The sequence below is a fragment of the Phallusia mammillata genome, chromosome 3 (genome assembly GCF_965637545.1).
Source record: "Phallusia mammillata chromosome 3, kaPhaMamm4.hap1.1, whole genome shotgun sequence".
In the NCBI taxonomy this organism is placed as follows: Eukaryota; Metazoa; Chordata; class Ascidiacea; order Phlebobranchia; family Ascidiidae; genus Phallusia; species Phallusia mammillata.
This window is the reverse complement of record NC_137254.1, coordinates 10017122-10076909: the sequence shown is the minus strand read 5'-3', so window position 1 is coordinate 10076909 and position 59788 is coordinate 10017122. Positions and strand designations below refer to the sequence as shown.

Sequence of the window (59788 nt, the reverse complement as noted above, 5' to 3'; positions counted from 1 at the left end):
TCCAGACGCTTCTGAATATAATTTTGGTCGCCTGGCTTGGTCTTTGTAGAGGCAAGGTTATTACCTAGGCTGTATTTTGATCTGATCTGTAGAACAGTTTGGGTTTTGCGTGTTGTCCGTAGCTGACTTGTTTTTAGTCCAGCTCAGTTCAGTATTGAACCCACAGTGACTACATCATTTGAATATTGTATCATTGGTAAACATTTACAGTGATTTCAAGTTCTTTTAAGAACTTATCAGGCGATTTGTGGTAGGATTAGGTAACATTTGGTAGTTTATAGCTTAAACACATTTTAGCACTGAAAACCTTTTGACCGATAATAATCAAAACCTAAAAAGACTTATTTTGTACAAAACGCCGTACAGAATCAATCAGGTTTTGCAGCAAACGTTACAAAATACCCGGGAGGCACGTTTTAATGAACAATGGTTGCCTACTGTACATACTTAAAACAGGCATGTTTGCTTTTCAAGACTTAAGTCAACAAAACTTATGTGTAAAAAGACTGACTCTTTTCATAGCAGCACGTTTTATTACCGTCGGCCGGTTGCTTACAAGTGCGTTTGCAATACAATGTGTAGGTTGTCACGTTTATGTACAACTTTATATCACTGTGTAATCCAAGCTGCATAAATTACAAAATAAATGATACAATGTGACACGTTTTGGTTTTGTGCGATTAGCTTTGTTGACATAGTCAAATGATATTTCAATGCATCGGCTAAAAACATTTGTAATTGTTGCGCTGTATTTTATTCATGTTATTCTTTACATGTCGTGTGCATGCAGCATTCTAATTAATGTGTACTAAATGCTTTTTGAAATAAGCACACTTGGCAATGTTGACAAAATGACTCTATAAAGCGTGTTTGTAAAAATAAGTGGTTTTAAGAACAAAAAGTCAACATATACTATACCGTATTGTTCAAAGCAGTGCAATTTTGTAGTGATTTTATAGATTGTCATCCATTACATAGGTAGACAGATCGGGCTTTTATATATAGCCGCGTACAATAAAAAGATCAGATTATCTTCAATCTGTGTGGACAAACAAAAATCGAACAAAATCAGATAATCTCGTTTATCTTGCTGATTTAGGCTAGCAGGGTTGAGGTAGGCAAACAAAAATGTCTAAGGGTCGGTGGAAAAACAGCCTGGAATTAGGAATAAAAAGTCAGTCGTTTGCGAATGACAACGAAAAAGAGTCAAGCGTTTTCATCAACAAGGGAAATGAAACTTTAAGAAGATCTAGTGGCTCCCAAAGACTTTTTCAGGTCTGTTTTTGTTTTCAAATTAACTTTTTTGATAAAGTTTTTAGTTACCCAAGTGTAACCTGTTGCATTTTTATTTTTTCGTAATTTAATTATTGCGTGAAGTATAAGCCTTGACGTCAGTATTTTTGTACGCCTAAAGTCGTTTTATAATTGCTTATTATTGTCTTGTTTTTTCTGTTCTAGTATATAATCGTTACTACTTAATACTCGTTCATTTACGCTTCAAGGCACTCTTTTTAGTGATTACTATCTACTCGTTTTTCTTTACTCGGGCGACAATAAATGTACTCGCTACCCAGTAAAACTATATTAACGCAGCTAGTATATGCCGGAATTGTTTGCTACTCGTTTTGTTACTGCAGATAGATACTCCTTACGTGTCGAAAAGTGTCGTAATGTCCTTTGTACTGGACTGCACTACTCGTCCAAATACTCACTACTCATTTATCAATACGGTAGCTACTCGCTACGAAAAATTCAAAATAATCTGCCTACTCGATTAGTGACTTGTTTTTTGAATACTCGCTTACACTCGAATGCAAAGCAAATAATATTTATTAAGGGTGAAAAACGCAGATTGGTACTCGCTTTATATTTTTGTACTCACTTAAACTCTGTCTATTACAATAGCCTACATGGCCACGTAGTCCAGATTTGTCAGGTTTTATACACATAATACATGTTTTTGTTTAAAATAAAAAAATGCTTCAACTTGTTCAGACTGTAAAAGACGTAATGACGTCACGACGTTCCTCCGGGCAGCAAAACAGCCCCGTATCTGGGACACCGACTTTTTCCAAACGATCACAATCTCTTCAGTCACCGTCTTCGAAGCGAAAACTGTTCTTCAAAAATCGATTTAAAAGCACATGGGTTTCAGGTAATACTATATTTGTAATTATATATACCAGGGGTCACCAAACTACGGTTCCCAGGTCATTTCATTGGGCCCGCGACCACATTTTTTTGTTTTGCCAAATCGTATTGATAAGTTTATAACATTCAAAAATTAAACTACTCCTTTTTTACAACACCAGGATCGATTCAAATCCAGTTTGTTACGTCACACACAAGACCACAAGTGTTAATTGTGTGCAAACAATTGCCTTCTTATGTTACTAGTGACGTAATATACAAGCATTGTTCGTAAGATGAGAGGAACTAGGTAGTTTAACAGACGCATCACCAGATTTTAAATAGGATTTTAGAAAGAACATTTCTTGGCGCCCCTATAAAAATCGCCTCGCAGGCTAAGTTTGGAAAGACAATGCTAGGGCCCATGCGAATCATTGTTAAACTTAGCCGGCCCGCAGTAAAAACAGTTTAGTGACCCCCGATATATACAAATAAGTTTCTAAAAGTTTGTAATGTGCCATTGGTGACAAAGCGCACTAGCTTACTATGACAATATCTGCTGAATGAGCTACCTATAAGTTATGTTAATACAATACATACATCTTTTTCTAGTTGATATCAGCGATGAGGATCTCAACCCTGACGAAGTTTGCAAAATAACGGACTCACCATTTTACACTTTTAAGGTAAGAATTTTTGTTTTTCGTACCTTTAAATTAACTATTTGTTTTTAAAAAAATGCTTTACCAAAGCCACCGATATTCCCGTCAGACATATAAGGTGTTGACAGCCGATATGTGTTGAAATTATGAGCAGAAAATTACCAGAGAAAAACTCAAACAGCCACATAACAGTAATGTACCCATTGCGAAAATATAGGTTATTTTTTCATGTTTTTTTTGGTTGGTGAAAGCTTAACTTGTCTCCGCATATAGATACTATGTTGCAGAGATATATAGCGTTTGTGTGGTGGTTTTTTCAATTGAAATGATCACTTTTATTTTGGTTTAGCAATATTGTCAGGCATTGGTAAACCAAATATATTATTAAGTATTTTAAGCGCGTCAAAACTTCTATTTTCAATAAGGTCTATTTCAGGAAATTAAGTGGTTTAGTAACCACATGTTTTGGAAAAATGTGTTTCCTGGGGTGAAAATTGATAAATGTTACGCAACAATTGCCCCCAATGTGACGCAACAATGGCGCAACACCTGCACAGCTGTCCCTCAATATCACGTGGCGTGACGTAAGGGAAAAACAATTTTCAAGGCATTTCTTCTAGAATGAAATTTTGCCGAGTCATTATTGTTTACGAGTAAAATTTTAGATATTTTTTCAAAATTTAAACTATACCATGTCGCTTGGAGCGTGTCGCTTTATCGCCTGTTGCCAAACACTTTATAGCAGAGGTGGGCAACCTTTGTTACTGTAGGGCCAATTATAAATGTCAAAATTGATTCGCGGGCCGCACATGTATATAACACTAAGTGATTTTGCTTTGTTTCTTACCGAATATGCTTAACTACAAGTATAATTCGTATTTGATTTAATCCACATTTTGCCAGGTCGCCGAAAATTAGCATCAGGCGCATTAATCAGCTCATAAATGTGTAATAATTAGACTCGTTTGCCAGTACTTTTGAAATGCAAGCGTACAACCTTTAATGAAGGGCCGCAGTTTGCCCACCCCTGCATTAAAGCGTCAAGAGACACATGTGCTATATGTGGTTGAGGTACTAGCATAAGTTAGTCTTGGATAGGGCTGGAAACCAGGTTTATAAGTTGGTAAATTGCACTTTTTCTACAACCTCACCCCACCCTAATAGCCCTAACTATTAGCATTTTCACCCAATTTTGCTTTTAAACGTTATTTGATGTTCTTGCGCCATCCATCGTTTTGTAGCAAACTTTTTAATTCTGAGTGCTTACATGAGAAGAATTTCCTTGTCATTGTGGTCGAGGGCGATTTTAAGCGTTATATTTTGTGTCAACTTTGCGAGTCAGCTCAAATGCCCAGCGTTTTTATGCACTGTATGATAAGAACCTACATTCTAAAAGGTCCGTTGCTGTTAGGCAAACTAATGGCAAAAGTAAATGAATGTGCTCTGCTACGATGTGCGGTGCTGATGGGCGTGATGTAACTCAACAAATTTCTACAGTGGACAGAAGCCCTAAATTTTTCATTGTGTCTCAGATTGAAGTGTTCCGTCGGATTATGTAAGTTCAGTAAATGCACAACACAACAACAGAACAAATTGCAACAAAACTGTATGAGAATTGTTTTCCCGGGTTTCTGGTTTAGTTATACATGAGCGCTTGAAACTATCCGACAGGGTTTCTTTTGGTGACTTTTTTTCTGTCGAAGCCTTTCTTAACACCGGTGGTTAGATTCTAGGCCCCGTCGAATGCTTCTATTAAAGACAACCCCCTAAAGGTGTTTTACTCAAATTGCGACAAACTCACTCCTTAGTTCCCGCCACATTACGCCTTCTAATACGGTGTAGCATTTTTATTTTTAAAGCGCGTTTAGCCATGACCTACCAGTTGCGCCCTCTGCTGTTTGCGCTCCATAACGTTTCAAAGTTGGGCAGCTATTTCTGGCTTGGTGATTGTTTAGTATGATTGTTTTGCTATTTGTTCGTCCATCGAGCAAAATAAACTGAACTTAACTCGACTCATCCATGCATTAGGTCTTTAATCCCAATGTTTTGCACCTTTTTACACAACTTTGGATGAGTTCTGTCCCTAAACCGCCCCCCGACAAACGATTATGTTTTTATCATGACTATTGATCTAATAAGGTTAATGACAGCAAAAAGAGCAATTCTGTGTCATCAATGGCGACTGCGCAAACATGGCCATGTGGACGCCGATAGAATGACAAATATTAGCACAAGGTTTCAAAAGAATGCGATTTCGGGATGATTTCATTGACATATTTCTCATTAAAAATCGATACCGCTTCGTATGTTCCAGTGAAAAGATTGTTTACACGTGGCCGAGTGATTGAGTGAATTTGGATTGTGGTTTTGATTATGTCTAAAGAGAACGGAATGAACCTGGGTTAAAGATGAAAATGGTTTAGTTTTTTTAAACGTCTCTGTGGCACATTGTTGGCGCCTTGTGTTTCTTTTGTTGAACAAAATGACATTGGATAAAATATAGCAGTTACAATACATATTCAATGATTAAAATAACGGCCCAAATAAACCTAAAAAGCGACATGCTTGGGCCATTATTTTCATCATTCAACTTTTGAACAGATCCGTAGATATTAGCGTCTCCAAATAATGATTCTATTTGCATGCTTGTTTTAGGTTTTATATCGATGCATTTTTGATTTGAAAAAGAAAGACTTGTTTCAACTTAAAATAAAACTATATGGTTCCTGTTTACTTTTATTAAAAATATTTAGATGAAAAATATTATTATTTTGAAAAGTTGTATTTATGTTAAAACAGTGTACAAACAGCAAGAGACGCAAATAAAGCGTGATTTTTCTAGTTTTGTATTTATAACATAAAAACGAATTGTTTTTTGGGGCTAAGTTGGGTCTGGATTCGGATTCGGATTCGGATTTGGGTTCCGATTTGGGTAAGGATTCGAGTTCAGTTTAAAGAAACGGGCTTGATCCGGGCCACGTTTTATACTCGGCCACATTTGTATGATAATTGTACATTGGCTAATATAATTTTCGGGCATACTTTTAGTCTTTTTGTTTTCTAGCTTTAGGTTCAAGTCATGTTTTTAAAGACTTAAACTGTCTGACCTTCTGTCAAGCCGTGTTACATATTACGAATTGCATCTGATTTATGTTACAAAAACTACAATTATTTTAAGACAAATTGCAACACATTGCGTAACCCAAGAAAACGGTTGATATATATTTCCTGCGGCTTATCCTAAATAAGGACAAAATATAATTAATTATTCATTATAATCGGCCAGTAAACGCCAATTTGACACGGCTAACGCTTGTCCATTCGTCGAGGCAATAACTACACCTTTTGTTGCCGTTTTATCTTGACAAGACATTAAAAATTTATGTCTACTGCAGAAGGTCAGACTGTAATTTCAATCGCACATCTGGAAATTTTGTTTAGCTTTGCTGTCTAAATTTATCTGATAATGTCGAGTCAACGCAAATAAATATGTCAGTTATTGTGTGGTAAAAGCGTTCATGACGTTAAAAGCGTAATTGAAAAATGTCTGATAATTTATGCTTTTATAGATTTCTCTATTTAAAAATATATAACGGCTATTATAATGTAAATTCAAATCAATTAAAATTTTATTTGCATGTCACGTTAGCACATTGCCATTGCTAAACGGTTACGTAAAGCAGCAAGGATACAAAAATTTTTTTATTAAGTCAAATGTCGTGTTATTTGATTGATGGTTCTGTGTTCTGGGTATGTTCTGCCTTAGAAACACTATGAATGCATACAAAAATCTGCATTAAATGCTATCTTTTCCTCATAACCGCCATTTTTTACTTTCACTTTCCGACAAAAAACTTTAATCAATAAAATAAAGTTAAAACAACAGTAAAATTGTGCTTCGTTTATGTTTCAAAAACGCTCAATTTAAGGTTGGTCAAAAATGCCAAGTAGAAAATAAATACAAGATAAAATATGTTCAAACATGTCTATCAAAACTATACAGCAAATATCATAAATCTTGCCCTTCAAAGACTTTCGCCATATAATTTTAAAACTGATTGAATTAATGGCCACACTAGCCAGTACGGCCTTTGTCCCGCCACCAGCTGCACTTATGGGACCTTATAGACCGAAACACTGCCTACAGCTTTTTTATCATATGTTAGCTTGATGTTTTTACACTATATGCGATTAATGAAAACGCCATCCGTTCCGTCTTTTACAAAACATGGGTATAAATTTATAAAAAAGCCAAATTAAATACCTTAGTATACTAACCTTAATTTCAAATGCAAGTTTTTAAACCGATTTTTGTGTTGGATTTTTAAATGTGACAAGACACCGTGAATCAACAATTTTACAGCGTTCCAATCGCGGTAGTCGTATGACGAGCATGACTCGGCAAATCAAACCGGATACGCGGGACCTGTTCTCTTAACGTTTCACGTAATTTGGTCCTAATCTCTTCAAATGTGTATAGTTCAAGTCAATATTTTGGCAATGGATCTAAAGGTTCGCTGGTTACCCATTCATACCCTTCCGCTGGGATCAAAATTTAGGAAAACTATTGAAAAACCTAAAATATCTCTAGCCGATGCGAGTGATGTAACTCGTAACCCGATACGACTGGTCTTTACTACACCGCTTCGCCCATTGTTGTCGAGTAGTTGTTTTTCTTCACGGTGCGTCGCGGTATTTAGTGCTCTGCACACATTGGGAGTCAGCTACTGGTCCATCAGCAGCTCAGTGTTTGTTTTGCTTCGGCGTTTCAGCTCACAGCTGAGGTGGTTGTGCTTGAAGTTAAAGACTGGCTTGTGCAGTTAAAAAAAGAGTTACCGTTTGTTTGTAAAGCAAGTGGAGATTAATTCACTTTAAATAGGTTTAATTTGTGCACAAAAAGTTTGAAATGTTTTGAATGTCAGTTACACATTAGGTGAATAAGGGATTCAAACTCGTAACGCCAACTGGTGACGTCATAATATAGGTAGTTGTTGCGTCATTGTTTTAACGTCATAACATAGTTTCTGTTTATGACGTCATAATATAGATAGTTGTTACGTCTTTGTTGCCACCTCATACCATATATTATGTTTATGACGTCCAAATACAGATGGTTATTACGTCATTGTTGCTACATCAACTTATGACGTCATACAATAGATTGTGACGCTATATTTACCTATTAGATAATTCAATAGTCCCATGGTGACTCTTTGTAATGCTGTTAGAAACTAGGAAACAAAATCGAGAATTTGATCATTAAAAAAAGCTACAAAGACCTTGCATGCAGTGAATACATCCTATTGCAGACCATTGTGCAACCTTTTTGTACCATCTGTGATAAGTAATCTGCATGCAAGTTTTTAGGTAGTTTTGGTTTCGATCAAATCTTTTTCATGGTGCTTGTCTAGGAAAACACTGGATGAACTTGAGCAATCAACCATAACGACGTAAATACCCTCACAAAACTAGCATGGAAATTACCTTCTACCCAAAAAGTCTGCCCTAGACGCTTTTGTATTGACTTTGACCATGGGTTTTTACCCAGGGCTGGGTTTAAAACCCGTTGTCATGAAGCACCCAAGCAGGGGCGCAAGATAAGGTACAGGCTTTTATGCAAAAATGTTTCAGTAGGCCTTTATAAACGCAGAAAAGGTGTAAATTGTCCGTTAGACTGAATACTATAGGGTTAAAGTCATTGCTGCAATGAATGTATTGAATATATTTATTACTGATAGATTTAGTTTCATTTAAGTTGCTAAAGGTTCAATTTTTTGCTTAGTCTTTGTAGACAAATTGCACGACAGAATTTTGTGAAGGTTTAAACACTATTCAAAAAACACTAATATAAGCCACCGCACACACGATCTCAGAATAAAAAGATTGCATATCATTGTAAATTTAATTTAAGGGATTAGGTTACAATTAGTGATGCACCGAACCCGACTAAAAAGGTTCGGGCCGAAACCGAATATTCGGCCACGAGGCCGAATAATTTCGGCCGAATCAGGCCGAACCTAAAATCCCCTTTCTTATCGATGTTTTCAACTAAACCTTCCGTTGTTGATGCGAGTAAACTCAATTTTGACAAACTAAAATCACTTTCACAATGTATAAGCTTTAGTAAACATCTAATATTTTGCAGACAACGTGGCTCGTATTTTATAGATACAACAAATAGTTAGTTCCTGATGTTCCGTATGCGCGAAAAAGAAATTTAAGGCCTAAATTCAATGCAATAAACAAGTTCGGTTTCGGCCGAATTTCAAAAAAAAGTTCGGGCCGAAACCGAAACATTGGAAAACAGCGGATTCGGCCGAAATGTTTCGGCCAACCGAAACTTCGGTGCATCACTAGTTACAATTGTTGCTTTCCTGCTTGGAACGTTGTGTTTGTTCGTCGGGTCAAAGTTCATCCTACGGGTCAAACAATGTCTGAAGCTTCGGCGGCGCCTGTGGTAAGGCATGACTTTGTGCGCCTAAAATCGTATTTTGTGCAACTTTTAAAGCTACTAGCTTCTTGAATAGTATCGTTTGGGTACTCAGGTTTTGTTGGGTAAACGGTGTTCTCTTTTATATGGCAAATAATGAATATATTTTGTAAATACATCAAATCGGTTGAAAAGCGTCGTTTTGTTTAACATTTTTTTGCAAGATTTTCTGATTTTTGTAACTTAAGTGGGCATTTATTGGTAAAATGTAGTATATAGTGAACAAGCAATATAAAGCATTACAATGGTAAGTTAGGTACAGACAGTGCGCACTGTTTCGACCCATGCAGTCTTATCAGTGCAGCTGGTGACAGACATTGGCTGTTCAAGTCATAGTATTAGTGTTTTACGGATCCTTGTAAAGTCAAATACAACGAATTCCAATTTTGCATTGCATCAAATTAGGATGCTGAAAATGAAAATTTAAACGCTCCGGGTTACCACTTGTTTTGCAACGATTTTGGTGTAAATATTTGCTATTTGGTCCACATGCACTCGACCGTGGAGTTGTAGAGCGCTTCTCCGGAAAAGCTTGAAAATCAATTGTGCGTGGAATCCATGTATGTCTTCACTTTACTGCTCGCAGTAAAGAAATGTTTGGCTTAAAACCGTACGAATTTTTTTCTAGTGTAATTTGAATCGCAATTGTTTGGTCGTGTCGCCTGACAGCACGATATCTCCAAAACTAAAACTAAAAAAAGCATCAAGCCAATAGATTAAGGGTCGGCAACCTTTTTGCCCTGTGGACCGTTTTTGAAACTGAAATTTTGTCGCGAATCGGCCCCCAAAATGCAAATATTTAGCAATGAAAACGCCTAAATTAGTAAATAATCCCTGGGATACATGGGCAAAATGTTCTATAGCACTTAACCTGAAATAGCATACGGGCCGGTAACGAACTTTTCGCGAACCAGCACCGGTCCGGGGACCGGCGGTTACTGACCACTGTAATAGATGATAAGCTGCAGACAGTGGACATTGTTTCGACCTATAAGGTCTTGTCAGTGCAGCTTGTGAGGAGAGTTGGGCCGCATTGGCTAGGGTAGCCATCCAACAGCACTAATGAGGCCCTACAGGCCGAACCAGTGCACTGTTTGCAACTTAAAATACGTATGATTCTGAATTTTTGACCCGGTTTTCTGCGCTTTCTAAGCATTTAAACGCACCAGCTGTTTTTTTTTTATAAATGTATTAAGTTTTATAACGTACATGTTTGAATTAATATTCATCGACATGAACATTATGAAGTCACCGTATCAACGTCGCACTTTCACAAAATATTTTTGAAATGTTTTAAAAATAGCCATTGCCGAATGTTCTAGCACATCGGAAACATGTCGTAATATTTATGATTATCATGTTATGTCTCTTGTTACGGGTGCGACTTTAAACTCTTAATTACGCAATGAGGCCTTACTCATGTAAAACTTTTTTTCGAACGTGAAAATAGCTTAGTTTTATATCTGTTTGAATGTTGCTTTCCTGTGCTAAATCAGACCAAATATCTTTGGAAACCGTTTGTTTGTTTAGATACGTAAGTGCATTATGGTAACTAAAAACGAGTATTTTAGCTTTGTGCAACACTGCTTGTGGTAAACAGCATAAAAATGACTTACATGCCAAATATGCGTGCAATGTCTGCTAAAATACGTACTTTGTTTGATCAGTAATAAAAATCGCAAGTAACTTAACCGTACTTAAGATCTGTAAAGAAATTTTGTGCAACACTTTTGACGGTTAACGACAACAAAATGTCGTCTTATTCCACTTTATGTGCTTTCACAAACTTGTACAGAAACAGTTATAGAATTTTACTAAAAAATCCATTTAAGTTTGTTTTGTACAGGAGTTACAATTATTATAAAAATATTTTGTGCAACACTACACATGGTTAACTTGTAATTGTCAAAATCTTGTAATTGTCAAATCTTCGTATTATTCCTGCCAAAAACACCAAAAATTGTTTTGTATTTGATGTAAAAAAATTGTTTCTGTGCAGATCATTTTAAAATATTAGTGAAAAACCTTTTGCAACACTGCCATGTTAAACGGCATCAAAATGTCGTCCATGCCAAATGTGCGTGGCATGTCAGCGAAAGAGCGATTTGGCCGACCCCGTTCGGCATGCAAAATGCGTAGAGTGTGTAGAATGATAGGAACACCTTCTAACACTGCAATTACAGAAGGTGACCTGGATTTACTAAACGAGGTACGATTTGAATTTAAGCAAACAGTTTTGGGACGTTTTGGTTTTTAATTTTGTCGAAAGAAAACTTTTTTTATTGTGTGAGACCAATGCCTAAAACACAAAACACTGTTTTTTGATTAATATTTTTTGCTATTGTTCGGCTTACACATCGCAAAATGCGATTTTTGGGAGAAAGCGAGTTTACTTCTATCTGTAAGTCCGTATTGCTAGCTCACATTCTATTTTTATTAAATTTGTTATTTGCAGGGTTTAAATTTTGTGACCAAAAAACGTCAAATGGGTATATAGTTGTCCAAGTCGCAAATTAAGACACAAAAGTACATAACACTGTATAGCGTTACACAACAGTTTTCAAAATGTGGCGCCCATATTATAACACATAATTGACGCTTTATCGCACAATACCACTTTTGAAGCTATATCTAATAGTTACCAAACAACCACTAACGTTACCCCAGCTTAAAATGGGGTCGTTAAAACAAGAATTAAATCTCCTAATGTTTTTATTTGTGATGATAACCAGATAGGTCGTTAGTAACAGAATTTGTCTGTTTGTTTTGTCCTTGATAAGAACAAACGAATAGATCGATAAAAATACATTTTATTATGTTTCTTTAACGTTAGCAAGAAAAATAGATCTTCAGTACACGCAGTGCATTCTTTATGCTTAGCCTATTTTAAGTTGTCGTTTGAAATTTATTGTTAATTGTCATTGAGTTGCTGGCATTATTTACACAGCTTAGCTTTCTGTGTTAAAACCTACCGGACACAACAGAAATAGAACCACTGACCTATGGAGTCCAAGGCAGCTTAGCTAACCGCTCGGCCATTCATGATTGCTGCTAAAGCCTAATCTTGGTTAATTATTTACTGCTCTCGTTAAAACCTTGACTTGTTTATCTGGTAGCCAAGGTTCCATTCGAACCCAACAACGTTTGATAACGACAGTGTTGTAGAGCAGTAGTACCACCTATAGCCCAATAAGACGTATGTAATTTCAAGCGCTTACACAGTTATAGTCATTAAAATATTTCATTTTTAAAAGTGATTCTGAACAGATTTTGACAAACAAGCTTTAAATCGTTTCGAATATAAGTTCTTGCGATCTTAAAAGCAGGGTAATGTATATGATTTTCATGTAGTTTTGCTGCAAGTTAAGATTTCTATATATCAGTTCCGAACATCTACGGCATGCAGAAAGGTCCAACAGATAAAACCTACTAAGCGGACATGTGCAGCATACGAGGCAGGCAACAGTGGTTGTGATTCGACTTTCAATGGGCTTTTCACTGGGCCTGTGTGTAGAGCGCCGGCCCAAAATAAGGCTCTAGTCGTGGGTTCGAATCCCACCGCAGGCTAAATGTTCTGAACCAATATCTTAAGATATGGTAATGTTTGTAAGACCGATTTAATTCGAAATAATATCTTTAAAATATGGCGTACTATGATTTACAGGGCTGTTCTTTAGGGCTGATCCCGGTAATAAATTCTTTGTGAGGGGAAAATATTATAAAAATAAAGCCTATCAGTTGCTAAATATTCTTGTTAAAGCCCTAACATTGACTTTCTTCGAATAAAATTGTTACAAAACATAGTTGATTACTGGAAACCCGTGTGATGTAATAAGTTTTTTTTACACGCATGAGTGGCCAATGTAAGCATTTGCGATTCCAGGAAAATGTATGACAATTCATTTCCTGTCCGTAGTAAAATCAGTATGTACTTGTTAGCGACACTACGAACAATTGTCGCATGTTTTTTGAAGATTGTTTTTTAGTATTTTGTCCTGTAAGTGCGATGACAGTGCGCGAGGTTTCTGAAATTAGCTAAGATGTGCATAAATTCAATACTTGGGCCAGCAATGAAGCGTATATGCAGACCAGTGTTGCGGTTACGTTACACTCGACAGGCCTATGGAAGTCGCTGTACAGAATCAGATGGTCACCAAGCATTCCCACAAGGCAAAGCAAGAAAAATCTAACCTGCGGTGGGATTCGGACCCACGAAAGGAGCCTTTTCGGGAATCGCGCTCTACCAGCTGAGCTACACGGGCTCATTGGTGGAACCGCCGAAAGTCGTATCACAAACGCCGTTGCCTGCGTCGTGTACTGCACATAGCATATTTGCAGGAGGAGAAGTTCGACACAGAGTTGTAAATCGGGCCGGACTTTTCAAGCCGGGTTTGGACTTAGGTTTCTTTAAAAAAACGGGCATGACTTTACAGTCTGTGTCAGTATTTTTTCATAACAATTCAGTTGATAAGTTGCTTAGTGGCTTAGAAGCTGGTTGCTGGACCTGACCTAATGTCAAACATCCCTAAAACGGCTTGTTTCAGACCAATTGTCTTTGTTGTCTTGGTCTGTCTCGGTGCTTTAATGAATAGGCATGTGAATCAAACTGTCGGACCTAGACATACTTCTTAAAAAAGAAGTGATTAGAACCACCAACCGTATGCTTACCGGGCGATCGCGCTATCCACTGAACCACAATGCCGAGCAAGGTTTAAAAGTTGAAATACGTTTTGTTATGTATTGCGCTTTGGCAAGGCGGTCACGCAACAGCTGCAGTTCTGTCTACCATGACTTTCACGGCTTGAGGCAAAACAAGATAGCACAGCTACATAACAACGAAAAGTTGCAGAATTCCTGAAGCGTTTCGAAGCATAACTTGTGTACAAGGCTTTGTGCAGCGAAAGAAATTAAGTCGTTCACTGTTACAAGGTGATCAGGCAGTTGGCACGATTTGTGAAAAGTTGAAAAGCACTAGATTAAAGCTATTAACCTTTCGCTTACCGGGCGGTCGTGCAATCTCTCTTGCCGAGCAACCATTTGTTCCTAAATTACGGCTTTTAATGCGTTTTACTTTAGCAAATCGGTTATACAACCGCAGCGGTTATGTATGCCATGACTTTCACGTCTTCAACCTTACACGACCTTAAGCATACCCACAAAACACAGCTACGAACAACGGAAACGGGAAATGACTCAACAAAGCATTGACTGTGTACTAGGCTTTGCGTAAGAAATTTAGTCATCATGTGTTACAAGGTGATCAAACATCAGATAGTTGCACTATAAACTAGTTCACATTGCAATGAATGGGCAAAGACAACAACACTACTGTTGGATTGAGTGTCTAAATTCTGACAAGGACAGTTATGCTGTAGTTTCAGTGGGTGATATAGTTTTAATTTCGGTAAATTTCTGACATAATAGCAGTTGGATATCACCTTAACTTTGAGAAGGACAGATTATGCTTGTTATGTTAGAGTTTAAATTTAGGTTCATTTCTAATACTATTGTAGTTAGATGTAGGGCTTAAATTCTGACAAAGACTGATTAAAACCGTCAGTAACTTCAAAGGTTCCTGGGCCCTGAAATCTCCTTACAGGTGTCTTGCACTTCGGTTCGTTTGTTCATTACTTCTCGATCAAAGAATACGACAAAACGGGCACAAGTCGTATGGAATAATTAGAAAGAAGGATTTCTTTAACGTTAGAAAAAAAACCTTCAGTTTGCACAGTATTTTTTTGTGCTTAGCACATTTTAATTATTCGTTTGGAATTCAATGTCTCTATTTGTTGCTAATAACCATCTGTTGCTAAATAGTCAAGTCAAAGTCTAAAAATCGACTTTATTAAAACCAAATTACCCCAAAACATGGTTGCATATACTGCCGTTGTGAAGCGTGCCGCCTTTGTGACTTAAAAGGTTTTATTTACACGCATAAGTGACCATTGTAAGAATGTGCGTTTCCAGGAAATTTTATGACATTTAAGTTCCTGTCTGTAGGAAAATCAACATGTACTTATTGACACTCTATAAAAAATTGTCGTATGTTGTTAAAGATTGAATTTTGTATTTTGTCATAACAGTGCGTGAGGTCTCATAAACATTGATTATCTTATAATTAGTGCTACTGGTGACAAGGCCTCATATAGGTCACTTTAGTCTAGCTGTGGCAGTCTAGTTCGCAGGCAGTATCAAACTCAGAACCCAAGTTCTTAACCGGGGGCCATTCTATACGCACAACTTGGCCTAGGCCCCTTTAGCAATTCGGTTAAGCAACCGCAGAACTTTTGTCTGCATTGACTTTCACGTCTCCAACCATTCACGAGACAAACCCACAAAACACAGCAACGGAACAACATAAACGGGAAATGACTCAACATTCCTGAAATTGAAGCATTGGTTGTGTACTAGGCTTTGCGTGCGTAGCGAAAGAAATGTAGTCATCAGAAGTAACAAGGAGATGAAACATCAGACAGTAGGACTATAAACTAGTTTACATTACGGTGAATGGACAAAGACAACACTATTTCAGTCTCATGACGAGGACATATTGTCTTTATTCTGAAAAGGACAGGTTTAGTTTTAGTTTTAGTTGGGCAATATAGTTTTAACTTTTGTTTATTTCTAACACTATTGCAGGCTGATTTAATGTTTACCACTTATCAGGGAGATGCTGTCTGAACATTTAAGTTTGTGCAATTAATTTTTAATATCGTTTCAGTTGATTCTTGTATTACGGGCCTATGGTTAAGTTGTAATTCCATGGTCTTAACCAACTTCTCCAGTTTATCATAGGTTAATTAACGCAGAAGTATGCATTTAATAACGCGTTAAATATTTTTTCTCAATATTTTCATAAATATCTCAGAAACATTTTTTTATCCGGCCAAGTGAATGTATTAAACATCGTAAATTTTCTTTTGGTTAAAATAAGAAAACTGCTCTTCGCATCACAACATTACGACACTAATATTTATTTCAAGCCCAAATAAACACCCGAATTAGAACCTTTATTAAAAATTTAAAATCCAATTTGTGGATTAATAATTCAATGTGAGTTAAAACAATTGTGCATAATTAATTTTACAAAATTTTGCTGACCGAATTTCGACAGTAAACAAATATACTACTGTAGAATTTATTTGTTAAAACTCTTAAGTAGGCTCTGGCGTACATAATGTAGATGCCTATGTGATTATGTTGGTTTAATAATCGTTTTGAGTCTACATATAGTTATTTGTGTATACATAGTGGCCTAACCCTATTTTTTGGTAGTAACACGCAATAGTTTTAATTCGTTGCCCGAAAATGACAATAATATGCTTCCTCATAATTATGAATGAGATTTTTCCACAATAATTTTGTTTTGCAACTGTTTTTTCTGAGGATAAATCAAGTTTTGAATATGGCACTTTTCTAATTCTACACAATGCATTTGATTCGATACACAAATTTACCCTACAAAGACTATAAAAGCGTCGTTTTGGATATGAGAAAGATTTCTTTACGACATAAATTAAACCGGGCCTAGTTATGCACATAGTAACATTACTTCTATGTTTGTATTTCTGCATAATAAGTTTATGTATTACACAAATTAACCCGTTGAAGAAAAACAATTGCGCTCTCTTGGTTATGAGGTAAATTTATTATGGAATTGATTTGTTTTACGATCGCTTTTCATGGAACAAAATTATAAAAAGAAAAGAAAATGCGTTTTTTCTGATTGATTTTTTAACGAGAATTATTGTTTTGCCATGTTTTTGCATGTAACATAAACATTGAAAGACCCAGAAATGCAAAAATTTGTAAAAATGGCTTCGCCTTGTTGAATATAGAAATAGAAATGATTTTTGAAACATCGATACTTAATTTAAGGAACTAAGATTAATACCCGTTTGTTTTTAGTCCAAGATACCTTAAATATTCACAACACGACTCTATTGGTTGTTTTATTTTTTGTTTCTGATTCCGAAAAAGCCTCCTTATCGAACAATCGTACCAGTTAATAATTGATGAGTCCTATTATTTGCGAAACGCTTCTGGTTTTAAACAATTGCAACAGGCAGCTTTAGGCGTGGCAGCCAGTAGAAGGAACGTTTAAAGCTGGTTTGGAGCTAGATTTGAGCATCGAACCGTAAAAATACCAGTGGCGTTTTATGAATTTGTGCGTTTCCTAATAATGTTGTATTTTTTATCGTATTGGTGTATAGGATTTTCATTATGTTTTAGCGGGTTTTGTGCAAATGTGCCTTATGAGTTAGGTAGGCTAATGACAGTTTATGCAAAGTTCAGCCGCTGCAAGTATGTGGAATTCATTTGCATAAGGTTAATAGTCATTGAAAGAGTCTCATGACCTGCTTTATGTAGTCAAACAACAAAAAATAGTTAATTTTTTAGTTCCATTTTTTGGTTTGGGAGTTTATTATGTGCAGTCAGATGCAAAAGTGTATTAAAACATAATGGTTTTATCTAAGCTAAATGAAGAATTTGTAAAATAACGAACTGGTTTCTTTTAACTCTAAATACAGCAAGCACAAGTATTGCTTCCTTTTCTTGTAATGCTATAACGCCTATTAAATGTTCCAATAGAGAAACTATACGGGATTGTCAGATTGATCCCATTAGGCGGATTATCACCAAATGTAAATATGTGATGTCTGCTTAGCGATGGCCATTTAATTCACAAAATCAATAAAAATTTTACGTGTGGAAACATGAGTTTGTTTAAACTATTAGTGATTGATACGACTGGTCAATAAATTCCATATGTCTATTTTCTTTGTTGTGGCGCTGTGATTTTGATAAAGTGCGATAGAAATCGCACGCGGCAACATGCGGTTCACCTGCACCTATTGGGTGGACTTTGAATATCTGTTGATATTTTTTCTCTTTGTTTCAAACATTGGCGTTTGCTCGAAATTTAAAACAATTGAAACTGAATGCTTGCAAATGTGGTTTGTAGTAAGTTTGTTAAAAGACTTAAGGCATAAAGTCAGTTAAAACAACCAATTAATCCTTTGACTCATAGAGTTAATTTCTTGCACCCCGCAAAGTATTTTACAAACCCTATTGTGGCCCTTCATTCTCTTAGTCTTAGGTCACATTCTTCTACACCATTTGACCCCCCTTAGGTTCACGACGCGTTTTAGACTCATATGCTCCGCTTTTTTCAAACTACTCAATATGCATGTTCTATTATAACATATTTTTAAGATGTTTTTCGATTTTATGCAGCATAAATCAGCCTAGCAAAAGAGCACAAACAATTCAAAAACTAAAGCCTTATGAAGGCAAACGGTAATTTAGACATCAAAACCAAGCATGAGCAAGAATTTGAATTTTTCTCTGCAAAGCCTTGCATTTTGCAACGGCAGCCATCATTGCTGACAAAATTTCTTCTTGTTCTCTCTCGAACCGCTGACGACCCGGATAATTTTAATCTTGAAACTGTTCCATACTGGGATGACCTTGTCGCATTGGATAGGTCGATCGTTCGAGAGTACGAGACCAAAGTTTGCGAATTTTTTGATGTTAGTATGTTGGAATTCTTCAAAGTGTTTTTTGTTTTGTTTTTTATCCCATAAATGCGAAATAATATATGTACAGTTGTTTCTTTGGCTAATTTTAGTACGTCTATCTTTGATTGAATCTTGTTTAATTGGTTTTGAATTACCCATCGCGTTTTCCGCTATCACGTTTATTTGCTCAACAAACATGATACTTAGGCTAGATTTAAACATCAAATGTACGTATTCCAGGCTGTTGTGCTATCCTACCAACAAGGTATATATGTAATTTAATTTTGAATGTAAATCATAATATCCCAGGCCTATTAAATGCATCGTACTGAGCCAATCGCCAAGCTTTTGCCGTGGGTTCAAATCCCACCGCAGACCACATTTTTTAAGCCTGTGCCTGGCCATATGGGATTGCTTGGTAAAGGTTTAACGCCTTCAATGGGCCTGACGTACTATGGTTTATGCATGAGTGTGCCGTGGTTGATAGTCTGCTTTAACGCTTTAGGGCTGAATCCAGTTATGAATGTATGTTTATGTCAACTAATGTAAAAGCATGAAGTCATTTCATAGTCGCAGACAATGCACACCATTCCGACTGATAAGGTCTTATCACTGCAGCTGGCGACAAAAGACATTGGCCGCATAGGCTAGTGTCGGCAATTTTTACTCTCCAGTTTAAATATTTATATTTACCTATATAAATTTATATTATATTTTCTTTTCATAGCTTATGGGTATCTTAACGAGCAATATAAAGTATATAAGACTTAGTAACATTTGGTGTGAGCTCTATAGGTTTGTTATGTAAAGGCGTAATAAATTTGACCTCTAGTAAACCCTTGGTAGCATAAACGTTGACCTAAAATAACCTTTAAGTAACGTTTATGAAAAGTTTGCGGTACAGCTACATTTTTGCTGTATCTATTTTTTTTCTACGGTTTTATGTTTTTGGTTTACAATTTTATGAAGACAAAGAGTGGGAAAAAATCCTATTCTTTTCTTTGTACTTTAATTCAATATTAATCGTCCTAAGTTTACAGTAAGATTATATTTCAGTTTATCTAAAATACATTTCCTACGTTTTCATTTTATGTATGGTTGCCTTACACTTTTTTGAACATTCAAAAGTTTTAAATAAAACACCGAAAAATAAATATTGTTTGTAAAAGCATGGAGCCAATAAATGATAAGCTGCAAATATTGTTTTCTTTGTAAATTTAGGTGTCCGTCTTCATAAGTTTGTAGTATGGCTACATTTTCAGTTCATGTTTGCCTCGTTTTTTATAACTTGCTAGTAGTTCATACAGTTTCATAAATACTAAAATTTGTTCATTAATTTATTTCCTTGCTTTCTAAGTTTTTGAAAAGTTGTCAGTAAGGCTGCATGTTTCGGGCAAATAAATTTCTTTTACTTGTTTAATTTTTCTTTTACACCTTTGTTCAGAGCACAGTTTCATGGACGCTAAAAACAAAATTTTTGTGCTAACCTATCAATTGTTTTTCCCTACAGCTTGCCATCAAAGGAGATATAAAACAGCTCGCAGCATTATGCAACACTCAGCCCGAACGGCTAATGGCGCGAGATCGAAAAGGTGCTACAGTGCTTCACCATGCAGCAGGAGCAGGGCATGTTCAAATGATCGAATTTATCCTTGGTTTTCCAGGCGGCACAGATCGTAAGTTTCTGTTTTTTTTGAAAAAAAAACTTGTTTGCAAAGAACAGGGGTCAGAATTTTTTTTTTACAGCTGGCCGACTGACTTAAAAAAAATGGCACTCATGGGCCACATAGCTTGCAAGCCCTAACGCAGCGCTTTTCCAACACTGCGGTCGGAAAAACGCTTCTTCGGAATCAATAAGAGCCCAGTGGCTTACTACAACCTTATTTAGACTCAGCCAGTGTTACTGCGAGGTAGTAAATTTATTTTAAATATTAAAGAGACCACTACCAATACCCGTTTATTTCATCACAATTAACAACAAGAACGCCATTTGTTCGCCCACAAACGCATTGACACTTTAGGTTTGTCTGTAATGTAACAAACATAGTTTTAAACATTTTTAAGGGTCCTGTGAAAGTAGGTAAAATAATCCAACCTGTTGTTGCGGAAATACTCGCAGTAAAATAACTACTAACCTTTAACTCAAGATTTATTTTACTAAGATGTTAATTAGGACTAATACCTTCGCGGGTCGGACGAAATAACTTTGTGAGCCCGATCTGGCCACAGGCCGTAGTTTTGTGACCCCTGGTCTAGAGTTTAAAACAGTTAAAAAGTAGAAACAGAAAAATAATAATAACGATATTTCGTTCCATCTCGAAAGTTAAGCAATGTCAGCCTTGTTCAGTACTTGGGTGGGTGACCGCCTATACGTTAGAAGTGTTGTGGGCGTTTTTAAAAAACAACCATCAAATTAGAAGATAGCTTCAAAAGTAGTGTCCAAATCAGCATAAAACTCTACAAAATTGCTTAAAAAGTACCAAAAACGTAAAAAAACAGTATGTCGATTGCGATTAAAAGTATTGTGTTGTAAACTAAGCCCTACGATGGTAAATCAATTTGTATTCCTGCTTAAAACGGGGATATTATTACAAATGATTCGGCTAGCAAATGTCACTTTGGTGCACTAATTTGATACAAGTGGGGACATCTAGATATGACTATCATTGGAAAAGGAAAGCAACGTTTAAAGTTAGTTAGTTATCTCTATAAACAATTGCCGTATATTGGTATTAACCAAACTTAGTCAGTTGTAAGTTTCGCACTTTAACATTTGATTTTTTCAAGGTGATACCTCATTTAGGTGTCTCAAAAAGAAAAAAAAGCTAAATCGTAAAAAAAGAATCATAACTCTAGTTTCAGTAGAAATACATTTTTAATTCCCGTTTTGTATTAAAAAAAACACTTATTTTTCACAGTTATTAATGCAACTGACGATCTTTCATCCACTCCTTTGCATTGGGCAATTGAAGAGGACCGTGGAAACGCATTGAAAGTTCTTGTTGGAAAAGGTGCTGACCCTTCGTTAAAGAATAGCAATGGATACCCAGGGCTCCATCTAGCGGTACAAAAAAATTCTCTCCAATCTCTGCAAGCCATGGTGGATACGAAGGTAATGTAACTTTTTTTTATTGTAACTTTTTGTGTGTTGAAATGTTCACTTTCCAAAAACGTGATTTTTGTTTACAAGTTTACATATATTTTGGCTGGAAATTTAGGAACTCAATCGTTTAAACTTGATTTCAATTTTTGTTGCAAGGTCATAATTTGGCTCATTATGTTATTGCGATAGTGGATTTTTTTTTAATTTTTGCATCGCTATAAAAGCAACAATATTATGTCGTTTATTTCTCCATCGTAAGATGTTTTTTTAAATGTATTCGATTTTGACTACAAAATGTCACAGCATTTTTTTCGGCATTAACTACGCTTCCCCCAAAGTCGTATTTTACACGAAGTACTCCAAACTCATCCTCGTTTAGTCATAATCCATCAGTTATGCCATCCACTATTTTACCCTCCATTACGTTTCAACATTGATCAGCTTACTCCGGCTTGGTGATTGTTTAGTGCAATTGTGTCGCTATGTTTTGTTTCTCCAAGCAAAATAAATATAACTCAACTCTTTGAAAACTCCATCGGCATATAATTGCTGTTTAGGTGGACTTAAACGTACGTGGAACTTCTGGAGTTTCGGCTCTTCATGTTGGGGCATCAACAGATCATGTAGAAGCCTTTAAGATGTTGTTAGATGCTGGAGCAAAGCCTTGCACCTCCTGTGCACAGGGATACAAGCCGTTACATGTTGCCGCGCTATCTGGTTCCAGAAAGTAAGAAATTAATTGGTCGAATATAGGCTGGTGAAACCACATTAGGGCACTCAAGTTTTGTAAGCAGTTAAACAACATACCCACCCAACCACTGCCGACCAATCTGTTCAATGCTAAAACTGGGCGTAAACCACTACGGAACAACATCTAACAACTGTCTCCAGCTTCCTAGCATCGTCATGACATGTTGCTATTGTAATCTTTGGCGTGGTGTGGTTATATGCTCTTTTTCTTTCTTTTTTTATTTTTTTATTTTACACAACGTTTGATTTTCGATTACTCACTCACTCACTCACTCACTCACTCACTCACTCACTCACTCACTCACTCACTCACTCACTCACTCACTCACTCACTCACTCACTCACTCACTCACTCACTCAAAAACCCGCAAACTCACAAACTCAAATTTACAGAGTTATGGAACTACTCTTGAATCTCTGCCAGAAGTATGGTTACTCGAGTGGTACACTTTTATCGCACGGTGATAAAGAGATGTCGAGTCCTCTTCATTCAGCAGTCACAGGTGGCAATCTGATGGCCATTAAACTCTGTCTAGAGTAAGTCTTCTGATAAGAACGTATATTTTGTTAGAGTTTTACCTGGGGAAAATATTAAACAAATGTTGAACTATAAAATAAAACTATTACACCATATTGTTTTTATACAATTTTATTTCGTGTTTTGTCTTATTTTTTTTTAAAATTTATATCAGACAAAGTTTCTTAAGTGTCGATATGTGGTGCTAAGAGCATGGATAAGTATAGGAAAGAAAAATGGAAAAGCTGACAGTTGGGAGTATTGAGGTTTTCGCGAGTCCAAAAATTTTGTTGCTGAACCTTATTTTAGTAACGAAATCCTGTCTCACTGCTAATTTCAGTAACTGTGCTCTTTACGCCGTCTATCGGTATCGTGTAAATTTAGCCTGATGTGTGTTCTTAACCTGTTAACGTTTCATGGCGGCAGATCTGCCAACGTAAGAGCTTATTTGACAAAATGTTCGCTAAATGGATGCCCTAAAGACAGGGTTGTCATCGACGTGGACCCCGAAATAAGGACAACCGAAAAATAGATTTTTTTCGCCCATGAAATAAGCGTCTTTGAACAAATCCTTGTAGTTAAGCACGCCTTGACATATCACATGCCATATTTTTTCTGATCTAGCAACTCCTTGTTCGTGGAAAATACTTCGTGCATCTCACGACAGCTCAGGTCTAGGTTCACTTTTAGCATAGATTTGACTTGTGACCGTTGAAAATAAGTTAAAATAAGGATTACAAGGATATTTCTTAGAAATAAGATAACAAGGACATTTCTTAGAAATAAGCACTATAAATTTTTCTAAGACCCTTCAAAATAAGGACAAATCTTAGAAGTAAGGACTGTATGGCAACCCTGTCTATAGAGCAGCGGTTCCCAAACTTTTCTAAAAATTTTGCCTGGTGGACCCTTTGCAATTATTTTGATATTTCGCGGCCCTATAAAAATAAAAAAATGCTATAAGAAAAATGCAAAACCATTTTTTCTTATAGTACACTAGTGCAGTCACGATTCTTTTTAATGTAACAACTTTCTAACTTAGTGGTTTTCAAATTTTTTCATTGTTTTTTTCAAAAGGGTCACTTTGCCATTATATTGAGGACTCGCGGACCTTAAGCCTGAAGGTGTATTTTAGCAATACGAAAGTTGATTTACAGAATTTTAGCTTATTAGGTATGCAAAATTACACATAACAACAATCCAAAGACGGTTTGTGGCATCACAGACAAGACAGAAAACATTACGATAGTGCGCAAACAATTGCATTCTTGATAGTTGTCATGCAATAAAGACTATCTATTGCATGGTAATGGAGGCAGTGGATCTCTAATTGTACTTTGATTTAAACCTATTCAGTGACACATATTGACGCCAAATAAGATTATAGAGGCATGTCAACCTTTTCGCGGAACCCGCAAAATTGCTTCACGGACCCCAGTTTGGGAACCGCTGCTATAGAGCATGGTTATTTAAATTAACTGTGACACTAAGATAGGGTTGGGAACTAACTGTAGGATTATGCACTTAGTTTATAAGTCGGGATTATTGCTATTTTTAGAACATCACCCCCACGTAATACCCCGTTTTACACACTTTTGCTTTTGAATAATCTTAAGTGCTTATTGCTCCGTCCATCGGTATTTAACATACGTTTTGTGACTTGAGTTCTTACATTAGTAGAATTTCTCGTCATAAAACAATCTGTTACATTAAAGCTGACTTTACAGGTACGGCGCACGACTTGATGTAAAACAAGCCGACGATTCGACTCCAATGCACATGGTGTGCGCTCAAGGAACTTTGGATATCGTCAAAATAATGTTTGAAATTGCCCCCGAACAGGCAACGGCCAGTCTAAGCATGCTGGACAAAATGGATCATTCCCCGTTGCACAAGTAGGGAATTTTAGATTTGAGTTTATGTAACTGTATATTAGCTGAATATGTATGTAACTGAATATTAATATTAAAGCGTATTATTAAAGCTATGTGATTGCGGTAAAATTGTGGTAAAGCATTTGGCATTAAGTTTGAGTTTTTTCCCAAAGTAACAAATTATAAGGGGTATTATTGTTGTTGTATGCCTTTAATAAGGCCTGTCTTGCTTCCAATTTCTGACAAACATACTGGATTTTCGAAACCCTGGTTTATGTTAATAATGTTCGTTGTCGTTTCAAAATGCCAACATTTTTTGATTATGTCATATATTGACTTGTATCATACCGTAATATGCAAATTTTGTACAGTAAGTTTAGATATCCATTTCTACATTCTATTTTTACAGAGCTGCCATGTTTAATCATCCTCAAGTGATAAAGTTTCTGGTGGAACACGGAGCTGAACTGGATATTTCCGACTCGGAAGACAGAACTCCTCTTCTTGTTGCCGCATCCAGAGAGTGTTGGCAAAGCGTCCGGGTTCTGATCCAGCTAGGAGCCAACACCCTTGTCAAGGTAAGAACTGGCATATTTCATAATATTCCTGGCAAATTGAAGCCGAAATATCGAATCAAGACGCCTCCTAAGCCTTCTAAAATGGCAAGGCACAGGAGGGAAAAATCTAGAAAATATTCTAGCCTGCAGTGGGATTCGAACTCACGACTGGACTGACTGGGACTAGCTGCGGTACACAGGCTCAGTGGTGGGCCAGTCTAAAGTGAAATCACAAGCACTGTTGCCTGCCTCCTATGACCACAGAGCCTGTATAGCTCAGTTGGTAATGCGCGAGACTTAAACGGACCGACAAGCCTAGACCCATTTACTTTGCTGTATTTATTTAAGTTTATTCTACTGATTATGAAAAAACATGAAAATTAGGGGGTTACAACTATACAAAGATAAGAGCCATCGGCGTTTAAACAAACTACTTTTCTTTGTTTATTTGCATGGTACGAAATTTTTTGTTTGTTTCACAGGATCGAGACGAGCGAAATATTATGCACTTGGTCATTCTGAAGGGCGGAGACATCTCTAAGATTTCGGACGAAAAGATGCAAGAGGCTTGCCGCACAATATTTCAGGTACAACAACAAATTGGAATTTCTAAAATATTTTAGGTACAACACTAAGTTGGTATTTCTAAAATATTTTCGGTACAACACTAAATTGGTACTTCTGAAACATTTTAGGTACAACACTAAATTGGTATGTTTAAATGTTTACTTACAACACCAAATTGGTAAAATAAATTAATTTAGGTATTACATAACATTGGTATGATAATAATACTGCAAATACAGTACCAAATTATAATTATTAAAATACTTTAGATACAACACCATATTGGTAATAACAAGTTACTTCAGGTACTACACCCTATTGGTTTTACCTAAATCTTTATTTAAATAAAAAAATAATTGCATTAACACATTTTTAATCTGTAGAAAACAGAAATCCAGCAGTTGCTTCACGAGTCGGACTCTGCTGGGTGCTCGCCTTTGCATTACGCTTGTCAGGAAGGGAATCTCGCTAGTTTGAAGACTTTAATGTGCCTGGGGGTCAGTGCACGTCTAAAGTCATACAAGAAACAATCGCCGTTGCATTTTGCGTCGATGTATGGACGCTTTAATGCAGTGCGCAGATTATTGGATAGTGACCAAGTAAGTATTTGCTATATATACACCAGGCGTCTCAAACACGTGGCTGTTACAAGGTCATAGCAAACATTTAAATCAGGGCAGGAACTTGGCCGAACGGTCTGGCGCGCCTGACCCACATAAATACATAAAAAACCTGATCGGGATTCGTCCCCGGGAGAGTCCTGGGTTCGAACCCCGTGAAAAACAAAAAAAAACAAAAAAAACATTTAAATCAGAAAGAGTCAAGTCTGACCATTTGATACCAACTATGATGCGTTTATGCCTATTGATTTGTGTTCATGTGCTAATCTAAGTGATAGAAACGTTGTAATGAAAGTAAAGATAAATTAAACATTATTTCAGGTTGAACACTAAATTTATCTTCAAATTAAGTTTTCACAAATGCAACTCTTACAGAAGTATAAAATTTGTATTTAATTTGTGTTTAAGATCGAATTCATAAACATAATTTGAAACCACAATAAAACCATCTAGAAACAACCATAAAAAGAACACGATGATAAAATCTAGACAACTTGAATTTGCAACAGAAAAAAAACTATTTTTTGTAAAAATTATTTTAGGGACCAAATATAATCAATGAAAAGGACGAAGACGGAATGACTCCACTTCACTTCGCAGCCAAAAACGGCCATGTCAAAGTACTACAGCTTCTTATGAATAGGTGAGAAAACATGGCTTTACCCAGACCAACCATTCACAATTTTATTTACCTTATTTATTTATTTTTCATTTTTTTTTTTTAATTCAAATAGCAATAAAAACAAATGCAAAAAAGACTTTGCTAAATCAAAATTTCTTTCACTGAAATGTTTATTTTTTGAATGAGTTGATTAGTGGGAAAACGGGACTTTCCCTACGTCCATCGTTCACAATATTTTTAACAATTTTGTCGTTTTTTAAAACAGGAAATACCTTCCAGCTTGTTCATGAACTATTTAAGACAAGAAAACTAAATATTTGTAAACAACCTTAAAATGTGTCTAAATAGAATTGCCAAATTTTCAACAGCTAAACCCCATTATTTCCTCTAGGGGCACGATTTTGCACCGCAATATCAAGGGGGAATCGCCGCTGCATGTGGCGGCCACCAGCGGTTACACCAAGACTATTCGCACACTGATTGAAACTCACAACCATCTTATTGACCAGGTGGAAGAACACGGGGTACGTGTGAATTTGAGCGCAGAAATTAATAATCTTAAAAAAAAAACAGCTTAATACTGATAAATAAATAAAAACAATAACAATGATTTTTGAAACTTCTGCAAAAAATGTTCTCTTTTTTATGTTTTTCTTCTATTGTCCTATTTATTCATTTCATTTTTTCATTTCAGAAAATCTATGTCCGTCGTTTTCGTTGTGTATTTTCTTTTATGGTGTATTAGAGCAGGGGTCACCAAACTACGGCCCGCGGGCCGGATCCGGCCCGCGAGGTCATTTCATCCGGCCCGCGACCACATTTTTTAGGTTGCCAAATTGTATTGATAACTTTGTAACATTGGAAGTTAATCTACTCCTTACAAAAGTTTTTCTGTGGGGATATTCAGAATTAATACTACCGCGTTTCATAGGATTAACGCCCAGGGTTGACCCAAAGCCAGTTTGTTACGTCACAGACAAGACTACAAGTGTTAATTGTGCGCAAACAATTGCCTTCTTTTCTCACTTGTGGCGTAATATACAAGCATTGCCCGTAAGATGAGACTAATTATACAGTTTAACAGTCGCAAGACCAGTTTTTGAATAGGATTGTAGAAAGACCATAACTTGGCGCCCCTATAAAAATTGCCTCGTTGGGTTGGGCATAAGCTATGAGGCCCGCGCGAATGATTGTTATCACTCATCAGGCCCGCAGTGAAAAAAGTTTGGTGACCCCTGTATTAGAGGGTTTCGTATGACCCAAATTGGGATCGCAGAATATAATTTTGGGATCACGAAACATCATACGTTATTATGTTATTGTCACAATAAATAGTATACCTATTGTTTTGAAATCATTCACGTGTATAGGCTATACCCATCAAGGGGTCGCGTGAAAATTTATTTTCCGAAATGGGGTCGCATAGCAAGAAAATTTGAAAAGCCCTGTAGTAGACTATATGTTTGTCTTTAGCTGTTAATTCAAAATCTAGTGTGAAAGACCCAAACATATTCTGCTTGAACGAGAAGCAAATTTTGTGCAAATGAAAACAGATTTAAACAAAAACGAAGGTTCTTTGGAACAAAACCGTCTTTATTTGAAAACCTCACAATATTTTTTGTAATAGAATACGGCGCTCCACCTAGCGGCCAAGCAGGGTCACGTGAGTGCAGTTGAAGTTCTGTTGGATCTTGATGCTTCTTTTCTTCGCAACGACGAAGGGGCGACTTGTTTTACCGAAGCCATTGTCAACCAGAATCGCGACGTTGCCATGGCAATAGTACAGGTATTTTACACGTGAAATGTTTTTGTCTTCGGTCACGATGGACCCTTGCTTTCAATGTACCAAAACACGACTGGACCTAAGCCAATGTACCAAGCCTCACCACATGGCAAGGCCTAAAAAATCTAACATGCGGTGGAATTCAAACACACGACGAGCGCCTATCTGACCAATTGTTAGGAAACCAGTTGTTCATTTTAGTAGCAACGCATTTTAGGCAAAATATTGTAGTTTTTTTCTTACATCAGTAATCGTACATCTGCATCGATTGTAAACTTAAATGTGAGCAACTTGTAAATATGGGTGCTGTATTCAGGCATATAAATTATATTTGACAACCTTGCCTTTTGAAGCAATGCCGTTAAAGTTTCTTGCTCAGGGAGACACAAGCAGTCGTGCTGGGACTAGAACCCATAACTTTGTAATCACTCGGTCTTTTTGTCAAATATCATGTGCAATTCTTATGTATGCTTTTCTTTGTAGCACAAAAGATGGGAAGAAGCTATGAGCACATTTTACGAACATGAGCAGCAAGTCATGATACCCATTATGCTTTTGATCCAATACCTACCGGACGTGTGTGTGGTAAGTCAAAAATACCCACCTCTTGTCACATTTTCTAAATAGCGCAAATAATAAAAAACAATGCATTTTTAACACCTAATATGTGAATGTGTGTTGTGGAAGATTAGATTTGCTTTAACAATAGAAAAATTGTAAACGTTTAAATTTTTAACCTGGATAAGTCGAAAACTTTTAGCAATGATGTTCCTTGACCTCCTACAGGCTGTACTCAAGCAACTAAACTATTTTTGTTTACTCATTAATTTCAGTAGGATATAGCAACCAATGTGTTAACGCAATCTTTTCCTTTGTTTTTCCATTCTGTTAGGTTGCTTAAAAAACAAAACAAAAACAAACAAACAAACAAAATAATGAACATTTGCATATCTTTAACGTTATGGTGTTTATGAAAACGTGTTGGTTTTTCTCTTCAGTATATTTGTTTCAATCTATCGCAAAAAATCTATCTATCGCAAAAAATCTATCTATCGCAAAAAATCTATATTTCTATTACAAAAACTCTGAAAGGCTAGTGTAAATAGCCTTTCAGAAACAGTAAACAGTAGTGTAAATACAAGGCGAAAAGGTTAGATTTCGTAAAGTTAAATTACGATCCAAATGTGACAAAATTTGAAATCGAGGTCCATTGAAATCGAGGTATAATTTCAATAATTTAAACATAAGTGCAAACCCAAATATAAGAGATCGACATGTCTCGAAAATCCAAGTTACTTTAAAATAACCTTCAAAGTTTTCTGTTCCGCTTCAAAATTACCAATTGTTTTGCATTTTTTGTGTTGTTTTAGGCTTTGTTAAACAGATGCAAGGAAACTCCTGATGTCGATGTAAGAAGCAGAAATTATTGGATTAAATACCATTTTAAGGCAAGTTTTTTTGTAATATCTAGGAAGTCCCACAGTGTAGAACAAAATTTCTAACTTAACATCCATGATTTCATTTTCATGAGGTATTTCATGATCTCATATATATATGCAGAAAATAGTAGAATGTGCACAGAAGGCATGTTCTATTTGTCTATTAAGTAGGCTTTGGTGCAGTGATTCTCAAAATGTGTTTTCCGGCATTGATTTACAAAAAGTGTCTTTTGTAAAATTCGCTATTTTAAAATTCAAACTTTTTCTGGTGTTAAAACGATACATTAAAACGAAAAAAACAGGTTTGTTATTGACAATAAATAGCAACGTTACCATCACAAAGTTGCAAACTGACCGCTTGCTTGAACAGTTTGAGGAGCACTGCTCTAGTGCTTTATCAAGCGGACAAAATTATTTGCCAATTTAAAATACAGTGTAGAGCTAGTAACATATGAACTTACAATAGACCTTTTTTGCTAAATTCCGGGAGGTGGCGCACAGAAATATTTTAAAAGCAGTTTGTTAAAAAAATGCTGGCGGTTAGGGCGTTTAAGGTTGGTCTGAGGTTTGGTAATAATAATAACAATAAAATCAACCCTGGTTTTTGTGTTAAATTTAGTTCCTAACCTTATCCCAGTCTTATTGTTAATTTAAATAACTGCGCTCTTTACGTCGTCTGTCGGTGGTTAGCAAACCTTTTGTAGTATATGCTCTTGTGTTAGTAGCTCTATCAAAATACAGAGGGGTAACATTGAAAGGGGTCAAATTTGATGTTTTTAAGCGTTCTTTTCGTGTCGTTTTAGTACCTTGAACCTTCGGTTGAAACTCGCGATCAACTGTGGAAAAGAACAGAGGAGATGAGAAAAAGTGCCAAGGCAAATAATCAAGACGAAGAAAATGCGATTCCGCAAAAGCTTGCCCTACCCGCCTTAAACGTGAGAAACAGTATTTTAGAACTCTAAACATATTCTAGAACAGTGGTTCTCAACCAGGGCCCTCCAGGGGGGCCTCGAGCTGTGTTCCGGGGGGGGCACAAGTGTAGATTCCAAAGAAACAACCACTGAAAGCCGTTTTGTTTTTTAATGCGCATAATGTGTGTGTTGCAAATAACTTTACTCTCTAATTTAATCGACTACTTCTCACAATATTTCTCTACATTGATGTTTTTTACCGTTAGAGATTCTTGTTTACTCTATTTGACTTGTTTAAAGCCAAAATTAGTACCGAATTCTAAAAGGGGTTGCCATTTTAAGTTTTTAAGGTGGGCACATGACTTAAAGGGTTACTTTTAGGGGACAGTCCACGAAAGGTCGAGAACCACTGTTCTACAATATAACAGAATTGTATGATTACAAGCTAAAATATATTATCTCATCAGTTTTTGGATTTTTAACGGATTAATTCGCTGAAAATGCTTGGGAACAAATGAGTTTGATAATATCTGTCTTGCGCACAAATTGTATCAAGCACGATTAAATTTAAAAGTATAAAAACTTGGAGTTAACTGTGTCGATTTCATTACATTGATGCACATAGATTTATGGAATATTCAATTCCTTGCTGAACTTGGTTGTCTAGCAATTTGCGATCAACGAAAACAAAACTATGAAACATTTGCATCACTAACGTCATTGTGTTTACCTTTGGCAGAAAATGGTTGAGTTTAATCGCGTGGAGTGCTTGCGCCACCCAGTGTCCGTCCAATACTTGCGCCAGAAGTGGTAAGTAACATTTTCATTAAAAAAATGTTTAGCTTTAAATTCTAACAAACTGAAAATTCTAGTTATTAATTTGATCACAGATGTGTTTTGTTTTAGCAATATGTGAACAAAAAAAATTCCTAACAAAAAGATTTCACATATTTTGCAATAGCAATTTAACTGAAGTATTAGATGAATATAATTTGCATAAAATTTTAGTCTGGTTAAATATATCTCTAAGTTTACAGGTAAGTTAATATCTGCTCATTACTTAAACAAGTCCCGAGTTGGTTACTTGGGCTTAGTCGCCTAAATTCAACCGGGTATGTGTTTCAAACACAACGTTTTAAGAATCAAACGTTTATCCACCAGTTCCAATTCCATTTCTGAAAATGTCTATTACATTACAGAAGTAACCACATGAAAATGTTGCAATTAAAAAACAACCACAATTTACTTTAGTCGGAATTTCTACTTTTCAAAAACAAAACGCTTGCCCCATTTTTTTTTCGAAACATGCCTAAAGAGCCCACAAAAAGCGCCCACAGGTTTTAACTGCAGCATGGAACACTTACCGAACCGAATCAACCGGTACAGATTCCGTAACATATATATGTTGTTGAAGCTTTAGGCCTTATTATAAGCTTATTGAAATAGAAATAATCACGTTATGGTACCAGAATGTCATTTGAAGGTTTTTTTATTTTGTTTTAGGGGGGCGTACGGTCGACTATTTCATGGCATTAACTTGGTGTTTTACCTAATGAGTTTATTTCCTATCACGTACATTGTGAGCACTGTCAAATCCAATCAACATTGGGAAAACACCAACGGCCTTTACAACAGGTATGATGATGTGTGTATGTTGTTAATGACGTCACGATTTTAATGTAAATTTCTGACGTCAGTAAGTCAAAAATTGTTATTTGATTGTGTTATTCAACACATTTATTTAACTTTGTAGAGGCCTTGCATTTGAATAAGATCCTTTTTTTTAATGATTATAAGTAATTAAAATCAAGTTTTAGATTTAAATTTATCCATTTTCATAATAGTACCGTTGCTAGTATCAGCACATGATAACTAGTTTACCAAAAAACAAAAAAGATTCTTTGATTCAATTTTAAGTTTTTTTTTTCTAACAGTTACAGAAACAGGTGATTTATTGAACAAAAAAGGGGTATTAACATTTCAATTTGTCAGGAAAAAATCATATATTTTGCAAAAGCGGTTTAATTTAGGTATGAAATGAAAAAAAAAATTGTGCATAGATTTTACAATTGCCAAATTCGCTTTGGTAGTGATTTTTAGCACATATATTTTTACATATATTTTTTGATTTTTTAGTGCAAATGGAACTAGAGATTCACCAGTAACATACACTGGTTTTCAAATCGCTATGATGGTCCAACTAACTGTTGTAAATGTTGGCCAGATTATAAAAGAACTCGTTCAGATGTATCAACAGGTAAGTCACATAGAAATCATAAGCGCTTGAATATAACGTCATTAAATGTGACGCCATACCGTAGAAATGTTTGTTTGACTCAATTCTTGTAAACACTTGTTGCGAAGATTAGGGTATTTTTGATTTCAAAGTTTGTTTGGCAAGGTAGTCAATTTATCTTACGGTTTGTTATAAGGTAACTTACATCACACAAACAGAATATCTCGTAGCATTACTGTGAGAAATTTGTTTGTTAAAATTCCTTTCAATCCATATTACATGAAGTGTTAAATCATAAATTCAAATACCGGTTTATTTATACACTGGGTGTCGGTAGTAAGCTCAATCTAAAAAATGAAATGTCTTGTGTTGTTTTTGCTGCAGTTCCAAAGTATTGGTTTCGTTTACGCTTTGAGCGAAAAAAATTTTTGTCTTAATTTTTTTTAAACAAAACTATTCAAAAGTCTATCGAAAATCTTAGAGTTTTTTACGTCATCGGGTACGTCACAGTTCAGTAATACTTTGTCATCAAAGTAGAAACGTTAATTTTTAATTGTGACATCATGTCATTACGTCACAGCGGATGGCTTACATCACTGATCTGACAAACTTGGTGGAATGGACGTTGTATGTCACCAGCGTTCTATACGTGGTTCCATTCTTTACTGGTTATCCCGTACACTGGCAATTCGAAGTTGGTGCTGTTGCTATTTTTCTTGCCTGGTTTAATCTGCTGATATTCCTACAAAAGTAAGTGAACAAATTTCTATGTTAAGTGATCTACATACAGTGTACACCCTGTTTCGACCAAAAAGGTCATCAGTGTAGCTGATGACAAGACATTGGCTGTATACGTTATTGTAGCTAAAATATAGTACTCCAGTTTTAAACAGTAGTTGTTAGGCTCCGGCCCCCGGAATAAGTTAATGGTTTTTAATATCCGCAAAAAAATATGGACGAAACTGCATCTCTCTCATTGGCCTAATGTTAAAAAAATGTTAATGCAATTTCATTATTAGTTTGAACCTTTACCAACTGTTGCTTTCTCATATCTAGGCCGAATGCGTATATAAATTTGTTCTTTATAGCCAAACGCACCTTCTACTAAGAATACGTGCTTATTAAATTGGCGCTAAAGCAAAATTAAGCTGTATGGATTTTTAAGACGATGCGGGCCTTGCAAATTCTTAATGGTCAAGGTTTTGAGATGAAATTAGACAGTTTGTCACAAATTTGTGTACGCAACTGTACTATAAGTTAAGCATTTAACTAAGCACTTTATTTCTTCTGAAGTTTGTATGCTGCACTAACCACAATAACAGTTTTTTGTGTGTGTTGTACAGTCTTTACACAAGTTTGTACATGTAACATTTTAGCTTCAATGCAATAATTGTATGCATTACTGACTAAAAGTCTAAAAATTTACCATTTCTTTTGACAGGTTCGACATAGCTGGAATTTACGTTGTCATGTTCCTGCAAATTCTTCAAACCCTTGTTCAAGTGATCCTTGTGTTTTCATTCCTTATTGTCGCTTTTGCTTTGGCCTTCTACGTACTAATGCAAGACGAGGTACCTCTTTTCTCTAACGGTAAAACATGCAATTGTGAAAAAATACTCACTATTGGGATTAGCCCCTTTTCAGTGTAACCAAGAAAAGGCACTACAGTTTGTGAGACTTACAGGCTAAGAAACAAACCTCACCAAATTTATTTCATTCCATAATTGAAACCTCAGTAAAACATGACATTTTTGTGTACATCAGTACGTACAACGTACTGCAGCAAGCAATCCTAACAATCAACAATAGAATATGCCTAACATTCAATTATTTTCCAAAGGCGGATAAAGCCTTCATTGATCCCCCATTATCCATGATGCGAATTTCAACTATGCTTTTGGGGGAAATTGGCTACGTTGAAAAATTTCTGACTCCCTTCGTGGATGATGACCCTGCTACGTTTCATTTCGGGATTCCAACGCTCCTTCTTCTCCTCGTTTTCATCTTGATGATGCCCATCCTCCTAATGAACCTCCTAATCGGTTTAGCCGTCGGTGATATTGCCCAGGTGCAGAATAATGCAGTCTTGCAGCGCCTTGCTATGCAGGTAAGATAGTGGTTTGTTTGTTTTTGTTTATTTTTATCCTTGGTCTGCGAGCAATGCCTCAATGCTTTAATCCTAGGTTCTTAACTTTTTTGTTTTCGGGACAGGTATTTTTTTAAGTGAGTCAGGAGCAACAAAAAACGTATAAAAAAGAATGCGGGGTAACAGAAAATAACAGGAATCTGAATAGCTGCAGCAAGCTTACTGATTCTGACTTATGAGATACAATACAATAAACAATTACCTTTGTACGAAATTTTCTCGGTAATAGATTGATTGTGTTGAATAATTATGAGGTTTAAATATGCTGCATTGTAAACTTAGTAAATTTCGAAACATCGAGTTTTTGCTACTGTGGCTTTGGGCCGCAAAATAAGTAGTTGGGAGCCGGATGCGGACCTGAGAGCCGCGGTTGAGAATCACTGCTTTAATCTTACAATAAGTCCGCCGTCGAGCTGCTTGTTTTATTGAAAGTCCGTTGACGCATTGTTTTATTTGACTTTTTAACTTAGGCGGTTGGTGACTTTAGGTTCCTTTGGGTCGGAGCAATGGCACTCAAGTTACTTGCTCAAGGAAATACAAGTGACCTAGCCAGGATTAGAACCTGTAACCTTGTGAACATAAGACGGCAAGCCGACGTTCTGCCTGTCTTTTCCCAATCCATCGAATTTTTCTGTATTTGATTGATTGATTTAGTTCAAGCCATTCGATTCCATTATTTCTGAGGCAATTGCGCTGTAGTTTCTTGCTGTAGGATACACAAGTGATATGTAAAGGGTTAAATTTCACAACGATGTGTCCAAACCAATCTTTTCGACCTTGAGGACTACAAATTAGGTCAATTCATTAGAATCCACTACAGATGGAGCAATTGTGTAAAAGTTTCTTGCAAAAGTGGCTGAGACAAGATTAGAAGCTACAACCTTGCGAACACAAAGCGTTTGTACAAAGCAAGCTATTTAGACCTTTTGTAACTTTATTTAGTTTAACCAATCATATTTTACTGGGTTTGTGCAATGCCGCTTAAGAAACACAAGTGGTCGAGATGGTGTTAGAACCAAAAACGTATTGCTGACAATACGGTTGCGCTTACTACATTTTTCATTTATACTGTGTTTTATTGTATACATAATCTTTGGTTCATAAAACTTTAATTTCAGTTTAATACTTTAACCCGATTTTTTTGCATTGACTCATGACTAATATACTGTAAATGTGATTATGCTAACGGCAAGTTTGTAACAAAATATAAAATGAATACACCATTCTATAAAACACAAACCTTGATAAATAATATGCGGATAAAATTAGTTTTAATGCCCGAATTATGCCCAGACGATACATTTAAAGTCATGTCCGAATTAAGCCTGTTTTATTTTTGTTGGTATTTTTTATTTTTTAACGGGGTTTAGCCTACAAGTCTGGTTTGGCAAATTATTGGTTTGCCGGCTGGTGGCGCTGTGGGGCTCTTAGTGTTCAGTTCAAATCTCGTCATACCGAGATAAGCTTCTGTTGGGGTTTGAATTCCATCATTGGCCAGGTTCTTTACCTAGTCAACAAATGAGGTAGGAAGCACATAAATTTGATCGATCCTAGAAGCAGGCTTAACGCGCTTTACTCTTTGCTGATCAGCGAGTTTGTGTATCTAATCTGCTAGAGCGCGAGTCCCCTGCCGTGGATTCAAATCCCACCGCAGGCTTTAATTTTCTAGCTTGTGCTGTATATGGGAATACTTAAGGTATTCACTGATCGTTTCAACAGAAAGAATACCCTAATTAACAAAAACAAACGTTTGCCTCTCTTGAAAAAAGCCTAAAAAACAACAACTGAGACTACAGAAAAATATTTTATACTAAATCGATACTAAATTTTTAGTTACTCGATTTTAACTCGTTTGTTTTACTCGCTCAGGTTCAACTCCACACATCGATCGAGACTCGACTACCTCTTCAATTTCTTTTGCGGGTCGACAAATCTTCTGTGACACTTTACCCGAACCGCTGTGGGAACTGGCACAAACAACTTTGGCTGAAGGTAACATTTATTTCAATTTTTTAAGGAAAGCTGAATTATGAAGAAAAGAGTTGCCATTAAAGTAACCCTGATTGGAGTAATGTTGTCCAAACTGTTGTCTAAATCAGTGGTAGTCAAATTGGATCCCCTGGGGCCGTTTGTAAGTATTAAATGTCTGAGACAGAATAGAAAGGGTGATTAGGGGCCATTTTAAAATCCCTGGACAGTGAAAACAAAACTGAGCAACAAGGGAAATTTGGTCATGTAGATCTTTAATCATATAGCATATAATAAAGTAATTTTACTTGACTTGTCATATGCACTACTTTTGACATAAAATAACAACCTCCATAAAGGAGGTACCACATACAAGTTTCAGGAAAAAAAGTTTAACTTTGCGCAAAACAAATGCAATGTTGTTAATTTATTTATTTTCGTTATTCCTTTTCTATTCCTCTTTTGAGAACTACGTTACATTTTGTAATAATAAATATTTAAACATATTAATAAACAAGACTATAACAATATGGGCATAAAGATCAAGTAGATTAAAGTAAAAAGTTAAAGTAATTATAACAAACTGAAATTAACACCAACAAGGTCAGTACAAAAGTGGTCTGCGCCTGCCCGACAAACTTCGCACAAAAGCAGTGATAAAAGCGCACCTTTTTTCCATCGTTTTTATGCGAGGCTTGTTTCACACCTTTTTATTAATCTTTTATGTGATTCAAGTGGTTATAAACGGGTGAAGCTGATGTGGGCCTGTCATATCACTGATGATGGCATAAACCGAAACGTTTGATTAATAACGCATGTCGCTTTTTACGTCTATTTGGGACGTTATAATACTCACAAACAAAAAAGTACAAAGGCGATGTTACAAAAACAAATCATAAAACAAGATATAATGTAGTAACTGCAAGTTAAGATGAACGTAAATTCATAGCTGGGATCAGTCCTGAAGCGTCTGTGCAGACCAGCGATCGCGGCACACTCATATATAAATTACAGTACGCAAGGCCCATTGAAGGCGCCATACCGAATCGGTCGGTCACCAAGCATTCACCACCATATGACAAGGCGTGGGCTAGAAAAACCCGGGACCCGGAAAGACTCCTGTTGTTGGTTCGAATCGCACCGCGGGCTAGATTTTTCTAGTCTACGCCTTGCCATGTGGTGGTAAATTCTTGGTGACCGACTGATTCGGCATGGCGCATTTTATGGGTTTGGCGTACTGTGATTTAATAACTGCAATGCAATAAATTGACACTAACTTCTTAATACATGGTTGTTTTCATCTTTACACAAAAAAACTTGCTTGATAGATTTTCCAATATACTGGAATTCAGGCAGATTACGGCGAAAATGGGGACGCATCTCGAGACCCAAGTATCGATTATCTTCAAGTTGAAATGCACAGACAAAAACAAAGGTTTGTTGTACAGTTTTTTTGCCCGTATCCTAGAGGTTATATGTCCACCGGATACGTTATTAAAACTTTTCAGCAGTTTTTTTCCGGTGGTTTCTTTTCCTGTCGAACCACACTCTCTTTCCTAACAATGTGGTTATCCCATATATACCCTTAGTTGGTCCCACCGGCGTTTCCCCAGCGCTGCTTTGATTATCTAGTGGACTCCCATAATTTTGACAAAACGGTATAGCTGCACTAACTGTGTAACCCACTTTTTTGCACTTGAAAACGTTTTAACATTGCGCAGCAATATCCGACTTGACGATTGTTTTAGTTGCTATGTTTTCTTTCACCAGAAGAAATAAACTTAACTCATCTTGTAACTTTTAAACATTCAAGACTGTTATTTACATGGTATGTAAAAAACGTTAAAAATGAGGGTGGAAAAATTATTTTTAAATACTTTTAACGAAAAATGATACGTTTTTTTCTGCATTTCGAATCGTTTCAAACCTAACACTAAAAACGTTTTTACGCACAAAAAGTCTTGGCAACACATTGTAAAATATTCTTTGTTGACCAATAATCTGATTCATCTTTGGGTAACAAGTTTAAATGGGTTAAAGAACCATTGATTTAAACTTTAAAGTCTCGAATTCGCTTCTTCTGGCACCAGCAAACAACCAGATAAAATATCACACCATTTTTGCCAAGTCATGAACTGGTCGCGTTAAATGGCGCCTTGTGTTGCACTACCGTTCAATTAGTATTCAAATTTCAAATACGTGCCAACTAATTGCGTGAGATACTTTCTTATACCACACGAATTATTTCTCGCCCTTTCACGAACCGTCTACTCCCCTTGGGCACAAACTTTTCTTAAAGGTTGATCATTTTTAGATGCTGGACACCATGCACTTTTAAAACTTCTTTGCGATTTAGCTCAGGTAACCGTTTCAACAATTTTATATCGTTTTTTTATCTAATTGTTGTGGCATCATTTTTGGAACAAATAATGACTTTAAAATAACTGTTTTTAGAGCTGTGCAAAGAATATATCGTTTTGTTTCAAATATTGAATTTCAATCAGATATTTTTGCACAAATGTCGAAACACCAATATCCTGAACTGTTCCCCTAAAGCAGCGGTTTTTAAACTGCAGTCCGCAGTCCGTTAGGGGTATGTCAAGCAATTTTGCGGGGACCGCGAAAAAATTGAAGTAATCTTATTTGGCGTCAGTAAATGCCACTGAATAAGTTTAAATCAAAGTAAAATCGAGAATCGACTGTCTCCATTGCTAATCAATAGCCTAATGGCACAAACGTGACACACAAATGCCCTAAACTGTTCCACTAAAGGTTACACCCTTTGGGCGAAAATGTTAAGTTAATGTGATTAAATGTTGCCTGAAACGTTGAAGTTTTGGAACAATAAATTTAATTCAACAACTAAAATGCTAATCTCAGTTTTCAGCTTAATAATAATTGTTTGACGGAGGGTTAACCATTGACATTTTTACTCGGTTCTCAGAATTTAAAAGGTTGAGCGGACATGCTCAAATTTGGCATTAAGAAGTTTCGTAACCTTAAAATGATGAACTGTTTCAACAAGCTTCAAAAGGGTACTTGAAATTTGCTAAAATCTACGTGTAAGGTAAAAGCAATTTAAAGTTGGAAACTTAAAGGTTAACTGCAAAAACAAATTATGAACCTGCTTTGAATGATTGAACTTCAAAACAAGTTGGTTTAAGCCCATTTAACCTTTAACGAAAAAGTTTCCTTCACGTGCTGTGCAAATGTTAATATAGTGCAAACTGAAGTACACTCTTAACGTTTTTTTGTAAAAACACCCAAGAACAAAAATGCACACAAGTTGCTATCACAACTCTACATTTTGAGCCGCAAAGTTATCAAACACATTTTCCTAACTCACGAATACTTCAGTACATTGTCCTAAAATCAATAGTTTTGGTTACGCTGATCATAAAAAAAATATTACAGGCTGCATGCTTACTGATTCGGTTCCGGTTCGGGTTCAAGAAATTAAACCGGGTACTGGTCCAATTCGACTTCCTGAGTGTATATACTAATAGAGTTGTTTTTCAATTGTAATAGGGACAAAGAGACTGCGAAACGCTTTGGATAAACAGTAAAACAGATAATCGTTACATTGTTACAAAAGTCAATAGGCAGTTTAGGCCAAATTTGTGCGTATTTATGCATTAAATGAAAAAAACTAAATATCGCAAACAGTATCTTACAACAACCATACTTGACTATAGCCTAATTTTTTTGCTATACCACAAAAACCACAATATATAACGAATTTTATTTAATATATCGACAGCCATTTCGTGCTATTCGTACAACTTTAACGGCACACAACAAAAATGGAAGGCACTTTTAAATGTTAATAGCGTTTGGCCAAGATAAACACTGCTTTAGGCTACTTAAACCAAAGTGACAAATATGTAAAAAAAAGCGAAAAAAGTCTTACAAGCAAAGAAAAAGAAATAATTAAAATTACAATCAAAAACATTTTTATTGTTGACTTTTTCGATGCGTAGTTTCAACTTTTAGTCTCATGTCGAATTTTCCAGCCTCTGTTTGCATCGAAACAGTCGTTTTGCTGCCCTCCGAAAATCGGGGCTAATATAATTGTAGATAATAGCGTTGACAAAAGAATTGGCGAACAAAATACGCGACGCTAAATAAGCACACGACGTCCATGTGGCGTTAGCTTGAGGATCGAACCCACGACTTCTAGGTTCTAATTCCGGGGAAACTCCAGAAACCATAACTGCTATCGAAGGTAAAATTGCCACTGTGAACGCAATAACCACTGCGCGAACAGTTTTTACCAAAGTCCAATGAGAGGTCAACGCCACTTTCCCACAAGGTGGCACATTTGGGTCCCTTTTATGATCTATGACGTCAGTGTTGGTTGACGTCACCGTTGGAGTCAGTGACGTAACTTTGTGAGTTTCAATTTTTCGACTAACCGAAGGCAAGTGGTTTTCGTCTTTGGTGTTGTTGTTCCTCAGGACGGTTGCGTCATTGCCAGTGCCGTCACTGTCGTTTGGTTTCGCGCATGCGCAGCACATTGCGAGGTTAAGCCCCCACACCAACAGCAGGCTGAGTCCAAGAAATACGAGGTAAACGATGTAAAACTGAAAAAAATATAGGCGTTGAAAAATGTAAGTTTATTCACGATTTTTTTTAAATGGGATCGTAGGTAACCTTAGTAAGCCTGAATTTACATCAAATTGAAACTGTTTCAACGTCTAGCATCGGTTATAAACCGCATCTAAATGTGTAGTTTCGGTGAGGCAATTGTTAATGGAGAGTTTTTGTTGTTGTGACAAGAGATCGGACATCAAATTGTATTTTATTTTGTTAATTTTTTGGTGAGGACATTTGGATCCTTACATCCTTAACGCATTGTCTGCTCAGAGCAACGTTTTTTTTTAGTTTTAAAATCTACAGGCGAATTGAAATCTACAACCCTACGAACATTGAGCAGACGCCTTAACCACTCGCCCATGCGGGTTGATGTTAAAATCTTTTAGAAAGCGAACTAAAACTAACTAACTTGAAATACTCACTTTTGGTGCAATAATTACACCCAGCGCGGTAACGGTATAGGGAAATCCCGGTACTACAATGGGCACCAAGGCAATGACGAAGGCAAGTATCCAAATAAGAGCAAATGTAGAGCACGCTACCAAGCGAATTTTATCGCCTCTTGTCTCTAAGCGTTTCTTCATGTTGATATGGAACCTTAATAACAAGAAAATAGGGTTGGTCTGAAAAAGGGTTTTCAGATAACAATTTGAAACTAAAAAAAGACTTACCTTTCAACTGTTATTCCCACTAAAGTGAAAATAGACGTAGCAAATGACATCACAGTCATGAAACCGAACGCGTTCACATATGCAGAGTCATGGTAGTGCCATATTTTGGGGGACTCTCCCTCTCTTAGGAACGGGTGAGTGCCCATAAACATACGATAGGTTGTGTTTATTGATGCCGAAAGCACACAGCCAATCAGAAGGTCGGAGCAGGCCAGGGATATTCGATAGTATCTGGTCAAATAATGGGAGATATTAACATCAGTATGATATCATGCAGTTTACTGGTACTAATTACATGCACTTTTTTGATTTCATGACGTCATTCTTATGTGCAGTCATAGTGTGTAATTTTAAGTAATTAAGACAAGGAAAATGAAATTTACCTGTTTTTTCTCAATTTTCATAACGTCACAATATTTTTTAAACATTCGTTTGAGACGTAACCGGAAAGTGACGTCAGTATGCTCAAAATATTTTCCAAAAATATTTTTAAAATCTCACCCATGGATCGTTCGCATTTTCGGCTCGCGCAACGTCACAACCAGTATGACGCAATTGGCGATGACGACACAAGCGACGATCAAACCGTCAACGGCAAAAAGAAAATACAATAAAGCTTGACTTGACATGGCCATACAGTCAAAAGATGAAGGACGAATTCTGTTATACTCTGATATTGAATATCCACAAGCCACAGGCAAGGCGAAGGGTGCAGCATAAATCATCCATTCTGTATAACTTTCATTTTTTGTATAGAAATAATCCTCCAAATAGTTACAGGCCTTGTAGGCTAAATCTCTTTGGTCTGAATATAATCCAACACCATATATTCGATTCTTTTCAGCTCTTTTGTCGATTTTATCTGCTAAATCGGAGTTTCGTTTTTTTCTTTCGAACATAAGGTCTGTGCAAAGTTGATTGTACTCCCCCAAGTCGGGGGTGCACACTCGAAACAGTGCCATCCTGTAGTAAACAGTAAAATCATATCTTCTTTTCTGACACTCAATCTCAAATTCTGTTTTGTTGGTTTTTGACAAAATATCCAGGTACATTAGGTAGGAACCCCGACCTGGTTTAAATGTTGCTGTTGAATTCCTTTCTAACGCACCGGCTGCGTTTATTGAAGCAAGAATTAGGACAGCTAACAATCCAAATGTGGTCATTTTGTGGCAACAAAAACTACAGTTTCTTTATACCCATTTCAGAACCTAAAAAAGTAAATTTATGACAACAATTTACTAATAGAGCACACATAAAAATAAACATAGTCAATTCAAGTACACATACAGAAAAACTTGAGCTTACGTTTAAATCAACACTTCATACAAGGGCTTTTGGGGTTGATTTTCATCTGTTCAATCGGCAAAGCCATAATGTATTGTGAGTGTTTCTGATTTCATAATCTTGAAATGTTAAGTGTTTTACTTAAGTGAAGCGTGTTTTTCAAAACAAATAATTTGAAATAAGTTTACCTTAATTTTCAAGCTTTTCTGGTCCTTACCAAAACACTCCACCAGGGGTTATACAATTAAGTTGAGTTATATATGCTTGTTGAAAGAAAACATTGCGACACGATTGCATTTAAACAATTATCAAGCCAGAAATAGCTGCACAACGTTAAACCTTGCGCCAAAAAGTTGAGGTCACAATTGGTGGATCATGACCAAACGCGTTGTAGCTAAATCTTATTTTTATGCGATGGGAGCTCACAAAAAAGTTAGATTAACCCGCCAAAAAATAAACAATAGTTGGTACTACCTAAGATGAATGCTAGATTTTTCTAGTCTGTCCTTTGCCATATGAGAATGCTTAGGAGCTTGATTCGGTATCACGCCTTTAATAGGCCTGACGTACTATGATTGGTACTACCTACAATGCTTATCGAACAATCCTTTACTGCTGAAATTGTTTTGATAAAAGTTATTGTTTAGAAATACTCTTACTCTCGAAGGTTTTATGCATAATCGATTGAACATAGGCAAAAACTTAACCAAAGCACATCTTGAATCAGGGGCAAAACGTCTGCCCGTCTGCAACATACAACACAGGAAGTAGCCACGCTTCTTTGAAAGTAGATTGATTAATAATTTCCTCGTAATTGTTTGTTCGTTTTCCAGTTGCGTGATACAAAGTCTTCAACCGTGGCGTGCAGACATTGCATACACCACAGAACAAGTTTAAATCTATTCTTCTTTCATGAGAGAGTATTATTGCAAGTTCAACCGTTAAGCGTTTTTAATTCAAGTTTTGTTTTCATAATTTAAATTGTCACGTTTCGAATTAAAAGATCGAAAATTTAATTAAAACTCACGATTTAATTAAAGGTTAATTATCTTTTCTGCGTATGCCTGCCTATTTACGGCTTGTGTTAATCACAAAAAGAAAAGAAACAAGCACAAAGTTGGAGAGAAATAATAAACATTAATGTTGCACAACGACAGTAACCTAAAAGCAACAACGGCAATAGTTGCCAATCTGTTTTGCTTGAACATCTTTATTGGTCACTGATGTTGCAAAATTTTAATAACACATATGCAGTCTCGCACACCGCAAAAAGGAAAAGCTAAGCATTAAATGTTAAAATACAGCAACAAACAAACAACCACAGGTACATTACAATAACATTTTACCTACAGCAACGAACTTATATACTCCATCAACAAAAAACACAGACAGAATTCCACAAAACAAACACGCAGAATTTTCCACTAACAACAAATTTAGCGCAGTATTACTAACAACTTAGTGCAACATATTATATAATCACGAGTCACCAGATAAACGATAATAGTCACGCATAACGACGCACTGTAAACTTTAAAGAGTCTGAAGACATCCAACATTTGTTGATGACATATCAGGAATATACGTTTTACCTACCTTATAGCAAACTTTAATATCTCATTCAAATCTTAAACAAATGGTGAATGACTCAAGGCTTATCGAAATTTTTAGTCTGAGTAATATACCACAAAACTCAAACAAATATATTAGCTACAGACACCATGCATTATAAACGCTGAACATGAAACGACTTCTGCCATAATCGTTTTAGTCTGGCATCCAAAACGTTGCTTGCCCTTGTTTAAATATCGCCTTAGAGTCACGAATAGCCTTCGCAAGAGCCAAAATGTCACCCGATGCCGTCACAGCGGCTAGTCGACGCAGAGAGCTTGACGAAAATAGCTCGGTTTCTGGGTTGGTGCGTTCACTTGCGTCACAGTTGAAATACTTCATGCCAAATTGCGTGCCACAAAAAAAGGCGCTTGTGCTTATTTAACAACGGTGGCTTATAGGTTTGTTTTTGCAAGATTTCAAAGTATTTTTAAGGTTCATTTGCGGCTTTCGTTGGTAGGTGTGTCTAGGGGGCGTGGCTACGACGTGTTATTCTCAGATTTTAAAGGCTATCAGTTAAGTTACAATTACATTTTGCACAATATTTTTTTTGTTTTTTTGCCACGTTTAATATCTTTTAGATTCCATGAAACATAGAACTGTTATTGTGGGCCAAAATATAAGTGTCCAGTCGTATATAACAAAAGTAGCATATAATAAAAATAAACGATAAATGATTTGACGGTTTGAAATGTATTAAAGCATACAGTCTGTCTTTGTGGTGGGAGATTTTTTACGATTAATTTTTAGGATAAATTTTGTGTTTACAACTTTAGTGTTTTGGAATTTGCAATGGGTGTTTTCTTTTGAAAGGGTATTTAGTATGTGCCAAAATCGTTTTATTGCAAATGTTTGAAAAACACCTTCTTATCATTGGTGCGAGTTGTACTTGTGCACCAAAGTAGTACATAACTGTTTATTTAGAGATACAAAAAAAAACTGCAACATTACATTTTTGCACGCGTGAAAAATGTGGATATCTTTTTTACCATGGCGTAGTCTATTTGCTAATGAAAAGTCATTTCATAAGGTTGAACAGAAAAAGGACTTTGTGTCATTTTTTGTTTAATTGTAATTTTAAACCTAGCGTACGTTTGGATAGTTTTGTTTGCCGAAACGTGTCAATAGCCAATTTTAGCTTATTCATAATATGGTCATATGTTTTATATCTTTTTGGCTTTACTATATTATAGCTAAAAGGTGATAAACAAATTTTGGCCTCTTTATCACGTCATTTTCAACCCTTAGCGGTATTTTTTTCTAATTAAAAATCTGAAAACCAAATGTTTTGAACACAAATCCAATGGGAAATTCTAATTCAAAAAGATCTAAAAAATCTACTTCAAATAAAAGCATTAAATAAGCTGAACTTTTTTGTGCCAAATTGGTTAATGTTAAGATCCAATAATCGCATTAGAAAGCACGCAATATATCCTGCAACGAATCAATCAAATAACCTATTTAAACCAACGCACCTTTAAGCACTCGAAAAATAGCAAATCCCACTTCTATTAATTGCCATTAAAATGGATTAACTTTATAGTGATATTTTGCAAATATCCTTAGAGGCTCAAATTATACTAGATTAACATTTTCCAGTAGTCCAATGAGCAGAAAATAGCCGCTATGACGTCAAGACGGTAGTTGTTTATGCGTAGATATACCACAAACCACTGGAGTTCGATAAGCTCACTGAAAGGTCAAGAACGCATTGTTTGGAAACCACGACGTTGTGTTTAAAAGCCTTTCGACTATTCTTGTCACGAACTAGAATGTTTGAACCCATTGGAATTTTAGATAGGTTAAAAAGAAACTTTCCCATTTTTATTTTCGTAGTTGCTAGATAAAACGGGTAACTGTTTGTGTTCTTTTTGGGATTATATCAATAAGTGCTTTAAATTTAAGCCACCAGAAAGCAAAAAAAAAAAACATTTTACTTTCAATAAAGCCAAAACAACGTATTGTTTAGGCCATTTATCCATGAAAAGCAATCCCATTTTAATCCATTTGATGACAACAAAAGACTACAATCAACTTTATAGAGATCCTCTGGCAATTGCAATTTTGTACCAATGTTATACAGGACGTCGTTTTTAGGGTAACCTAATGAATGAATTATTGTGGTAAGGAGCTCTGTATTATGTTAGCCCGCAATAGCTTACATAGGAGACTACGATGTACTTTTTCAGCTAAAGCAGTCTCTTATCAAGTTCTGGGAAACGTTAATAAAGGCAAAATGTAGCCAATATCTACATACCACTAAAAATACATTTTGTTTGAACCTAACAAAGATTTTGGTTTCTACATTACTATTTAAATACTACAGTCAAGTAAAAAAAACATTTGCATACACAAAGCTAGTAAAACTACGTCCATTTCAAGCATGCAAAACTTGCTTTAAATTTTACATTTTTTTATATTTTACATGTAATTGGCACAGTATATAACGGTTGTTTGATAAACGATACATTTTCTTCAAACTTACACACAATATTTGAGCAAATAGATTATCTTTGTGTGATATTCTGGCAGAAACTATTACATACGGTACTGTTTTTTGGCGAATCTCGTTAAAAAAATAATAATTTGAACAGCGATCACAAATTTATTCATTATGGTTGACTACTAATAATAAAAACCTACTTTGAGTGTGCCAAGTCATATAAAAAGCAATGTACACACTTAGTACTTAAAATATATTTGCGTAGCGGCGGGCGCGTCTATAAACAATGTGGCTCACTATCATCTTGACGCAATTAGACGTAATTACGTCACTACGCGCGACAGCTTCCTTTTGAAATGTCAGCATTTCGCCTCGGGGCAAAAAACAAACTTCGTTTTGGGCTTGCGCACATTGTTCTATGTCTAGTTCAGTTGGTGATATTTTTGGCGTGAGGAGTTCCAGTTATGTAACTACGCAGCATATTACCCAGGCGAATTATAATTCATGCTGTCGGTAATAAAATACTGATGATGTATATTACTTAGGTGAAATATATATATAACTTATATACAAAACAAAATTCGATGACTTTAGACTTGTTAAAGTTTTCAGCGACTGTTGTCTCCATCTCTCGTAATAAGTCTCTGGTGACTCATGATTTACAATATACTATACACATAGTTTATTTCATCTGTATTTGATAAATAGTATTTTCATTTTTGCTTGTCTTGTTTATAAAACTGACTTGGAAACTGATTTAAAAAAGAAAAACAGACTTGAAAGATACTTTGATCACAAACTAAACGTTCAAATCGCTTGTAGCAATGTAAATGACACGAACAGCAATTCCTAAAATGTCTACTGTAGAAAGAACTTACTAAATACAACGTCCTTGGCAATTTTGTTTGTACTGAACAAGCGTTTCGTCCACCAAGTTGCATATACACACCAGTTGAACAACAAATTTGCTACATTTTTTGTCAAGACAAATCTCTACACACTTTTGATATTGTGTCAAAATTTATCATAAGTTTGTTACTAATTTATTTCTTATAACTTGTTGTCCACAAAAACTGGCTTTACATCGCTTATTTTTTTGACTTTTGTTTGGGCCGAATTGGGATTTGTTTTTATCTCATAACCTTCTACGGTTAAAAAAGTCCAAAATTCAATGCCTAAAAACAATATTTTTTGAATGATAGTAATTGCGTTAAATGCAACCTTTCGGTAGCATCACAAACCTTATAAAAACATGAACTTCGATCTAATGACTTAAAAAATATACAGCGTACACTTTATCAAACGCACAGAGCGTACAATACAAATATGAATGTTTTCATAGGCTGGTTTGCCTGTTTTTGCAACAAATGACTCGATTTGTCTATTTTGATCTTTCAGATAATCCAACTTCAATATCAGACATTGCATTTCACTGAAAATTAGTTTTAAATAAACACTGAAAATTAGTTTTTAATAAACCAGAGTGTCGAACCGTTTAAAATATAGGTCCGATTCAGGTTTACTTTTTATTGTTTTAAACTTAGGGGTTCGGGTTCGGTTCAGGTTTTCAAATTTTTAAATTTTCGGGTTCTCGTTTTGTTTCGGTTGGTGTAAAATTACCCGGTTCAAACCGGTTTGCGGTTTCTAACCTGATTTAATCCTACCAATTATCTACACGTCATAATTAAACAAAAGGATTGTTACCGTGTATTGGGCGATACCAAATACTTGTTTTTTTTAACACGCCTATTTTAGTATTCTTCAGCCCGTTGTTTTGAATAAATAATTTTGTGGTTGCGATCACATCAAACCCAGCTGCCGGTTTGGTTTCAACAAAATGCAATTTTTGGGTTCGGGTCGGGTTTAATGAATTAAGTTACCGAAATATTTTGGCAGCTTTAGGAACTAAAAAAACGTGAGCTATGAATTATGCCTGGAGTCCACATTCCCGAATCTCCATTAACGTGGTTCAATGTCTTTCCTGGTTAGGCCTAAAAGTCAACAAAACACTCTTATTGGGAAGATCGTTGCGATGGCTTTTTGTCGCCACATTTCTCAGTCAAACGCTCTTATGTTATAAAATATTCAAGTCATGAATATATATATGCTTAAATTATATATATATTATGCGTGAATATATTTTTTTTGATAAAGTATTTTAGTTTTTGAAGTATTTTTTCCCTTCCAGTTGCTCGTGGACCGTTTTGGAGTAACGATTCCATGTTATGAAACACCTAAATATGGTCGTAGTTTACCCCGCCGTCATTAAAAAACATCTATTTTATATATTTTTGTCTTTTGTCATTTCAGGCTTAAAACAATCCAAAACTCACTCGACAAACAACATGAACTTTTGCGTCTGATCGTCCAAAAGATGGAGATTCGTTCTGAAGCAGAAGATCAAGATGAAGGTCCAACTCCGACAAGACGAGGTGGAACTCCTCCGAGTGTCTACTCAGCAATGCCAGGACACTCAGGGAGCAAACTCATGGCATTGAGGGCGTTAAAAGCAATGAAATCTTAAGTGAAGCACTCAAAACTCAACCTCAGTCATTTGTTTGGTTGGAAGACGGTTTGCAGAATTTAGGTTTTTTGCATTTTGTTTTAATTTATGACTTTATGATTGAAACACCTCAGTTTAAAGCCTTAAATGTTTGTTTTTTTGCAAATATGGTTGTATAGTCTAAACTTTGAGACACTTTAAAACTTTTAATCAAATAAAAAATAAGTTATATTAGACTGGAGTCAAAACGTTTGTGTAATCGGTGCAGACTATTTGTTTTCTTTTGTTGTTTTTTGAAACATTTGGTTTCTAATTTGTTTCGTGAATCGACAGTTTTGTTTGTATTTTGTTGTCGACTCGATGTAATCATCAAACGTGCTTTGTGATTTTATTGCACTAACTTATATGTGATATCAGAATAGTGGTAAGTGTAATGTGTGACTATGGTAGTAAACCTATTTATAATGGTCCTATTAAATGAGCCTATTTTAAAGCATCGTTAGTTTTCACCTAATTCAAATAGAATCTAAATTCGCTAATCGTCTGCCGCCCTTCTTGAGTTTTTTATGTCAAAATGATGGTTATGGAATGTTTTTTATTGTTTCAAAGTTAAGCAAAAACGCACTTGAATCATATGTTACTACTTACTGATAAGATTTTTCAGGTTAAAAATGGTGTACCGTCTGCAGAAAAGTTATCGTATGTTGTTGTACCAATTTGTGTCGCTTTGCTGTGTTGTCGTCTGTTTGTGGCGGCTATTTACTGAAATATATTTGTCTTTAGTTTGATACAAATATATTGCCATTATCATACATCCAAGTTTAATTAAAGCAAATTCCAAACAAGCCATTCTAAGTTTATTTGAATTTCTCATATTTGTACAACTGCACAAAAAAATGAAACATTTGCTTTTTTGCTTTTTTACCATCCTTCTACTATCCAGATTTACCATCCAATGACAAAATCATTTCGACCTTTCAATAGTTTTTTTTGGACTGTCTTTTTTGTTATTCCGACTTATATTAAAGTCAGAATTATTATTACTTTAAAAAAATGAAATTTGGTGACTAAACTGTATTTTCTGCCCAAATTTGTTTGTGTTTTATCTAGCCACTGTCGTAACTTTAAGCACCGCTGATGTGTTCCAGTTCAATGTCGCGCATTGTCGTGTATTCTTGTTTCGCTCATTGTAAAACTTTTCAAATCAGGACTTCGAAAATAAAATATTGTTTTCTGACGAACCCAGGAGGTTTCCTCTAAAGTTGACAACTTTTCTAAATGTTAAGTTCTATTGCTAGTTTTACTGACATTTAAATGATAATACATCACCCCGACTCTAATAGCCCTAACCGTGAGCATTTATAGAGATATAACGTTTTAAATGGGAAACATGCTCTTTGCGCCACATATCGAAAGCTAAATGTGGGTCTACCCTGAGATATGCTGTTAGTAGATTTTTCTGTTGTGAGCGTCCAGTGACGATCACAAATCAACAGACAATCATTTTCTGTTGCAAACGACAAGATATATTTTGTTTCCATTTTACAAGCTAAATCTGACTGCATGAAATTAATTCGACAGTTTTTTTTTCTTTAAAATGCGCTTTTATTCAAGTTCAAAGTAAAGTTCAGTTATTTCTTAGTACATCAGACCTATTAAAGGCGAGTACCAGATCAGCTGGTCTCCCATATGGCAAGGCACAGGCTAGAAAAATGTAGCCTGCGGTGGGATTCGAACCCACGACAGATTTATCGATATGTATGCCGTGATCGCTGGTCTGCATCGACGCTTCAAGGCTGATCCCAGTATGAATATGTTTATCTCAGTTATTTCTTGAAATAGGCAAACAGTAATGTGTGTGAGCATTAACGCAAGAAAACAACCCGGGTTAAAAACTTGATGATTCTTTCCAGAAAATAAAGTGCAAAAAAGAATTGTTTCTTTAAGCATAAACATTACTGCCATACTGATGTATACAGAATATATCGTTCAGACGTTTCCACAATCTCTGTTGTCATCATCAGTGCGTGACAATCAAGCTGAAGAACAACGGTATATAAAGCACTAAGGGAGAAGGTGAGTGCTATGCTTAAATTACTTTTCAAGTCCGTGTATAGTGTTCCTAAGAATTGTTTCTTATAACACCAGTTAAATATAACATAATTTCTTAACTTGGATACAGCCCTGAAGCGTCTATGCAGACCAGCGATCACGGCGCACTCATTTATACATCACAGTACACCAGACCGTAGGTCGATACAGTGTGCGTTGTTTTACCTGATTGGTTTAATCCTGACGTTTCAGCCCACTATACAATCCTGACTTTTCAGCCCACTATACATATAATACAATTGCTAATTTATCAGATGAAAAACCAGGGAATTTCACATGCAAGTTTAATTTAATTAAAAATTTTGGGTAAGTATACGAAAAGCGCTTCTTGTCTTGAAAATTATTCACACATTATTAAATTTCAATTGAGCTGCTCTCTATCGCCGTCTGGTGGAACAAATATTTTAGGCTTATAATCAACAGCCTTTTGAAGGTTTATTGATGCAAAAATGGATTACTTCCTACGAGAAATATTATATTTTTTGAATACAAATCCAGCAAAAATAAAAACAAATATTTTTTCAAAAGTTTACAGAGCTTTTCCGGCAATTGTAATTTTATTCCGACGTTTCGACGTCCTTTTTTCTTTGTCGTGCACTGTACTACGCGCATTCAGCTCTATAAACTTGATACTATGCCTGGCAGCAATAGCTCATATATTTTCACAAATAGATGTAAAACACCACACACAACTTTATTACGCATTAAGTCGTAAGTTGAACAATACACAATCACCAAAGATATACACGTTATTATATCATTCGAGTATACGATACATAATATAAAAAGGTATGCGCACTTTGTTATAGTGGATACAATTTAAAGCGTGTATTTCCATTGTACTTTGTGCAGCATTAAGAATATCAATACATTAGATCCAAATGAAATAGTCTAAAATGCAGAATCTTTTTTTACTTTTGTACTTAAGTCATAACGGATCTTAGTAAAAAACAAAATTCTATAATAATAATACTACAACTAATTAGTAAAGAACTTTTTACGCATTTCAAAATTTAATTCAGATTCAAAAGGAACAGAAACAAATTTAGATTTAATGGTGAAAATAACGGCCCAAATAGACGTAAAAAGCGACATGCTTTATTGTTCAAACGTTTCGGCAAATGCTCATGCCATCAACAGTGATATCTAGAACAATAAAGCATGTCGCTTTTTACGTCTATTTGGGCCGTTATTTTCACCATTAAACTTATAAACAGATCCGTATATAGTGTTCCAAATTTAGATTATTTTACAACATCGTAATATGAACAGTTTTCAACATAAAGTATTGCGGCAAACACAAAGGAATTACTAATCCCTTTCATGGTGGTGAATAGGGTTCAACGAGCAAGGAGGGCCACACAACAGCACGCTCATCCGTTTTGCAAAGTCCTCATCCAGAGCGTCGAATCCATGAACTAAGGCGTCTTTCAAAATCCTGTCTTCGTTTCCAGGCCCTGCCATGTCTCTGATTTCACCGAGATCCAATCGCCCAACGGGAGGTTTTACCGGGAGAATGAAAAACTAACAAAGGAGTAAAAATTTTAGGTGATTAAGAAGTTGTAGCTAGGTCAGGCGTGTTCCAAGTGCGGCCCGCGGGCCAAATGTGGCCCGCGACTGCATTTTATGTGGCCCGCAGCTGTCATTTCCAATTTTGTTGCGTATGGCCCGCCAGAATTTGAATTAAGAGTTTGGGGTTGTGAGACTTGCGACTGGACGCAAAAGTTTTTCACAGAACATTTTTTACCGGTAAAATAAAAGTATACATGGTGCTGACGCAGGAAACTCCCAAAATTTCCGTAAATGCCATATATTTTGTGTTATAATCATCCAGTGAAATTTTTTGCAAAAAAACGTTGGCCCGCGGGCATCTGCACCTGATAAATATAGGCCCCCATTAAAAAAAGTTTGGACACCCCTGAGCTAGGCCAATACCTTTAGTTTGTAAAAGTCTGAAGATGGCTGAATGGTTAGCCTCATCAAGAGGTTAAATGGTTGAGGTTATTTTTTGTGAAAAACGTAGGTACACAATTGCATTAGGATTGGTGTCACAAATATTCTAGACCGCCCCATGACAATATCCTGCGACCTAATTACAACGCATCACGGACAATTTCTGTACGTCTAGATTCTATCGTTGCAGGCGCTATTGTGTTGTCATTGTTCTACTGTGCTAGTTTTATCGCGTCGCCGTTGCCCGTTGCAGTGTTCATTGTTTTATCTATTGGAAATGGTCACAACGAGTTAACGTCTTTTTTCCCGATCATCGTAATGCAAGGCATATAAGCGCCCCCCGTCTAACGATTTAAAGAACATAACATGGAATGATATAGACTGGAATAGAGATAACTGCGAAGTAGCGCCGGACTAGTGAATTGGTTGTTGTCGTTGTTTGATTATCTGTGAATAAATGTAAAAGGAAACGATTGCTGCCGATCAGAGTACACGAGCGTTAGCTGTTAAGTAACTTCCGATAGTCAGTCCCAAACTTTTGCATACCCGTGAAAACAGGTACGTGACAATAGGGTTACCATATCGTGGTGGGTTCGAATCCCACACCTGGCTAGATTTTCCTAGTTTATCTTATTACATTGGAATGCTTGGTGGCCGGCTAATTATGGGTCCACATATTGATTTTTCTTTTTTTTTTCTTCCCAAAGTTTGTCCGACCCGTTTTTCCATCAAATGTTTGATGGATTTGGATGAAATTTACACAAATGGTAGATATAGGTATGTAGATGTGCATCCCACTTTGTTTTTGTTGATAACCCCAGTATTTACCCCGCTAGCCCCCTAAAGTAGGTTATTTTCTGCCTGAAGTTTGCCCGACTCATTTTTCCATCAAATCTTTGATGGATTTGGATGAAATTTACACAGCTGGTAGATATAGGCAGGGTTTTTTTAAGGTTAGGTTTGGGTGACCGCTAAGTAGTTTTAAGAGACCGCAAGTGTTTCATTTAAATCCCAAAAATAGCCATATTTGCAAAAAATAGCCATAAGTCCAAATTTTGGGAAACCGCTGGAGAAATTTGGGGGACCGTTTCGGTCCCCCAAAACACCTTAAAAAAACACTGGATATAGGTATGTGATGTGCACCCCACTTTGTTTTTGTTGATAACCCCAGTATTTACCCCGCTAGCCCCCTAAAATGGATATTTTCCCCCCAAAGTTTGTCCGACTCGTTTTGCCATCAAATGTTTGATGGATGTGGCTGAAACTTATACAGATGGTAGATATAGTTATGTAGATGTACATCCTACTTTTTTTGTCCAGATAACCCTAGTATTTACCCCGCTAGCCCCCTAAAATGGGTGAGTTTGTAAACAGTGTCAGAATTGGCTGAAATTTGGATAGCTTGTAGAGCATGACATTTATAGGTGTCGATTGTTGTGTTCAACCCTGTAGTCCTAACATTTACCCCCCAAGTCCCCAAAGTGTAAAACGTATTTGTATGTTACTGGGCACCACAAATGAAAGATTTCTGTGGTGCAATAGTCTGACAAGGACAACCAGTCATGTGTTGCTCATGTTTGTGGGTTGCTTGGTGGACGTTGTTGCGGCTTGATAACAGCCCTATGACGTCAGAAACATTAACAATTGTTGCTCAAAACACCTCTAGTGGTCGAAATTTCAAACATTGGCAGATTGGGCTGAAATTTTGCAGTACTATTGATTGAGTCATTGAGGTTTCATATTTTTTTAGTTTGTGTGTCGGACCCCATTAGTTACCCCACTAGCCCCCTAAAATGGGTGAGTTCGTTAAACAGTGTCGGGATTGGCTAAAATTTAGGTAGCATGTGGACTATGCTATTTGTAGGTTTCGATTGATGTGTTTTACCTTGTAACCCCAACATTTACTCAACTAGCCCCCTATAAAAAATGTCCTAATTATATGAAATTTGCTTTTTCTTGAACATACTAAGTCCTCAAATGTTATGTTTTGCCCTGTAGCACCACAACTTAACCAACTAATCCCTAAAATGGGTGACCCTTTTAACAACGTTCGAATTAAATGAAAATTGGACAGCTTGAATCTACATAGTATTATTATTTAAGACCAGTGCCGATCACTGTGTTTTACCTTCCGACTTTCAACACCCGACTTTCTCATAGTTATATCTTGAAATGCATTATTTTCAACTTTGCATGAGTTTCTACCTGCAGAAACGACTAAGGTTATAAAAGACGATGGCTGCTATGGGACCCAATACAAAATAAGCATAGGAAACATATTAATGTTTTAAAATAGATTATAGTGTAAATGCAACAACAACATGTGCTAAGCCACCCTTCTAGTTAAGTATAAAATTACCATATCTGCGTGGGCAAAATTGCGTACCGTTTCCATAATTATTTTTGGAGATTGTTCCATTACATTGCATTATATAGCATGTTGTGACATGTTATCAACCACAAAAATGCTATTTTCCATAAATATCATTACAATCACAGAGATTAAAAGCGCAGTTTTGTTTCTAAATAAGTTGCAAACAGAAAGTTTTACGAGATCCGACCCTTTTAACAGAATATTGTTAGGTTTAGAAAACGCGTAGTCGCATAAATATAAGCGGTAGGGTGCACCGTACATCAGAATCAGCACATACAACCGTTATCATGTAGACCTGTTTGCCACAAATTAACTTGTTCAGTACATTGCAACCTAGACATCTTATGACGTAACAATGCATCTGATAGGTTCTATCATCACGCCATGTCACGCCTTGTGTTTGAACTAGAGCAGGGGTGGGCAAACTGCGGCCCGGCAAAGGAGTTTGTGCGGCCCGCCAAATGTTCGCAAACTTTGAAGAGAAAGTTACCAAGCAACGCTGAATAGAATTATAAGCACAGGCATATAGTTTTAAAAATATACTTTTTGCGTGCTTTAGCCTGTTGTTTCTGCCACGTTATTATGCAAATCGTCACTTGACACCATTTCTTTGTTCGATAAAGTAAAAGCGGTTTACGTTTTCAAATGCAGTGCACTTTGCAATGTTGACGCCAAAACCATGGTCACTTTGGATCAAGTTTAGGTCGTTGCAGTTCTTTGCAAACCAACATTTAAACACGCCTATTAAAAGCGGCTCGCATTGTTTAATGTTAGCGCAAGGAATTTATTAACAAAAAAACGTGGTGTAGCCTATGTTGAAACAAATGCTTGTTTACAAATTGTTACAATTGTAGCGTTTCAACCAATGTGTGTACAATCATTAAAGTGACAACAAACGTATTTGCACATAGCTGAAAATATACTATGTTAATAGTTTGGGCTAAATCAGGGGTACACAACGTGCGGCCGTAAGGCGACATGCGGCCGCGGAGACAAGTTTGTGCGGTCGTGGCCATGTATGTTAAAATACATGTACTGGCGGCCGTGACGTAACCAAAACTATTTTGCCTAATATTTTGATTTTCAAACAGCTAAAAACAGCTTTCGTGAGACTGAAAAATAGATTACCAGCCTAGTGACCATATACACCAGGCTTTTTATCCGCATATTGTGTGCAAACAATGCGAAAGAACAGGCACCGCAATCGTCACAATACAGTTTATGACGTCTTAACAGTTAGCTCCGTTCAGCTAAACTAATGCACCAAGTTAGAAATTATTAATCGGAGCATTTTAGGCGACTTAAAATGGTATATATATATATATATATATATATGTGATATAAACCAAATTCTTTACACAAGTTATTTTAAAACAAAAAACAAACAAGCAATTGGCGTCCGTTGGTGAAATATTATGCGGCCCGATAAGATTAAAAACCTTTGAATGCGGCCCTTGCACTGAAAAGTTTGCCCAACCCTGAACTAGAGTAACCTGTGGTTTGGGTGCTGTGGTGCGTTTTTAATAACGAATTCATTGTATTGTGGAGAGAATACAGTAAACATCTCGAAAGTTTTTGGTGTGCCAAAGACAGCGTCAACACAAATAGCAACAGTAGGGATGTCTGACCCGACTAGTTTGCGACAATTGGGGGCTCGTCCGGGATATTTAGTTTCAGTAAACCAAGAAAGAGATGGAAAAGATTGTAGAAGTCGGAAAACAGCTGGGTTTGGCTGGCGCCGATTTAGCAAAGTTTATTAACGAGCAACAGGCGTTTGAACGAGAAGAGCGCCGTTTGGCTAGAGAAGCTGAAGTTAAGCGAATACAGGCTGAGGCCGAAGCTGAGGAGCGACGCCGCGTAGCCGAGGAAAGGCGACTACAGGCCGAGACCGAAGCTGAGGAGCGACGCCGCGCAGCCGAGACTGAAGCAGAGGAAAGACGTATCGAGGCAGAGGCCCAAGACAGAGCGCACCAGTTGGAGCTAAAGCGTTTGGAGTTGCAAAGGGCAGAAATCGGCGGAGCACAACGCGAAGCGTCAGCGGGCAAAGCGAAAGCACCGAAGTTGCCTGCGTTCGTAGATGGCAAAGATGAACTGGACAGTTATCTGTTGCGTTTTGAGCGTTTTGCTGTTACTTGCAAATGGGAGAGGTCCGAATGGACAAGCGCGCTTAGTGCCTTGTTAACGGGTCGAGCATTGGATGTCTACTCAAGGCTCTCTGATGATGACACAGTCGATTATGACCAACTCAAGCAGGCGCTACTCAACAGGTACGACTTGAACGAGGAAGGATATCGATGTAAATTTCGAAATTCAAAGCCGGAGAAAGGAGAAAGTCCTTCTCAGTT

At 36.3% G+C, this 59788-nt stretch overlaps 2 protein-coding genes across 3 annotated transcripts; one reads left to right on the top strand and one right to left on the bottom strand.

Moving 5' to 3' along the window:
* Positions 1–1103: 1103 nt before the first annotated feature.
* LOC145218510 (transient receptor potential cation channel subfamily A member 1-like) lies at positions 1104–51247 on the top strand. Of its 2 annotated transcripts, XM_080085925.1 has the most exons (26): positions 1104–1275; positions 1996–2155; positions 2743–2816; positions 20314–20479; positions 21722–21915; positions 22464–22633; positions 23050–23193; positions 24901–25068; positions 25457–25625; positions 26087–26191; positions 26555–26770; positions 27334–27434; positions 27805–27937; positions 29041–29199; positions 29680–29781; positions 30567–30644; positions 31439–31570; positions 32286–32356; positions 33050–33181; positions 33683–33803; positions 34363–34532; positions 35224–35353; positions 35623–35889; positions 37798–37920; positions 39225–39331; positions 50812–51247. In XM_080085925.1, the coding sequence occupies exons 1-26, from the start codon at positions 1129–1131 to the stop codon at positions 51023–51025; spliced, it is 3753 nt and encodes a 1250-aa protein (XP_079942051.1). In that variant the 5' UTR covers positions 1104–1128; the 3' UTR covers positions 51026–51247. The 2 variants fall into 2 exon arrangements, with proteins under 2 accessions (XP_079942051.1, XP_079942052.1); XM_080085926.1 differs by lacking the exons at positions 1104–1275; positions 1996–2155; positions 2743–2816 and adding an exon at positions 11294–11491.
* LOC145218512 (uncharacterized) lies at positions 41303–44363 on the bottom strand. The gene is made up of 4 exons (XM_080085927.1): positions 43665–44363; positions 43164–43394; positions 42915–43089; positions 41303–42479 (listed from the first exon to the last, which is right to left on the bottom strand). Exons 1-4 carry the CDS (start codon positions 44324–44326, stop codon positions 41892–41894), a joined length of 1656 nt encoding a protein of 551 aa, XP_079942053.1. The 5' UTR covers positions 44327–44363; the 3' UTR covers positions 41303–41891.
* Positions 51248–59788: the final 8541 nt, after the last annotated feature.

What these genes read in the sequence shown, in the direction of transcription:
- LOC145218510 (XM_080085925.1), top strand. Translation starts at nt 1,129, where the DNA reads ATGTCTAAGGGTCGGTGGAAAAACAGCCTGGAATTAGGAATAAAAAGT. An exon ending in GATCATTCCCCGTTGCACAA is followed by an intron (nt 25,069 to 25,456) that starts GTAGGGAATTTT and finishes CTATTTTTACAG; the next exon opens with AGCTGCCATGTTTAATCATC. An exon ending in CAATACTTGCGCCAGAAGTG is followed by an intron (nt 32,357 to 33,049) that starts GTAAGTAACATT and finishes ATTTTGTTTTAG; the next exon opens with GGGGGCGTACGGTCGACTAT.
- LOC145218512 (XM_080085927.1), bottom strand. Translation starts at nt 44,326, where the DNA reads ATGACCACATTTGGATTGTTAGCTGTCCTAATTCTTGCTTCAATAAAC. An exon ending in AAAATGCGAACGATCCATGG is followed by an intron (nt 43,395 to 43,664) that starts GTGAGATTTTAA and finishes TTATTTGACCAG; the next exon opens with ATACTATCGAATATCCCTGG. An exon ending in GTGGGAATAACAGTTGAAAG is followed by an intron (nt 43,090 to 43,163) that starts GTAAGTCTTTTT and finishes CTTGTTATTAAG; the next exon opens with GTTCCATATCAACATGAAGA.